General features: G+C 43.0%; 2 protein-coding genes and 1 pseudogene across 2 annotated transcripts; 1 reads left to right on the top strand and 2 right to left on the bottom strand.

The window, feature by feature from the left end:
• Window positions 1-14,139: 14,139 nt before the first annotated feature.
• LOC148094346 (igE-binding protein-like) lies at window positions 14,140-15,034 on the top strand. Its single transcript, XM_087821535.1, is given in 2 exon segments — window positions 14,140-14,766; window positions 14,769-15,034. Coding segments are annotated over 2 exon segments (864 nt in total). The 5' UTR covers window positions 14,140-14,168.
• A 22,990-nt stretch (window positions 15,035-38,024) lies between these two features.
• Window positions 38,025-59,042, bottom strand: LOC148094344 (cyclin-Y-like protein 1). The gene is made up of 5 exons (XM_087821470.1): window positions 58,962-59,042; window positions 58,618-58,737; window positions 55,091-55,257; window positions 39,400-39,562; window positions 38,025-38,250 (listed from the first exon to the last, which is right to left on the bottom strand). The coding sequence occupies exons 1-5, from the start codon at window positions 59,040-59,042 to the stop codon at window positions 38,140-38,142; spliced, it is 642 nt and encodes a 213-aa protein (XP_087677596.1). The 3' UTR covers window positions 38,025-38,139.
• On the bottom strand, window positions 46,351-46,412 carry LOC148094345 (U6 spliceosomal RNA; annotated as a pseudogene).
• Window positions 59,043-72,089: the final 13,047 nt, after the last annotated feature.

Below are 72,089 nucleotides of genomic sequence, written 5' to 3'. Positions count from 1 at the left end.
ATTCTTCTTAACACTTATACTTAGTGGCAGTGTAGATAAAGAATATAATTTTCCTTTTCTTTCCAGGTGCTGCTGCATTTGAATCTGAATCCTTTAGAGCTTATCCTGTAGGATCCATTGCTCAGTGAACTTCACATCAAGATCTACTTGTGAAAACGTTATGAGAATATGCACAGATTTTGAAGAAAAATTATATGATCTGAAACAAATGGTAAAAATTTATTTACTGGACTGTTTACATAACATTTCAATAATTGTTTTCCATTAAATGCATAACATGTGAGATCTTTATTAAAGAAAAATATTTCTGGATCATGTGTGTGCTGAAAATTTATAGTATTTTAAACTATGTTTCAAGCATGTTTTCTAAGTGAAAGCCAGCAGTATGGAGGTTTACATACTGGAACTGCCCAAATACCAGCGGTTTAAACCACACCCAAACCACCAAAATGTCCTTCACACTTTAGTGGTGTTAATTGATAGCTTTTTTATCTATTCCAATTTTATCACTATATTTGATCCTAAAGATTTAGACAGACATCACTTTTATATCTGCTGCTGTGGCTGCCATCAATGTTGGCATGTATTACAATTGTTAGTTATATTGCCATTAGACTCATCGCATGTTATTTTAGACTCTGATTCATAGGTCTCCCCTTGTGGGGAAATAAAGTTTGCCTAAGGCTTCTTCCCTTTTCTATTGATTTATTTTTTAGAAATAGTGTTAAAGTTAGAGAAAGCTCCAAGTTTTAGTACAAAGAACTCTTTTCCCCTGAACCCTTTGAGAGTAAATTGCTGACATTATGCCAACCCCCCGATTCCTTTAGTGTTTATTTCCTACCAGTCAGTACCTTCCACTTGCTACCAGACCACCCTCACAATCAGGATTAACACGAATACATTCTATTATTTCATCCTCATATTCTTTTCCATTTTTGCCACTTGTCTGTAGTGTCTGTTATAGCAAAAGGATCCTGTTCAGATCCCTGGGTTGCATTTAGCTGTAGTGTGTGTTCGTCTCCTTCAGCCTGGAGCAGGCCCTTAGTCTTTCCTTGGCTTTCATGACCTTGGGTCTTTTGAAGAGTAAGCTCCGTAACGTAGACTGTCCTTCGGGTGGATTTTTCTGATGTTTCCTTATGATGAGATTTCGGTTATGCATTTTTAGCCCGAGCATCACAGAAGTCGTCCTACACTCTTCTAACTGTGTCCTGTGGTGGGGCCTACGCTGTTGCTCTGCCATTCTTGGTGATGTTAATGTGGGTCAGGGAGGGTGGTACCTGCTTGGTTTCTCCTCTGTAATGTTCCCTCCTCACTTTACAAGCAATTAGTGTTTTATAGGGAAGTACTTTGGGACTATGGAGCTATCTCTTCCCTACACTTCTGATTGACTCATTTATCAATATAGGCTCATGGCTTATTTTATTCAATGGGTTACAATTTGTTAAAATAATTTTTCTGAATTTATTTTTCTTTTAGAAAACTCTGTATTGGCAGTTTCAGACTTACAAAACAGCTGCAAGAATAGTAAAAAGAATTCCTGGGTACCATCCCCAAATGCTAACATTTTACTACATTTGCTTTACCCTTCCTCCCTCCTCTCTTCCTAGATAAATATAAATGTAGGTATGACACATACACACACACACACATATATATAAAATCTGAAAGTTACACACATGCCTCTTTACTCCTCAGTACTTTAGTGTGCATTTCCTATGAAAACGGAATTATCTTACCGAACTGCGGTATAATTATCAAAATGGGGGAATTAAAATTGGTTCAGTATTAATATGTAATCTTGGATATCATTTAGATTTTCCTATTGTCTCGGTAATATCCCTTATAGTCAAAAAAAATCCATGACGCTGTGTTGTGCCCATTGTCCCGTTTCTTTAGTCCCCTTCATCTGGGACAGTCTTCGGGCTTCCTTTGCTTTTCCTGACTTCCAGTTTGAAGAGTGCAGGCAGCTATTCTGTGGACTCCCGTTTGGGGCCGCGTGGAGCTCCCTCACGCAGCGCAGGTTATGCCGTCCGGGCGGGCGCGTCCCGCAGCGACGCGGATCTTCCAGCACAGCCGACCTGGGGCACACGCTCGGCTCCAGGCCTGGCGCTGTTGACCTGGAGCGTGCGGTTAAGAAGCGTCTGCCAGGCTCGCCCACAGTGAAGTTCCTATTTATGTTTTGTACGTCACAGATCCCTTGTGCGGGGTCCTCTGAGCGGTGCCAATACCTGGCCCCTCCTCTGAATTTCTCGCAGCTGGCACAGCGCCCGCGATGATTCCTGCTGGAATCAGCCGGTACCATGTTGTCTGCCAGGTGCTGGGGCCCTCATCCCGCCATCCCTTCTGCACCGAGACAGTTAAAGACAAGTGGGCACGAGGGAGAAGGGAAAGCTGACTGTTTTGGTGCTTAATTCCCCCCATTGGGCCCGTGGTGGCCTTTCGGGGTGCCCTCCTGTCTTTCTGACCTGTCCCCATTTTCCCTTGAGCTCTTCCTTGCTCTCTGGGAACAGGATGTGCCAGGCTCGCCCTGCGGTTTCCTGCCCAGCCCTGGAATCAGCCTTTCCCGTAAGAGCCCCGACTCCTCTTAGGGGCGAGGACGTTTAGAGACCAAGGCCCGGCGCTGGCTGTGGGGTGCGCGCCGCTCCCGGGCTCATTGCTCACGGGCCCCTCAGAGCAGCAGGGACCGTGTGTGCAGAGGACACGCACATCCGCGCACACGCGTCTGCAGTTCTCTGGGAATATATTGAAAAGCAGGAGTTCTCACCAAGCTATCCCGCGGGGTTCATGCTAGTTGTTTCCTTTCCCTTCTTAGTCCCTTTCCTGGCAGTAAGCGGGCCCCACCCGCAGTATCTGATTATCTGGTCAGGCTTCCTGTGGGTAACCAGCTCTGTCGCCCTGCCCCTGCGCACGTGTCCCCTCCCTCCCGCCTGGATTGTGACCCCCACACTGGGTTGTCTCCACTGCTGTCCCTTCCAGGCATGTGCCCGCTTCACCCCATCCTTCCTCACCCTGTGCCGGGCCACCTCTTCTGCAGATGACTTACCCTGTCGGCTCTGAAGGCCAGGCTGGGCGGTCCTGCCTGCGGGGTGCCCCCTGACCTTGCTGTCTGACCCCTCCTGCCCTGTCGCCCGCCTTTCGGGGTGCTCTGGCTCCAGCGCCAACACTGTGCAGGGGGCCCTCCCAGACTCACACCTTCCTCGTTCCATCCGGGCTCCAGCACCTCGCTCTGGGCCACCGCACCTCCCTGCCTCTGTCCCCATGCCTTTGAGCCAAAATGTTTGGAAGAGAAGGAAGCAGGAGAGGGCTCCAAAAACCTTTTATAAACAACTTGTCAAGCACTAAAAATATACCGCAAGGATTCTGATTGGAATTGCATTGTATCTGTAAATAAATTGTGGAGAAAAGGCATGTATAATATTGAGTTTTCCAAACTATTTAGTAGTTTGTCTGATTAACTCTCAATGTTTAAAAATATTTTCCATAGAGATCTTGCATATATTTTTTAGATATATTCTCAATTATTTAATACTTTTGATCCTAGTATAAATGTCATTTAAAAAAATCAATTTTCTTTTTCCAGCTTTTAGAAATAAAATTGTTATTTTGCATTTTGAGCTTGGATTCAGTATTTTGCAAAACTCTCATTTTTTCTTACTTGAATATTTTATCTGCAGATTCTTTTGGATCTTCTACATGAACAGACATGTAATCTATAAATTGTGATAGTTTTGTTGCTTCTTTTCCAATGCCTAGAATATTATTTTTCTTATGTAAGCAAGGTTTCAAAAAAGGGTGGGAGAAGAGTTGGAATCCACTTCTTGTCGAAATTGCAAAGGAAAAAGAGAATATCTCTCTATGATTATGTAGATAGTGGGTTTTTAAAAGTAGGTGTCCTTTATTAGTGTGTTAGTTTTCTCTGGCTCTGTAACAAATTGTTATTGGTGGAAGTGTGGTCTTGGGGTACTGCTGGAAGAAGCATTTCTGGAGGCCCCCACGGGAGGATGAGGTTTGGTAAGAAGCTTTATTTCCACGGAATTACATCCCTGGGTTTCCAAAGCCCCATCTCCTTTAGTCCAGTCAGAGAAGTGGAGCTGGGATTTCGGTGGAGCTAAAAGTAAAGCCAGTGTCCAGAGTTTCCTTTCCGTGTCGGAGCTGGGTCCAGGTCAACATCAGGCTGGTTACAGCCCATTAGTCCACTGTGTGTGTGGTCCACGCACGTATTTATTATTAGCAGTTGTACTGAAGTACACTGGCCTAACATTTGTTCCATTTAAAAAATAAATATATCATTTGGGCCATAAAAAATATCAATCATTTTTCCTTGCTGTTATAAGATTAATGATAAACTGTTTTGTGTACAGCATTTCTATATGTGTGCTGTGTCAATTTTTAGTGAAAAGATACTTTTACTAAAAGAATAGTGTTAGCCCTGGCCGGTGTGTGTCAGTGGTTAGAGCATTGGCCTGTGCACCAAAGGGTTTGATTCTTGGTCAAGGCACAGATCTGGATGCAGGTTCCATCCCTGGCCCCAGTCAGGGCGAGCGTGGGAGGCAAGCAGTCGATGTGTCTCTCTCTCACATCAGTGTTTCTCTCTCACGCTCCCTCCTTCCCTCCCTTCCACTCTGTCTAAACGTAAATGAGAAAAATACCCTCAGGTGAGAATTAACAAAAAATAAAAAATTCTATACCCAATGAAAGAGTTATCATCCACAAACTCCCCAGAGGCATTAGATAAGTATTAAAAGAAAAAATCTGTGAAGTGCTGATACATGCTGGAACATGGATGAATGGGCTACAGAATATCAGGACAGGTTTGAAAGGGGAAGTCAGGTTAGGTGAGTGTTAAACCTAAACAAATGAGTGACTCTAAGGAGACCGTTCACTGTCTGCTGTAACCTGGGAAAACAGGTTCAAGAAACTATGGTTAAGATTGGAGGGAAGACACAGAAAAGATGAACTATAAGGGAGGGAGGGAAAGGAAAGAGTGTATTGACTGGGTTATTGATTTTCTTACAGATGTTGGTCTGATGGGATGATCTCTCCTGGGGGGTATCTAATCCGGGAAATTTAGTTGTGGATAAAATCTGTTTCAATAGCAGGTGCTTTTGGTAGGCGCAGAGCTTGCTGTTCCCACACATCTCACTGTGGAAAACTGCATAAAATAAGATCCAAAGGAATATATTAGGAAAACGTCTCAAGCAAAGATCAATGGGAAAGAAGAAGAAAGTGCTCAGGCCGGCAGAGGGCGCGGCGCCGCTGGAGGGAAGGGCAGAGGCCCCTGAGCGGGCCCCTGGGACGTCCCGCTGGAGCCGCGGGCGGAGGAGACGGGGCAGCGCGGGCACCAGGCCTGGGCCCGGGGACACCCCTGCGGCGGGATGACACGGAGGCCGCCGGGGCCACTTCGCAGGGCCATTTCCTCCCAGAACTGGCTGCAGTTCTCCAGCTGGGACGGCCGTGGGGACCCGCGGGCGGGACAGCCTTCCCTGGGGACGAGGCTCCCTGCTGAGGCAGTCACAGCAAACGGAGCGGCGCTGTGGCCCGGGGCCAGCACCGGCTCGGGGACAGCGTGGAGACCGCGTCCCGAGGTGAGCCCAGCGCCCTGCAGCGTGAAGGCGCCGGGACGCGGGCCCGCAGCGCGAAGTCAAAGCTGAGACTGGAAAGGCTGCGGGGAGACTCTCAGTGAGGCCCCCCGGGCCTGCGGCCACCGCGCACTTCAAAGACAAAGGCAGGAATTTCTTAAATGACAACCGGGTGTGCGAGTGAATTACAGCCCCTGTTACATCTTGGCTGCAGAGAGTGAATCCCACGGGGTCAGACTTAACCGCTATGGGGGGTTTCTCCCAATTGCTTTTTAAAAACTGGGATGTAACGTAACATTCACTGTTTGAAAGTGTACAAGTCAGTGATTCTTAGTCCATCAGCCATGTTGTCAAACCATCACCACTCCCTAATTCCAGAGTATTTCCATCACACCAAAAAGAAACCCTGCTCATATAAGCCCTGAGTCCCCACTCTCCCCTCCCCGGCCTACTGGTCACGGCAAATCCGCTTTTATTTTTCCCTATGGATTTGCCCGTTCTTGACATTGCCTAGAAACGGGATCAGTCATTGTGTAGCCTCTTGTGGTTGGCACCTTTCACTCAGCGTGATGGCAAAGTTCCCCCGTTTTGTCGCGTGTGGCGTTCCTCATTTCTTACTAGACTGACTGACACTGTCCTGCTGGGTGGAGGGACAGCACTTGTCTCCCGTGACCATGGGCCCAGCAAGCATCCCGGGCTGGTCAGCGTGTGGGTGAAGTTGGAGCCATTATTCCTTGTTTGGATCCTTCTGAGTTTCTAGCATGGTCTTTGACAATACTAAGTTCTGGGTTTTGGACCAGGACTGTATGTGTGATAACTGGAATGGAAGTTGGGGACTGCTTTGTTTTCTAAAATGTGTAGGCGTGGGAAACAATTGCTGTAAATTTTTTGTGCTTTGAGTCCCCGCGAGGGGGGCTCCCGAGCCGCTCCGCGGTGGACACACAGGGTTTCGCTGTCCTGCGCTCGCCTCCCGGAAAGGCCGCAGCTGCCAAAGGAACGCAGACCCGGGGCTCCTCTCCCTGAAGTCGGGCAGGAGGGGGCGCTGCAAAGAATGACCCCGGCCTTTAAGGTGGGATTCGGGACTTTAATTTCTTTGGATTAGTAATGCGCAAGGACATCAGGACTTTTTTACACTTTCGCTCTTTTGGACTTCAACAGAAAGATTTTGGATTTTAATTTTTTAAGATTATAATCCTTTAATTATGTCACTAGGAAATTAATGAGAGAAGTTATTTTAATTTTGGAACATCACTACATATTTACATAATTTGGAAAATATTTTATAAAATTTAATTTGGAATATTTAATTTTTATATCTTGACATTGTTATTTGATCTCACTGCAGAAACTCTGGGAGGCTACATTGGGAAATATGGTTCTACACAATTTTGGGATAGGAAGTGTCTCTGAGTTCAGAATGGACATTGAGATCATTCAATTAATAGACCATTCTGTCCCATTTCAGAGCTTAGAGCAAAGTCTAATTCTTTCTGCAGAAAGAAAGGTCCAAGAGAGCCCCAGAAGGACCCACTTATTAATAGGGAAGGATATATGATAGAAATATTATATAATGTTTGGTGTACAATAGGAAAGATATTAGCAAGTGGTGAATTAAAGTTTATGGACTTTGAGAAGTGCTTGCTTTTCATTACAGCAGCAGCTTACACTATATGTACAAGTGGTTTTCTGTGAATGAATTTGACTTTAGGATGTAGATTATATACCTGGGATTTATGTTTATCAACAGAAGGCTCATTCCATTCGTGATCTGATTGTCCTTAAGAGTGGAAGCCCTTTATCCTTGATATGCTAAAGTTCTCTTGCAACTCAGTGGAACATAACTGAGCCACACTTCAACTTTTTGCTGTACCCAAAACTTAGATTGAGCAGAACTCTAATATTGAAGAACATGATACACAGCTTCAAACTGTAGCCTGACATTTAGGATACCTTATAAAAATAGAGTCTATTCTAAAACTCCTTTGGTACCTCGGGGTTAAATATATTTCTAATCTTTCAGTAACTCTGTGAGTGTATTTAGATTGATGTTAAATATTACAAATCACACTTGTTTCATCAATGCGTAAAACGTGATCACATTGTAAATTCTATTCTTCTACCAGTATTTTTCCACTTAGTGGTGACCTGATAGAATCACATAATTCCATAATTTCTATTTAACTGTTTGTTTGGTTTCTAAAATTTATTCTAAGTAACACTCCAATGAATACCTTAGCATGAACTGCAGTAGCTGGTTGTAATGACCTTCTCTGTGGGAGCTAAGACCTGGTAATGTTGCTGAAAGGTGTTGGTGTGAAGATACCGATTTGTATTGGAATTCACCCTCAGAGAGAGATTAAAAACACCCCTGAGAAGATCCTTGCGCTCTGAGAAAGCATGAGCTGGGGGTCTACTTTTTAGGAATATGCACTTTTTGAGTGGGTTGAAAAAATATATAGTAGCAGTAAGAAAGCAACAACCCAAAAATAAGAATAATTGACTTTCCATCCTTTAAGCCAGTGGTTGGCAAACTATGGCTGAAATGTAACCTGCTGTTTCTGCACGGCCTGTGAACTAAGAACATTTTCTGTATTTTTAAGATGTTGGTAGAAGATCAAAGGAAGAATAATATTTTGTGATATGTGAAAATTATATGAAATTTGAATTGCAGTGAATAAAGCTCTATTGGAACACAACCCCTTCCTTTTGTTTACATATTGTCTACTCTCATGTTCCAACAGACCCTGTGGCCAACAAAGCCAACAAATACATACTGTCTGGCCCTAGCTCTCTGCCGCCTTGCCCGCGCACTGTTTCCCGCAGCATGTGGCCGTCCCCGGGCCATGACCGGCTGCGGCATCATCCCAGACGCAGCCCGGTGGCAGCCAGGGGCTCCCACAGCCCCGTCCAACAGTGGCGGTTGAGGGGCCGGGTCAACGTGCTCAATGTGGTAGATTTTTTTTCAATGGTGTGCCCTAAAATGGGTGGAATGAGTAAACAGCTATAATGTATTTCTATTTCTTATTCCTGTCATTGGATATGAGGTCACATCTTGTCCACTAACTGCATCACTGGTTCAGATCCTTGAGACCCAAAGCACGGTCCACAGCCAAGGAAACGCATCACCATCTGGAGCTTATTAGAAACGCAGGACCTCCAGTCCCACTCCACGACCCTCAGGCACATTGAAGTGTGAGCAGCACAGGTTTAGACAGAAACAAAAGATTTCCTAAAAATGGGGAGCTGTTTGAGGAACACAGATAAGGTCTGACTGAACTGAGTCACAATAAAAAAAAAAGTAGTTGACTCTTACATGCCAGGTGCTATGCTAGGAACAAGGAACCTAAAGATGAAACATTTATTATGGAAACATTTAAACATACACAAAAATCTAAAGACTGACAGAATGAACCTGATCCACCTTTCGTGGAAGGGTTTTGGCATCCCTTGATTCATTGCTTGGATGCATTATGTTATTAAGGCTTGAAACATGATGAGTTTTACATTTTTATTATTGCTTTAGCTCTGATTAGCTGGAATTCTTCTATAAAGACTTTTCCCTTCTCATCCAATTATTACTCTGAAGTACAGATTTTATGAGGAAAGCAGAATTAGTGCCTGATACTTTCCCTTTCATCACCAGTTTTCAGAAGAGCTACTTCCAAATGTTTATAGTTTTACTTTTTGTTAAGCATCTTTATGAACTCATGGAATTGTATAGATTTATAACACATGGGTTATATGTGATTCAATCCACTGTAGTCATGTTTAAATTGTCCCATCTTTAGGGAGTGGGAACCCCTGTGGATAATGATCTTTTTTTTCGGCCCTAGTATTCTGATAGGTCCTTTCTTTCTGGCATGACAAGATACTTAAGGGGCATTTTGTAAGTGTCCTGTATTAGACCTGGGCAAGGAAGTCTAGCTACTTTTACTGGGAAATAGTGTTTAGAGACCACCATCTAGGTGATAGTGAGTAGGAAAGCCCATTGCCACTAGGCATCATTTCTTTCAGGTCTTTTTAGTGGACAGACTAGGAAACATATTTTCATAGAAAGGGAAAAATATATCATGAATTCATACTGATGTTTTCAAATCAATGGAAGATTATAGAATTTTTGCTTAACATCTTGAAAAATATATAAATTATAAAAATGTTTGGGGAAAAAATATTTGTATATTTGTATATTTTTACCCTGAAAACCTGAGATCCTAATAACATCAACATAATTACTTATTTGCTTTAACATACAATATATGTATATCTAATCTTTTCAAAATAACAATACAAATATTGTTTTACTAACACTAAAGTAACTGGATTCAATTTAGGATTTCTTTGTAGTTCTTTTTGTCTTTGGGATATACTTTGAAGTTCTGTGGTGTGGTTTTTTTGTTGTTATTTTTAAATTTATCTTTCTTGTTGAAAGTATTACAGATGTCCCTTTGCCCCCATTGATCCCCTCTACCTAGCAGCATCCCCCCTTTCTAAACCCTCACCACACTATTGTCTGTGCCCACAGGTTATGCTTATATGCATATAAATTCTTAGGTTAATCGCTCCCCACCCCTCACCTCCACCTTCCCTCTGAGGTTTGTCAGTCTGTTCTGTGCTTCTCAGGATCTATTTTGTTCATTGGTTTGTTTGGTTCATTAGATTCATATATGAGTGAGATCCTGTGGTACTTGTCTGTCTCTGACTGGCTTATTTCACTTAGCATAATACTCTCCAGGTGCCTCCATGCTGACTCAAAAGGTGAGAGATCCTTTTTTATAGCTGTATAGTATTCCATGGATAAAATGTGCTACAGTTTTTTAATGTATTCATCTACTGATGGGCACTTGGGCTGTTTCCAGATCTTATCTATTGTAAATTGTGCTGCTATGGATACAGGGTGTTTGGGTTTCTTAGGATATATTCCTAGAAGTGGGCTCGCTGGGTTAATTGGCAGTTCCATATTTAATTTTCTGAGGAAACTGCACACTGTTTTCCACTGTGGCCGCACCAGTCTGCATTCCCACTGGCACTGTATTCAAGAAGGTGCTTGATGTGATTTAAATCTTCTTGGACTTGTGGAGACTTGTTTTGTATCCTAACATGTGTCCATCTTTGAGAATGTCCTGTGTGCCCTTGAGAAGAGTGTTTCTTCTGCGGCTTTGGGGTGGAATGTTCTGTAAATGTTGATTAAATGCATCTAACCTAGTGTGTCATTGAGAGTCCCTGTTCCCTTGCTGATTTTTGTCCGGGAGATCTCCCTGGTGAGGTGGGCGGGATGTTGAAGTCCCTCCCATGGCTGCATTGCGGCCGATGTCTCCATTAACGTCTGCAGAAGCTCTTTTCATATTGAGGTGCTCCTGTCTGGGGTGCACACGTGCTTACAGGGTTATGCCCCTTGTTGGATCCGTTCCTTTAGTGTGTAGGGACCTTATTGTCCCTTGCTGTGGCCTTCATGTTGAAGTCTATTTGTCAGATATGAGTATTGCTGCCCCAGCTTTTTAAATTCCCGTTTGCAGGAAGGTGAGTGTCTTTCCCTCCTTCACCCTCCCTGCTGCGCGGAGACAGGGCTGGAGGGGACGCAGCGCCCCCGCCCCAGCCCCGCCTGGCCCGGCCCCGCACCCGCTGGAGGAACGGAAGTCCCCCTTCCCCACAAGTCAGCCTCCAGCCCAGGAGGCCCCCCCCAAAGGTTTTCTTTCTTGGGGGCGTGAGGGGGAGGGGGCGCATTTCTCGAGAAGTTGCGGGATTTCTCCTCTCCGGGTGAGGGCGGCTCTTCCTCCGGGCGGAGCGGGCGGGGTGCGCTCGGACCCGGGCCCAGCCGCCTGAAGCACAGCGCCCCACCCTCCACCCTGCAGCCGCCACTTGAGGATGAGCCAGAGCAGCGGACCCTCCCGCAGAAGCGCTGCCCTCCCCGCTCCCTGCGCAGAGGAGCGGCCCCCGAGGACGCCGACTGGAGAGTCAATGAGCCGGGGCTCAGCTCCCGCCGCCGCCCCGGCCAGCTCCCCGCCCGGCCCCGTGACCCAGCTGCTCCCCCTCCCAGACAGAGAGGAGTTTGTTTCTCTGCCTTTATATCCTCCCGCAAACACTGCTGGGGCTGCGGGTTTGTTTAGGGCAGGAGCCCCGGAGCCTCCGACGGTGGCCAAATAAATCTCCAAACGCTCAATTCGGTGCCATGGGACTTAGTCTCGGTCACCTGGGCACAACCCCGCCCTCCCGCCTCCCTCCCCCACCCGCCCGCCTCCCTCCCCCACCCCCAGGGCTCGCACCCCCCCTCAGCCCCGCTCTCAGAGGCCGCCCACTTCCCTGCGGGCCGCCCGTTGGCGGGACCTCGGGAGGGAGCACCTTCGGGAGCTCCCTGGGGGTGACCTTCCCCCACCTTGGGGACAGCTCCCTGCGAGGGGGAAGGTGAGCAGGTGAGTGCGTGAGGGCGGCTTCACCACCCGCAGGGGAGTCGTGTTTGCGGGGAGAGCGGCCCGTGGGTTGAAAGGGTGACCTGCCAGGGCCCAGGAGCTGAGGGAGGAGGGACGGAGCCCCGGCTGTGGAATCAGTGTTGGGGGCCCGCCGGGCGCAGATATTCCTGCGCTCAACCCGTCCACTGGGGTCCCCGCCGGCTCCTGGAGCAGGACACTCACTGCACCCTGTAGCCCGATCCCAAATTTATATTAGTTATTCGTTCCCAGCTTCCCCTGCCTGAACCTATCATCTGATTTTAGTTCCTTTGTATTTATAGGTAATCTCAAGAGATTGGTTTGAATGGAATATTTAAATGCAAATATGTTTTGTAAAACTGCATAGAATTTATCCTAAAATTTTTTCCTAATTTGTTGTTGAACTGGTCAGTAATTACAAAACGTGTGATGAATTCTGTAATGTAATGAAGAGCTGGAAGTTTTTAAAAAAATAGTAGCAGTTTGGAATACCGTACTCCTTTCTGCATGGTCCCCAGTTTGTGGTCACTCCTGTCTTGTCATAATTTCTTCTTCTTAAAATGTCCCCCATTGGCATCTGTGGCACTTGCCCCACCCCTCTGTGCCCCTAATTTTAAGCTGAAATGGGTGCGGTCCTTTCATCTGTCCCACAGTGTTCAATGTATCCAACATTAGGTCAAGGCAGCTCCGAATCTTTAAGGGAGAATCTAAGTTGTGGGGAGCCGCTGTGGCCCCAGGCACCGAGGAGCTGCCTGGCTGAGCTGCAGAGCTGCTCTCCTGCTCCCTGACCCAGACCTTGAGGCACCAAGGAGATACTAATTTAACCTGCGGCCAGAAATTCCAGAAAGGCTTATCAGGAAGCTGGTCTGGGCCTGAAGGATCAAAGGGCAGTCAAGCCACATACCAGCCAAGGACTCAATCCTCCCCAAAGTTCCCATTAGAAGCCGAGATACAGACAGTTACCAAGGTCTGAGCTCCTGCAGGAGGCAGGGTGTTTACTCTAAAGAGCGTTCACAGGGCCTTGAAGGAACTACTCTGAATGGGGCCAGGGGAAGGAATGCGGGGCGGGGCGCTATTCAGCAAAATCAACAGTGTCTGTGTAAATTGAGCTGGGAAAATAAACTCGGGGCTGCGGCAGTCAGGAGCTGCAGTCCTCCCGATCCCATCTTTTTGTGTCTGTCTTTTCTCCATCCTCACCCCTTCCTCAGGACCCCTCGACTCTGCAGACGGGCTCCGGCAAGTGGCGCCCGAACAGGACCTGAGAGTAAGGAACCGGTGAAGGACGTCGAGGAGGGACGGGTCCCAGAACAAAAGTAAGAGGTTGGTGCGCGACAATTTACAGTCGGGAGTAATAAATCATGGGACAGGGAAATAGTATAGAACTGTTCGTTCAGGTGTTGAAAAGCATGCTTAAAGCCAGGGGAACTAAGGTCACTAGTGCACAGATATTGAAGCTTCTGAGCTTTGTAGAGGAGAGCTGCCCCTGGTTCCCGAAAGGGCACAGTTAACAGGGAAACGTGGCAGCGGGTTGGAAAACAGCTGCAGACGCACTGTTCGCTCCATGGGCCCTCGGAGGTGCTGGTAGAAACACTTTCCCTCTGGGCCCTGACTGGGGACTGTCTAGATCATGACCCAGAGGGCAAGCGGTGGGAGACGGCCACAGAGGACGGCGGTCCCGGGGCTGCGGCTCCGGAGGACAGAGAGAAGCCTCTGCCGGAGAATCCTTGTCCCCGGCCTTAGAGGCCTTAGCGCGGGTTGATGGGGGCAGTGAGGACGGCGACGAGCTCCGTCCGCGGGACAAGGCAGACTCAGAGGACGCCGCGGCTCGATGCCGCGAGGAGGACGAATGGCTCCTGGTAATGGAGGGAAAGCCCAAGGAGGAAGGGTCTGGAGGGCGGCTGGGACATCTAGAGCAGCTAATGCAAGGGCTACAAGAATGGATGCAAAAACTGCATAGCTGTCTACAAGAGGCGCAGAGCGTGCCTTTGTGGCCCGCCGTGCCGCAGGCCAGTCCTGCCCCGGCCGCAGTGGCAGGTCTTTGTCCTGAGCCGCGAGACCCACCTCTGGTGGCGCTCTTGGGGGAGGGGGGCCTTCGGCCTTTGCAGGTTGCTCTCCCTCGGCCAGTAGTCGGCCAGGGGGCCAAGGTCTCTCCCCCCTCCAGTTGACCATGAGCCAAGCAGCCGCTGCGCCTGAGGACTTACAGGGCTTTCCCCAGGGCTTCCCCATTTTTGAACAAACGCAAAATGGTCAGGTGGTGCGAGCCCACCAGCCCGTCTCGTTTCAGCAGCTGAAGGAACTGAAAGAGGCTTGTGCTCAATATGGCCCCAGCGCCTCATGCACCGAGGCTCTGATTGAAGCGATGGTGGCAGACGCTCTGCCTCCCAACGATTGGAAAAGCGTCTGTAAGACTTGCCTTAGCGGAGAAGATTATGCATTGTGGAAGTCAGAGTTTTACGAGCAGTGCCAGACCATTGCAGAGATGAACAGGGCTCAAGGGATTCCCATTACATATGAGATGCTGCTGGGGGAAGGCCGGTACCGGGACACTCAAAATCAGTTACACTACGACCAAGGGGCGTCTGCCCAGATTAACGATGCAGCCACTGAGGCCTGGAAAAAGCTCCCCGCTACAGGCAGAAAGACTGAGGACCTCTCTAAGGTGCGGCAAGGTCCAGATGAGCCGTTCCAAGATTTGGTCACAAGGTTGCTCCAGACAGCAGGAAAAATGTTTGGGGACGGTGAAGCTGCAATGATTGTGGTCAAGCAGTGGCCTATGAGAATGCTAACTCGGCTTGCCAGGCCGCGCTAAGACCCTGGAGAAAGAAAGGGAACCTTTCTGATTACATCAGGCTTTGCTCAGATATAGGGCCTTCTTATATCCAAGGGGCCACCCTGGCTGCTGCCCTGCAAGGAAAACCCTTGAAAGAAATCCTGTTCCCACAGCAGCGGGGGGTGGGGGTGGGGGGGGTGGGCAGAAAAAAGAACATCCGGTCCCCCGCAGCTGTTTTAGCTGAGGACAGCTGGGCCATTTAATGCGTGACTGCCCTAAGGCAGGCCGCGAACTCCCAGAAGGGGTGGGGAAAGGAAGTAAGGGAGCCAGGACTATGCCCTCGGTGTAAGAGGGGGAGTCACTGCGGGGAGTCACTGCGTTAATGAATGTAGGTCCAAGAAAGATGCCCAAGGAAGCCCCCCTGCCGGGAAATGGGAGGAGGGGCCAGCCCCAGGCCCCGCAACAATGTTATGGGGCACTCCAGAATTTCCTCCCCGAAGGGACCCTCCGGGACACCAATCCATTCAACTGCTCTACCGAGCCACCCCAGGCAGCGCCGGATTGGACCTCTGTTCCACCGCCTACACAGTATTGACACTGAAATGGGGATGCAGGCCCTGCCCACTGGGGTGTATGGGCCCCTGCCACCCCAGGGACGGTGGGACTCTTGCTGGGTCGCAGCAGTAGCACCATGGAAGGGCTATTAGTAGCCCCTGGAGTCACTGACGAGGATTATACAGGAGAGATTAAGGTCATGGCTCACTCCCCCTCCACCATTTCAGTAGTACAGTCAGGGCAGCCGCTAGCCCAGCTGATATTACTCCCCCGAGTAGTACAGGGGCGAACCAAGTCCCGGAGGCAGAGGGGAAGCCGAGGCTTCGGATCCTCAGATGTTTACTGGCTTCAAGAAATTGGACTAGAATGGCCTGAGTTGATATTAAGTATGCAAGGCCGAAAAATCATAGGGCTCCTAGACACAGGGGCTGATGTTTCTGTGATTTCTAGGGAACAGTGGCCTCCTGAATGGCCTACTCAGGAAGCTATCACTCAGCTGCAAGGCGTAGGACAGGCCCGCAGCCCAGAGCAAAGCACGGACCTGTTGACTTGGACGGATGATGAAGGGCACCAGGAACGTTCCAACCTTGTGTGCTCCCTACCATTCCCACTAACCTATGGGGACGAGATGTGCTGGCTCAAATGGGGGTCTATCTTTTTAGCCCTGACGCCATAGTTACTCAGCAGATGCTTGATCAGGGGCTCCTGCCCTCTCAGGGGCTGGGAAAACGTAACCAAGGGATCAAACATGTGATAGCGGTTTCTAAGAGGCCTGACAGAGCAGGGTTAGGGTATTTTTAGCGGGGGTCATTGGTCGTCCTGCAATCCACGCAGATCCCATCACTTGGAAGTCTGAGGAGCCTGTGTGGGTTGATCAATGGCCCCTAACAGAAGAAAAAATAAAGGCCGCAGAGCAGCTGGTGCAGGAACAGCTGGAGAGGGGGCACATTGCCCCCTCAAGCTCCCCTTGGACTCACCCATTTTTGTTATTAGGAAGAAATCAGGGAAATGGAGGTTGTTACAAGATTTAAGGCGAGTCAATGAGACCATGGAGTTTATGGGGGCTCTACAGCCTGGATTGCCCTCACCCATGGCCATTCCAAAGAATACCTACAAGATCATTTTAGATCTCAAAGACTGTTTTTATACTATCCCTTTAGATCCAGCCGACTGCAAAAGATTTGCATTCAGTGTGCCCTCAGTCAACTTCAAAGAGCCCATGAAAAGATACCATTGGCTTCTGCTCCCCCAGGGCATGGCTAACAGTCCTACCCTGTGCCAGAAATGTGTTGCTAGTGCCTTAGCCCAGACCAGAGAGAAATATCCTGAGGTCTATATGGTTCATCACATGGATGACATTCTTATTGCCCATACCCAGGAAGGGGTCTTGCATGCGGCTTATGCTGAGTTGCAACACCAGTTGACTGCTAAGGGCCTTGTAATCGCCCCCAAGAAAGTGCAAAAGCAGGCACCTTATGAATATTTGGGCTACCATCTAGAGCCTCATTACTTTAGTCTCCAAAAGCTGGAGTTATGGAAGGACAACCTTAAAACACTCAAGGACTTCCAGAAACTGCTTGGGGACATCAACTGGATCAGGCCGCATTTAAAAATTACAACAGGAGAGCTTAAGCCCTGATTTGACATCCTGAAGGGGAATGCCGACCCTACATCTGAGGGGCACTTGATCCCTGAGGGGAGGGCTGCGTTGGCCAAGGTCGAGGAAGCTCTTGGTCAACGGAAGACCCCTTATTTCGACTATCATGCCACCTGGGAGGCTTCCATCTTGCCCACCCGGCACACCCCTATGCGGTCGTTTATCAGAAGGCTCCTTTGTTGCGGCTGCACCTGCCTGTGTCTCCAGCCCGGGTTCTCATGCCCAACCATGACACCGTAGCTACCTTAATGCAAATGACCAGGTTGGAATCCAGGAAGGTAACAGGCAAGGAACCCCAACCATCTTTGTCCCTTTTACGAAGCAGCAAGTAGATTGGTTATTGCAGAATAGTGATGCCTGGGGGGCGGCGTTAGCTGGCTATTCTGGACAAGTTGACAATCATGTGCCATCTGATAAGCTACTTCAATTTGCGGCACTACATGAATTTGTGTTCCCGAAACGGGTAGTTACGGACCCTATCCCGCATGCGCTGACTGTTTATACTGATGGGTCCTCCAATGGGACCACCGCTTATTATGTCAACGGAACCACAGTCAGTTGGGCAACGGGCTCCACATCAGCGCCAGTAGTGGAATTGAAAGCCGGAGGCCGTGCTGCAGGAACGCCAAACTCAAGCCCTCAATATATATACAGACAGTCAGTACATTTATAGAGCCGCGCTGCAGATTGAGACCGTTCCCTTTATAGGGACCCAAAATAGTGAGGTACAAACCTTATTCAGAACTACACAGCAGGTTACTCGTGGTCGCCAACACCCTTGTTTCTTTGGCCACGTTCAGGCCCATACTAACTTACCTGGCCCTTACCTCTGGGCAGTGAGCTAGCTGAGGCTGCCACGCGTCAAGTCATGGTTACCCAGGAACAGCTTGCTCAGCAATCCCATAAACTACACCGTCAGGACAGCAACGGTCTCAGGCAGCAGTTTAAGATCACCAGGGAAGCGGCCGGACAGACTAACACAATGTCAGCAGTGCCCGACCGCCTTACTTGTTCCCCACCATGGGGTTAACCCGCGTGGGCTGATGGCAAATCGCCTCTGGCAAATGCGCGTCACCCATATCCCATGCTTTGGAAGGCTTAAATACGCCCACGTAACAGTAGACACTTATTCAGGATTTATGGTTGCAACAGCTCAGGCCGCAGAAGCTGCTAAACACGTTCTTGCCACTGCGTCCGATGCTTTGCCACCATGGGCCTTCCAGAGTCTATCAACCCTGACAATGGTACAGGACACAGCAGCCAAAAGTTCCAGACATTCTGCCAGCAATTACAGATCAAGCATATCACGGGCACACCTTACAGTCCCCAGGGACAGGGAATAGTAGAACGAGCCCACGGGACGCTCAAGGTGCAGGTGCAAAAAATAAAAAGGGGGGAGCTGTACCCCCTGAGTCCAGTGAACTACCTTAACCACACTTTATTTATCCTTAATTTTTTAACTCTGGACCGCCAGGGCCTCTGCAGCACAGCGCTTTTGGCAGGCCAAGTCTCGGTCTACCTACGCCCTGGTGTGGTGGGAAGATCCGCCCCCGGGGCAGTGGCCGGGTCCCCATCCAGTGCTCACTTGGGGGCGAGGGCATGTTTGTGTTTTCCCACAGGATGCCGAGGCGGCACGGTGGCTCCCGGAGAGGCTGGTGCGGTTCGCGGGGAACCAGGCGACTGACCGAGGGGGTGCAGCGGGACGCGGACTTAGATTTGTTGGTATCGCACCAACCTCCGTTTGTAATGCTTCTGGTTAAGACGCAAGGACGCTGGTATGCTAATGAAGGACGTGAAGTGTTGCAAGAGTTAATGAACTGTTGGAGAGACCTAAAAGGTTCTTGGGACTGTTGACAGCCGGTATTGCTGCTTTAGTTTCTATTATCGCTCCTGCTGTTATTGCTGTTATTGCTCTTCCTCAAGAAATACATACAGAGAGTTTCATTAGTGGGTTCGCAAAAAATGTATCTAATGCTTTGGGAACTCCAGAAAGAATTGATAAGAAATTAGAGGATAAGTTGAATGCCTTGGAAGAAGCTGTGTTACTTATAGGAGATCAAATTCAAAGTGTGAAGGTTAGAATGTCACTGCAATGTCATGCTCAGTTTTGAAGGATTTGTGTTACTAAGAAAATATAATCACTCTGAATGGGGATGGGATAGGGTTAAAAACCATCTTATGAGGACATGGTTCCTGGGCAAGGAGGGACGCCCCCTGCCACGACCATCTTGGCCATGGTAGCGCTCTTGATGAGCCAAGCTCCTGCGGCACGGGCCAAAGTATATTATACTGGGCTTATGTGCCTGATCCCCCGATGCTCCACGCTGCGGAATGGGGCCCTCGGCCCGTTCCTGTTTATACCAACTACACATGGGGGCTTGGGGGCTCAGCAGCGGCCACATAGCTGCCTTTGGTCAGTCCAATTTCAGGTTTGCAGGGACTACTGGAGAGCTGCCCATTTTTCTCTCTGCCATCACTGAGGCCACAGGGTGTGTCACCATTGACACAACCACCCACCAGACATGGACGCCTCAGTGGTACCTTGATGTGACTATTAATAACTCCACCTACAGAATAAGAGCAGGAAATTACACCCGGTAGAGAGTAACCCTCATGGGACTACAAAACAACGGGGCTCCAAAACAGGACAGTGGGGGAGCCGATGTCCCTCTGTGTGAGGCGGACACTAGGAACCATACCGGGGGCCTGTATGGGCTGCCTGCAGGAAGGTCAAGGCCACGGCGTGGAGCATACCCGGGGTCAGTGAGACCTTGCAGGACTGGAGCCCCTACAGGGCCAACCTGACTGAGCCTGGATCCACTCATCGGTGGACTGTTGAGGGCCTTTGGACAGTCCCCGGGGAAGGCCACAAACACAGCTGTGGAGGTTGGCTGCAGCCATGGGACCTAATATTTCCATCACACATGACGAACGAGGCCACATCCAGGTTGGCGGCCTCTCAGCTGAGCGGAATCAATGGGCTCAGGCCTGCGCGCCACACCCTTGGGGGCTTGTCGTCGGGACTGTAAACATTACCAAAAGTGACTGGGGCTATAATGGGACCTGCAACAGCTGTACTCTTGCCAACTGTGTAAGGGGGGTGGCCTCGGGGACTCAGGTCTTAGTGGTGCAGCAGCCTGCCTTGATGATGTCGCCTGTCAGTGCGTCAGGCCGTGGTGTCATGACGCGGGGCTCCAGCTGTGGGGAGAGGCAGAGCATGTTCAGCGCCACGGAGGCGCCGGCTCGTCGGCCTCCTGACAGCGGGCATCGCCGCCCTCGCCTCCCTCATGGCCACGGCTGCCAGCGCGGCCGCGGCCCTCACGACAGAGGCGCAGACGGCCCGTGGGTCAGTCAGCTGTCTAAACCCGTGAGCACGGCCTAGGAACGCAGGAGGCCATTGCTATCAAGGTAAGTGACAGAATTAACGCCTTATGTGATGTAGTTAATTATCTAGGGGATGAGGTGCAGGCATTAAAAATGAGAACTTCCTTTACCCGCCATGCTAGATATAAATGGATCTGTGTCACCCAGAAGGTATATAACAAAACTGAGCACCCCTGGGAAAAAATCCAACGCCATCTCCTAGGGGTTTGGCATGACAGCAATGTGTCCTTAGATACCCAGAGTTTACACAAGGAGATGGGAGATATTCGTAATGCTCCGCAGCGAGATGAAGACTCAGGGAGAACAGCAGAGAACATCATTAACAAAATCCTTAGCATAGTGCCAGCCATGGGAAGCGCTACACATTTAGCTATAGGACTGGCTTGCTTGGCTTTCTTAATGCTTACAATAATGTTATGTTTACCCCTCTTCCTAAAATTGGGTATAAAAGGAATTAAAGAGATTTGCTGTGATCTCCACATGCTGCGCCTGCAGGCTATAGAAACCGGTGTCTCAAAGTAATAAATAGGGGGGAGATGTGGGGAGACGTTGTGGCCCCAGGCACAGAGGAGCTGCCTGGGTGAGCTGCAGATGTGCCCCCCTGCTCCCAGGGAGATGTGGGTGAGCTGCTGTGGCCCCAGGCACAGAGGAGCTGCCTGGGTGAGCTGCAGATGTGCTCTCCTGTTCCCTGACCCAGACCTTGAGGCACCAAGGAGATACTAATTTAGCTTGCGGCCATAAATTTTAGGAAGGCTTATTAGGAAGGTGGCCCGGGCCTGAAAGGTTAAGGGACAGTCAAGCCACATACCAAGCCAAGGACTCAATTCTCCCCAAAAAGTTCCCATTAGAAGCCGAGACAAAGATAGTTACCAAGGTCTGAGCTCCTGCAGGAGGCAAGATGTTTACTCCAGAAGAACATTCATAGGGCCTTAAAGGAATTACTTTGTATCAGGCAAGGGGAAGGAATGCGGGGAGGGGTGCTATTCAGCAAAATCAACAGCGCCGGTATAAAGTGAGCTTGGAAAATAAACTCGGGGCTGCAGCCGTCACGAGCTGCAGCCCTCCCGATCCCATCTTTTTTGTGTCTGTCTTTTCTCCATCCTCACCCCTTCCTCAGGACCGTTTGACTCTGCCGGCGGGCTCCGGCATGGAACACTTTGTATAATCATCTACAGAAGATGATCAGATGTAAAATTTTGTAAATATATTTAATTATAACAGAGCCTGGCACATATTAACAAAGGGAAACTTCAAAACACAAAATGTAATTAATTGTTGCTGAATATGATGAATCAGCTTAGAACATCAAAAATTTATTTAAACTGCACTTCTAAAGTCGATAAAAAACTAAACTACTCTTAGTTGCTTTCTAGAGTCAAGTATATTTAGAGCTGGTGGTTCAAGCTCAGAGGGAACTCATGTGCGCAAAGGGAAAGTATGAACAACCCTCTTGATCATGACTGAATGTTAAAACCCTAGTATATGAAATGCGTGCAGTGGAAAAACCCATCCAATATTTTAATATACCTGGTAGAAAGTTTCCAACTAAAATTACCTAATGGTATGCTAATAAAATAATTAAAAAATAATCAGAATAAAAATAAAACAGTCACTTCCCTTTTTATCCACAACAAAGTAATGAACTGGATTACCCCCTCTTTCCTTTATGCAAAAACAAACTCTAAAGGTGTTTCAAAAAGAAATACATGAAATAATTGTTCTCTGACATTGGGCAAAATGCAGTATAAATCTGTGATACTTTAAAAAAACGACAAGGTGAGTCTTGTGAATTTTCCCAAATGATTACCTGGAAACCCTTTTCTCACTGCAGGGCAAGAAGGGTTTCTGAGTGTAGAGTGGGGGTCAGTGAGATTTTCACCTTCTCATGTTTCTATAGAGTAAAGAACATCTCTCTGCACAAGACTCAACAGTGGAGTATTTCTGGCCTGTGGAGAAGCATTAAGGCATTGTTCTAAATTATGGGGCTGAGCGTTTTTGATCTGAATGAAAATTATCCATGAGTTAATTATATGTCTTAATTCATTAGTTTGATTAAACAATTGATGGAATGGTGAATTCAGCTAGTCTGTCAACATGTTGTGTAGCAAAGTAACTGTAATTAGAATAAACGGTTGTAAACCAGGCTTTAAACTCAACAATCTATGACCTTGGATCAGCCTATTAACTTTTCTAGATCTCAGTTTTCTCATCTGTAAAATGAAATAGCTAAACAGGAGCAGTAGTTGGTAATAATTGAAAGTTAGAAGAACAATTACTGAGCATCATTGGCATGTCTCAATAATTCTCCACAACATCTCTCTGAAATAAGAATTCTTAGTGCCTCATTTCACAGCGAGAGTAAGTAGCCCGTCGAAGGTAAAATAGCTAGAGGATGACAGAGCGTGACTGTGCCCCAGGTGTACTTGTGTCCCAGCTCTGTGGACTCCACCAGGTTGTAATGCTCAGAATGAATCAACCAAAAGCCATGTATCTGGACATGCGCTTCGTAACAGAAGGAATACACAGCAGTAGATGGTTAATGTCAATAATAAAAAAAGGAAGGTTGATGTAATTGTTCTAAATATTTACAAAACCAAATTCTAAAAACATAAAGACGCAGTCTGATCTCTTGGGCCAAGATATTTTGGCAGTCTAATAAACTTTAGTTATGATAATGCCTCTTTGAACATGAGGAACAAGTTCTGGTTTTAGTGGAACTGTTTTAGGCAACTGGACTAAACTCATATTGAAAATTAACCATGTTTTAATTTTTTCTATTTAAAATTGTAGCACAATGCACATCTTTGTTGAAAACCCTTTTATATATTTGTTTTATCTAATTCTTGTTACAATTTGTACATATAATCCACTGAAAGTGTATGATTCATTTTTTTAAAATATATCCTTACTGATTTCAGGGAGAGGAAGGGAGAGGGAGCAAAAGATAGAAACGCCAATGATGAGAGTCATTGATCGGCTGCCTCCTGCTCACCCCCACTGGGGATCGAGCCCCCAGCCCCGGGCATGTGCCCTGACCGGGAATCGAACTTCGATCTCCTGGATCCTAGGTCAATGCTCAGCCACTGAGCCACGCCCGGCCGGGCTGAAAGTATATGATTCTGTGAATTCTGAGCAATAATATACTTGTGGGATCATTACCACAATTAAGAAAAAGACCAAATCCAACATGGCAGAAAGATTCCTTATGCACCTTTGTGGCCCATCCCTTCACCTGCCCCTGGCTGCAGACAAGCGGCGATCTGCCCCTTATCACTATATGTTTCAATTTTCTGGAATTTTATGTAAGTGGAATCATGTAATATACACCTTTTAATGTCTATTTCAGTTCACAGAGGAACATTATTTTTAGATTCATCCACGGTGCGCATGTGTCAGCTGTTCACTTTCTCTTCATTGCAGAGCTGTATCCCATCGTGTAGGTGGACCATCACCTTTAACCTAGTTATTTGCTGAGCATCTTATCATGTGCTTATTGACCACCCGTGATTTTTTTTTTTTGTACAGTGTCCGTTAAAATATTTTGCTTATTTCTAAAGAAATCTTTTCTTACACTAAATGGCAAAGAATTTATCTGATATTTTTTCCCAGAAATTTTATAGTTGTAGCTTTTACATTTAGATCTATGATGCATTTGGAATGAGTTTTTGTGTATTATGTGAACTAAGAGTTGATGTTCATTCTTACTTTACCATGGGGATGTGCTTATGGAATAAATTTCAGTATAAATTTTGTGATACCAATCCATCTTGTTTTTTCTACTGCCCGACATGTCAGGCGGCTTCATCCAATATCTTACTACTCTTACACCATGGTGGTGGCAAATGTAGCTCCAAGTAAAGAAGTTCCCACTTTTTCATGGTCTCTTATGTCCTTTATCCTGGGTAATACTACAGTGGCTGGTCCCCACTTACAAGGAAACATTCTCCCAAAGCTCATTTCGCCTTGTATTTGGATTCTTTTTCCTTCACTTTTGTTCTATGTGTTTCTTTTTTTTTAACTTTTATGTCTTCGCCAAGGAGAGCTGTGCTGCCTGGATGGCCAGCTGTGCCCCTGGTGCCCACTCGCGTGCAGGCTGCCAGCCGGAGCAGAGGCCTGATGCCGCAGGTGCTCTGGGCTCACAGTTAGTCATTTGGCTCCTAAGGGACAAACAATGGGGCAGGAGTGACAGGAAACTACCCTTTAAAACAACAGCTCGGCCACCACCTGGGCTCAGCATCGATCCATCTGCTCCTTGGTCAGCTCGAAGCAGCCCGGGCGAGCTGTGCCGCCGGGTGCCCTCGCTCCCCACCAGCTCCCGGGGAGGTGGATGCCCAGGGCCCGACCCCCAAAGGAGCCTCCCCCCGTTTCTGTGCGCTTTTGTGTATTTGTGCTTCACAATGAGCTCACGCCACCCAGGGAACCTCTGCGCCCTGCTGGGGGAGGTGGCGTGTCCTTCCGAGGCTTTGCAGAGTCCTAGGGCTCAGGGGCTTCTGCTCCCACAGATGCTCCAGAAGCAGGACCAGGGGGTCTGGAAGGAGCTTTTCAAACGCTTCTCCGGTCGCCCTGCGTTTCCGTTTTCGGGGTCCCCGGTTCCCTCGATTGGATTTCAAGACCTCTGCGCCCCCTGGCCCCGTGAGCCCGCCTCCGCCCGGCCTGGCGCTGGGTCAGCAGCGGCTGCGGGGGAAGGGGACAGTCAAGTTTACCCCCCGGTCGCCCCCTCCCTCCCCCGCGCCGCCACCTCGGGGCGCTGACCCTGAACCTCGCCCCGGAGGCGCGAGTGGCCCGGGCGCCGCCGCCCGCCCCGCGGGGCAGAGAAGCGGGCGCTCGGGGCGAACCCCGAAGGCGCGGAGCCTGCGGCCAGCGCGGCTGTTCCGTGCGTTTCCTATGCAGCGTTATAAAAAGTCTCTGTAAATACTCTTTGTAAAAGGATCTACTTTCACCTGCATTTGTGACATATAGGTTTTTGTACATATTTTACTGTTGTTTTTCTAGTCCCAGTCATAATGGAATAATATCATTTGTTTGAATTAATGTTTTGGTTTGATAAAAACACATATATTAAGTTATTTTTTATTTCTCACATTAGAAAAAGTTCCAGAATAGGTATCTTGTAATGTCTTTTGAGTGAATTCATAGATTTTAAAAGTCACCATTTAAAAACAATTGTTGTATAACAGGTCGCATTCTCCAGTCAGATGGTGCCCAATTCATGGAACATTTGACGAGCTGGGTGAGGACCTGCTGCTCACACATCTCACGCTGATCAGGGAATTGTTACAGGGTCTGGGAACGGGCTGCCTCCGCTTATCCACTAGGAATTCATTAGAAAAGGGTTTTCAAACATGACCTGTACCTGTAAAGTGATTGACATTGAGGATAGACAACGACCTTTTGTTCTTATATAAAAATTCATTTTGTTTAAATATGAATCATCTTGATCTCGCTTACACGTGGAATCTAAAGAACTTAATAAACTGATAAACAGAATAGATTCAATGACATGGAAGCATAGAGGAGACTGACGAATGTCAGAGGGATGCAGGAGGGAGGGGGGTGGAGGGGGAGAGGGACTGGGGAGGGGAAGGGAGGGTGGGACGGATCATTGGGGAGAAAAAGGGACATCTGTAATATTTTAAGCAAAATTAAAATTAAAGTAAATTTATGGTTAAAAAACAAAAAACAAAAAATATTAATCATCTTACTTTCTGTGAAATGCAATAATAAGTTAATTCATTTTGTGTAAATGAGCAAACTATATTGATTATGGTGCTATGATAGTCATGAGAACAATGCACTTATTACCTGATATGTTTTATTAATAACTAAACATGCACTGCCAGCTTATCCAAAACATAACATAGCAGCATAGCATTAAGCAATTCCCAAATATGTTTGCAATGTGATTGTTGGAGGAGCATATCTAGACTACTCAATGGATATTTCTGGGACAATTAAAAATTATTTTCTTTTCTAGTGTTTACTAAAAAGGGAATTGACAAAACCCTGACTGGAAATCTGGAAATGTGTAAAAGAATCTCATGATTTTTTCACATCATGTGATTATATAATCTACTGTAGTGAGGGGTTATGCAACTGAGAGACTAAGCGCTTCCCTGGAAACCAAAAAAGTAAAACGAAATTCATGTTTCAGAACTTCCCTACCCCAAACACATGTAATGTAGTAAAAGAAAGGTGGCTTGTAATACGGGCTTTTATATAATTCCTATTCTAACATTGCTAAATTTACCATTGTTCAAAGCATTTCTGTGGTTAAAAGTGCTTGAAAATCTGTGACTCTGAGATATAAATGATATTTAATGTGAAAAATTCATATTAAAACAAATAATAAAAAATGAATATTTGAATTCTACAAGGTATTTAATTTTACCAATTTAAACCTCAATAATATTTTATGAAAGAAAAAAAGAATGTTACTCAGAGCTAATAGCACTGTTTCAATTTCCCACAGCACCTCCAGACTTCTACTTATATACCAGGATTTTTAAAAATGTCCCTTCACATGTTCTTTTATGTGACTTCCAGACTCTTTTCCCTGATGCTGACGTAGCAGAGTTCTTTATTGTTCTTTATTGTCATTTCCATTAGTTGTACAGCTCTCAGTTTTCATTACAGAAGATTTTGTATTTAATTCTTTACAAGTGGATTTATGTGGCTCCTGCAGAGTGAAGGTTCCGTAATTTAAACATGACGAGACCGGCGCGGTGAGATTTGTTGTCCGTGTGTCTGTCCCGCTCCGCGGGCATGAGCCGCACCGCTCACCGCACAGAGCTGGTGGCTGTCGGTCACTGCGGGTCCCTGTGCATTACATTGAGCCGAAGGAGACAGGACACGGGGCGCGATCGTCCCCCCTGGGGCAGATTCGCACGGTGTCCCCTCCTGTCCCATTCTCTCCGCGTCCCTCTGAAGCCGTCTGCTGTGTGGAGGATGACAGCCTCCCTGCACGGGGACAACTTCATTTCACTTGTGAAGCAAGTGCTCTGAGCCTCTGTCACCTCGATAATATGTGAAATTATTTATATTCTCCTTCTTCAAAAGAAGGGGATTTGAGGTAACAGGTGTTTAAAATGTCTGCTGGAACTTTTTCCTATTAAGTGACAAAGTTGACAAGAGTAAGGCATGTCCAGGCACTGACGGGCCTCCCGGGGCCTGACCCTGCTGTCACCCCTCGGGGCTGAGCAGCCCGAGGCAGTTCACTCAGCAAACCCGCCTCAGTCTACACTGACCCCGATTCCCACGGCACCAGGCGCCCCGAGGACAGAGGCCACAGCACTGCGGTGACTCAGGCCACGGGAAGGGTGTGAGTGTGTCAGGAATGACACAGAGCAGGCCTGGCTGGTGGGCTCAGCTGGTCGGAGTGTCGCCCTGCACATCAGAAGGCGGCGGGTTTGATTCCTGCTCAGGGCACAAACCTGGGCTGCGGGTTCCATCCCCAATCGGGGCAAATACTGGAGGCAACTGATTGATGTTTCCCTCTTCCTCCCTCCCTTCCTCTCTCTAGGATCAATCAAAATAAGTAAAAGAACAGCGGGCTTTGAATATATAAAAAATAAAAAAGAATGATGCAAAGTTCTATAGGGACTCGGAGGAGGGGGTGTTCCGATTCGGTTTATTACCAAAGACTTTCTGGAGTTTCATTCACAGCGGAGCTTAAAGAATTGTAGGACTGGAGAGATGGTCGGTGAGCACGTCAGTCCAGGCTGAGAAAACTGGAAAAGAGGCACAGAAGTTATGAAAGGTAATTTGTGTTTGAGGAATGGTCAGTAGTCCCCTTTGATTGGACAATGAAATAAATTGAGCGCTTCGTAAGGCTCCATCTTTTAAACACTTTATAGGAATTATTTAGGAGGAAACTGGCTTGGAGAGGTAATTTTCCAAGCTATTTACCTGGTTAGAAAATGGTAAAGCAGGACTTGGACTCCAGCAGTTTGGCTCAAGAGCCTGACTGTATAATGATTAGATCAGAGCTGCCTCCAAGGAAATGTGTGAAATAAAGTGAAAGTTAGGTTTGGTGTGGACTCTAGATGGCGGTGACCACGATGAATGGCGGCCTAAGACGTCTCAGCTTCATTTGAAAGTCATGGGGATCTTTAAGTTTTGAGGTCAGGAAAAGAAAGAATTTGAAGACAGTTTAAAAAAGTATCAATAGGTAGCAGTTTACAAAATGGATCTGAAGGTTAAATTAAGAGCCAGTGGAGGGGAGTCAGTAATTGGCTGGAGTGGCCCCGGCAGGCTCTCACCTGACACAGGGTCAGTGGGACAGAGGGGACTGGGGACGCTCTGATGGCAGCCGCAGGGAGGGTGAGCATGTTCTTCCAGAAACAACATTGTCACAGATAATTAAGACACGTCTACATTTTTTGCATTCAGGCCATGAAATTTTAATTAATATTATTAATTAAACTGACTTGACAAAATCCCCTATATTTTATAATATTATAAATAAAAGGAAGCTGGTAGAGATCAGCAAAGTCCTGACTGTTCCTCCTTGAAACTTTCTTCATTTCCTTCTTTTTTCCTTCCATTCTTTCTCCCCTCCTCCCTCCCTCCCCCTCCTCCCTCCCTCCCCCTCCTCCCTCCCTCCCCCTCCTCCCTCCCTCCCTCCTGGGACCCTCCCCCTCCTCCCTTCTTCCCTTTGTTTTTCTCTGCTTCTGTCTATTATTCTTTCTGGCTGGCAACACAGCAGAAAACTTTAGTGATATATAATAGCCATTATCTTACACACAACTTTTTCAAGTTTCAGTAGCAAAAAATGCATTATTTTCAGTACAGGGAAATTGCCCACAACTGCAGTACCGGCAGGCCTGTCCACAGAAACACTTGGCAAGAACCTTTGTTTGTTTTTTGCATATATGTCTGCTTATCACCTTGAACTGAAATAGAAAAATGCTTAGAGCAGTGCCTGGTACAAAGCAAGTACAACAAGTGTAAGTAAAGTTTTACAAAATATAATGTAAATACATGGAAAACAGTTTGTACAGAATCACATCAACGCTTCATGTTCTTGGGTTCACAGTGTCTTCTTCCATCTTGTCCTCTGTCATCAGATGTATATTGTCCCATCTCTTCTCTTTTGAAGCCAGTTTCTTGTGAGAGTTCCTTCTTTTCTAAAAGGGGTTGTTTCTAAAACATTAAAGAAAATATATTGGTTAACATCAAATTACTACTTAGAAATGCAAAACAAATATTTATAATATGAGAGTACATTGGAAATGACCAGTATTTCCTGTCTTGTGACTTGTAAGGTTACTCTGAGTACAAATTTGGGAGAGCAGGAAGTAAGGGATAAATCCCAATTATGGTCAAACTTGATGAATACATATATTTAACATGTAGTAACACAATTTACTTCACTGCACATATTTGGGGAACTAGTCCAGTTTCAGATGAGAAAGGGTCTCTTAATCCACAGCTGTCCTGGGAAGCCAAGGGAATTTCTAAATCATCTTCAACCGGAGGATTTCTGAGTAAACATAATATAATACATGAAATGTGACTTCTGTCTGTGAATCTCTGGACTAATATTGATCTTTGATGCACCAGAAAGGATGTAATTGCACAGAGCAAGAACCCCAGAACTCCTCAGAGGGATCCCCAGTGTACTCAGCAAGAGAATGGATCAGTGCATGCGTGTGAAAAAAACTACCCAAGGCCACGGACAGGACCATCCGAGAGGATCAGGGAGAACAGCGCCCCTCCCCCACCTATCATGTCCATTCCCAACAGCCACTCTGGGAAATGCCACTCACAGTGCGCTGGGCAGAGCAGTAAATGGGCCTTGCCTCAGGGCCGGGAATAAGGAGCCCCAGATTGAACATGCTTCTGGCTCCATCTAACAGGTTTTAAAAGGCAAGACCTATAACAATCAAACTGTTTCTAAATAAATTATCTACATCCAAGGGAAAAGCTAAAGACATTTATAAGAACATAAAAATACTCAGCACCCAAAAAGTAAAATTCATGGTACCTGGCAGCCAATCAAAGACTACTAAGCATATCAAGAAGCAGGGAAATATGACCCATAAAATGAGTAAATTCATCCAAAATGACCCAGAAATAACACAAATGTTAGAATTAAAGAAAAGAACATTAACTTAGATAACATATTCATATCCCACATATTCGCAAGTCAAAGAAGAGACATAAAAGATATAAAAAGGACCTAAATAAATTTTTAAATGTGTGAGACAGTAATACAATGGATACATTAACAGCCTAGTAGACAATTCAAAAGAAGAAACTAATTAATGTTTGTTGAGGAACAGAAACCATCTAAAAGAAAAAGAGAAAAAGTAAAAAATTACAAAAGGAAGAGAGTCTCAGGGAGATGGGGGACAGCATCAAGCAGCCTCATGTGTCTGTAGACAGGAGGGACAAAGACGTATTTGATAATGTTTATTATCACAGCTTCTATTCTACACTATACTGGAGGTTCTAGTCCACTATCAGGCAAGAAAAGAAATACAAAAAAGATGAGAATTTGAAAAGAAAAAATAAAGCTACCTCTGTTTACAGACAATATGATCACTTGTGTAGAATATCAATTGTTATCTGAAAAAAGACTACTAGAACTAAATAAATATTTCTAATAACCCAGAATATAAGATGAATATAATATTGGTTTTCTATAACATCTAATTTGGAAAAAATACAAATAATAATAGTGAAAATTATGAAATACCTAGGGATGATTACATCAAAAAGATGTGTAAGACTTGTACACTACAAACTCATAACATCGATAAGAAAAGTTAAGGATACCTAAATACATGGAGAGACATATTTGGTTCAGGAGTTGGAAAACTCAGTATTCTCAAGAGATCAACTGATTCCAAACTAATCTACTGAGTCAACACATTTCCAGTGAAACTGTCGGGAAGATTTCCTGTTAGAAATTGACAAGCCGATTCTAAAATTTGTATGTCTATGTTAAAGGGCTTAGATTAGGAATAACAACTTAAAAGAAGAACAGCCCTAGCCAGTTTGGTTCAGTGGTCAGAGCACTGGCTCAAGGACTGAAGGGTTCCGGGTTCGATTCCGGCCAAGGGCACGTTCCTTGGGTGAGGCTCAGTCCCTGGCCCTGTCGGGGTGTGTGTGGGAGGCAACCGATCAATGTGTCTCTCCAACATCAATGTTTCTTCCCCCTCTCTCTCCCCTTCCACGCTCTCTCAAAAGAAATGGAAAAAATATCCTCAGGTGAGGATTAAAAAAAAGCAATCTACAAAACAGCCTCTGAGGCATAACAACATGAGCTTATTTATTTATTGGAATACATGAACATTCAGAGAAATATTGTGTGTGTGTGTGTGTGTGTGTGTGTGTGTGTGTGTATACCAGTAAATAGGGTGACTGGAATTACAAGCTATTTTTCTCTTAAACAGATTTAGACTCTAGCATGGCCGGGGTGGCTCAGCGGTTGAGCATTGACCTAGGATCCATGAGATCGGGGTTCCTTCTCCTTCAGGGCACATGCCTGTGTTGCAGCCACGATCCCAAGTAAGGGGCCTGCAGGAGGCAGCCGATCAGTGACTCTCTCATCATTGATGTTTCTATTTCTCTCTCCCTCTTTTTCCTCTTTCTGAAATCAATGCAAATATATTTTATAAAAAAACAAAAACAAATACAAAAAAACAGATTGAGACTCTAAATCATAAAATATTATATATTATTGAAAATTCAAAGCACTTACTCCAAAATTAACTGGTGGTAACAATTGAGAACTTTTCCCAAGAAATTCTGATTGTAAGAAAAAGTCAGTTATATAATTTATTTTTCGACAGGGATTGGAAGTATAGTTTATGGTGTGAGAAAAATTCAAAAGTAGTTACATCAAATAATAGTGCAATACTTTTTATATTATAGTCAAAATATAATAATGACAGATCTATAGTAAAAATTTCCCTAACTTTCAGCTTCGTATAACGCAGATCTTTGGGGAAGCTGATCCGTCGTCGTCCTGTGTAGTGTACTTTCAAAAATCAAAACCAGCAGAAGCTTCTCTGACAGCCGAGATCAGAGGCGAAGGGAAACCTACCTTCTCGGCGCCCTCTCCTCCGCTTCTGCGCCGCTGTCCCTCTGTCCCAGCTTCTCCTTCAGCATCTTCTGTGGCCTTTGCCAGAAGCAGCATCTCGTGCCGTCCATCCCTAGAGAGCACAGTGTCACTGTCACTGGTGTTTACAAGAAGCCTCTGCAGTGTTTCCACCACCAAGCAGGTCAGAGCAAGTCAGGAGCCCGACAGAAGCCAGGTCCCGGGTAATGAGTCGCCCTGGCTTTCGGACGGGCGGCTCCCTCCTGCCCTCCGACTGGGGGTGCAGCCTGGTTCTCTCCGGCAGGGTGATTTTTACTAAACCTAAACTGAAAAAGTCTCCACCTCACACTGAGGGCTGGGGGGGTTAAGTGGTGTCTATGACTTTCACAATCGTCTCCTTAAGAGCAGACACTGGCTCATACATACAGTTTGTGGTACGAGTCTCAGTATTTTATGTAACAACTTGTATATTATAGCTGTGAAGAAAGATTAGTGTGGGTAAATTATTTACACCTGAAATGACATCAAGAACTATGACAGACAGCTAAAATTATTTACAAATTAAACACTGCTCACAATTTTTCTCTTTATATTTTAAATGTATCACCCTGGCCAGCTTGGCTCAGTGTCAGCCTGTGGACTAAAGGGTCCCGGGTTTAATTCCAGCCAAGGAATGTCCCTCTCACCTCTTCAGTTTTGCTACGAAGACTGTTTCCTCCCTGTGTGTCCCGCTGTCGTCTGTCTTCTCTGTCCATCCACAGTGGCCGCTGCTCCTCTGCTGGGAGCTCAGGTTGGTGTAATTTCCTGCTCATCGTGTCCAAGTATCTGAATAAAAGCGCGAATGCAAGTGAAGGTGAGTTGGGTGCTTCCCTTCTAGTGGCATCAGCTGCTTTGATGTGCCCGACCCCCTCCTTGCTCACTTTTTATTTCTTGAACTACAGGAATTTCAGTTTTTCCCTCGGTTCTGCTCATGGGCTTGTAAGCCAGCGCTCCCCATATTCTGTTACACAGGTCTCCCCACCATGTCATCTGCTCTTATGGCCAAAACAACGGTAAAATGTGGAGCAGATTCTGTCAAAACATTTTGCACAGTAATTATTCATAACTGACTGGGCTTAGGGATATGAGTTTGCAAAGCAGGCTGGAATTACTGAAAACTGATTTCAGATCTAGAAAGAAAAACCAGATGTGAATTTCCTAAGAAAAAGATGTATCCTGGGCCCCTGCACCTTCCAAGGCCTCGATCAAATCTTCCATGTGTAGGCCGGGTCTCTGGGATGTCAACACGCTTAAGGAACTACCACAAATGAGCCCATGGAAGACAGAAGTCAGGCTGCGCAGCCCAGCCCCTCAGTGGATTAGAAGATTGCTTTCCTTTCCTAATTTTCAGCCTCCCCCTCTCGCCTCCCCCCTGAAAAGAGCCATAATGGAAAACACCTTGGGAAAATGAAGCCAAGCAGACATGGTTTTGAATCCTAACTCTGTGACCCTAGTTCATTTTTCCTTGTGTCTAAAATTTTCTCCACTATAAAAGAGGGAAAATAATGCCATCCTTTCAAGAAAATTTCTGTGAAGATAAGTGTAAAGAACATACCTGGTTGCTTCATGGAAACAGGTCCTCAATAAACAGTAACTGTTCAGTTTAAAATCCTACAACATTTTCCCCAAATTGCTAACATCTAGCACCTCTGTGTTTACCAATCACATTTCAGAAGTTGTTATGCATAAAATAATATGGACTTTATTTTTTTACCTTTGATCACATTTTGATAATTACATGTAAAATAATATTAAGTGATCTTCTTTCTTCTCTGCCTAATCTTTCAAGAGCTCCTCACTACAGCTAATATAAAATCCAAATTCATTACCATGGCATTGAAAAGGGCAACAGGACCTGTTTTCCGACTCTCTACCACCTAATGTCATGTCCACTAGAAACCTTTACACTCACTGAGGACAGAGAAACATTAAGCTAAGATTATTTTTCACTATAATGATGAAAAAGCTTTTATTGTTATACAAAGTGTAGTTTGATAGTTAATTTAGGAATTTAAATGATTTAAGTACACATTTACAAATTATTTTTTTAATTTGAAAACAGATTAAAACTCAGGCATAGAAATGTAAACACCTTTCCCCACTATGAAGAGATTTAAACGGCAATGTGTCCACAAGGTAAGTATTTTCAGGGTTTCAATGTTACTTACTAAATTATTCCATGAAATCACTGAAACACAAGCTCTTCCACAGCCAAGTCAGCTTTATATAAAGGACACTTTTTAGCAGCACACATGGCAAATAAGTGACACAAGATACACACGGCAGGCTGCAAACACCTTTAAGCAATCAAAATTTTCCCTCTTTTCTTATTCCCTTAAAATCCTCACTTTACTTTCAATTTTATTATAATATAAATTTATATTTCAACATCTTACTTAGGAGGATTATAATTAAATGAACAGAATACTGAGAGTATTGCCGGGCGATTTAATAACAAACACTTCTTGTCAATTCACTTATGCTTCGAAATTTTATAAAATATGAGAAAATACTGGCAATCATGGAGCTTCACACATTATTGTAATGTGTCCTGCACTTTTAAATAATCTTTCAAGCCATAGATCCAAGTAAAATCATTATACCTAATCTTTCTCTTTGTAATATAAATCTTTAGGTTTAATGTTTAATTATTCAACAAATGTGTATAAAAAGGCATAGCGCTTTGAAACTGCATGGGTTCAATGACAGCTTTGTTGACTCAGTAAATCATATAACTGTTGAGAAGTTTTCAGTAACTTATTTAGATTATGTTTATTAATATGGTACAATTATAAATTTGAAAAAAGTCCAAGTAAATCAAAGAGCATTTAAGTCAAAGGTAATGCTTAGTTAGCACTTCTCCAAGTGCCAGGCCCCTTCCCAAGTGCTCTACAGGTCTCACCTCACTTAATCCTCATAACCACCCTGTCAGTCCTCATTCTGCACAAGAGGAAACTGAGGCACAGAGAAGAATCCTGTCAAGTGCACACAGCAATAAATAGAGCTGAGATTTCAACCCAGAGAGTGCTGGCTCCCAAAGTTAGTCTTTAATGATAAATCAAAATACCTACTCCAATTTATCACCACAAACAATTTCATAGGTGTTTATATACATTTGTAAAGCAAATCTTACTACTTTCAAATATTAACTCTCACTAGGGAAAGAAAATGATTCAGTAAGCATTAAAAGTTAAAATTTTTTGATTTACAATTTAAAAGGTCACAGTACTCTAGACTTTCAAAGTCTAGTTTTAATTTTGTGTGGGAAACAATCTGAAATTGAACTTGAGGATTCATTACTGCAAACAAGTGCATTACTGGAAGCCAAAACCATACACACCACACAAGCCAATGAAATGAGTGTTTGTGCAGAATGTAGTATTCACAATGGGGAAAACTTCAGGATCAAATAAAAATTCTATCTAACCTTTCACAAGTTATACTAGTTTTTCTGTGCCTGATTAATTAAATAATTTTACTGGCATACACTACAAAAGTTGACATAAATATAGTAATTTAGAGAAAGGAGGGAACCTAAATAAAAAGCTTGGCAGGCAGGATGCTGGAACATATAAAACATGAGAAAAAAGAACACAGTTGGGAAAGAGGGAAAAAGAGGTCAAATAGATTGTTACCTGGAAAAAAATTTCAATGTAAGTTAATTTAACTTGTCAACATGTAAGGTAAATTCTCACATTTTCAGCTAAGAAAACTTTTCAAATTTATACAATTATAAAACACAAACTTAAAATATGGTATTATTCATATCCACTTTTAAAATAAGGCCAAGTAAATTGGAAAATTACTAAGGTATATATTTTGGAGGGGAATTCAATAGAGTATGCCCACCAATTACAGGAGAACCAAAGTTAAGGTATTACGAGGCCATGGAACCTATCATGACGGAATGTACAGCACAGTCTACAGTCAGTCCGCAGTATATTCCAAGATACAAATAAAAAATGTTACAGAAAAATCTAACTATTTCCTTACATTTTAATACAGACTGGCTTTAAGCACCTAATCTTTAAAAGAAATTTTAATTTGTTCAACTATTCCTGCCAAAAGTTTGATAATCTTAGTGAACTAGTAAACATACTTACATGCAACCCAGTAAAACCTAGAAAATATTTAAAACAATATTAATGACATTTTTTACTATCATCCTTGTGAATATTTTCTACTCATTTTCTTCTACTGTATTACCAACTCTAAAAATGGTAAATTTTCTGAAAGCTTATACTTGAAAAGCCTGAAAAAGAGATGTGATAGAACTATTCTAATTTTATAAATTCTTCCTTGCCAATGTGCTGCTCCTACAATTTGCCACTGTAACTGCAGAGCAGGAGAGGAGATTCTGACGACACAGACACATTTTAGCTCAAGGAGGAAATAGGGCATCATAGACAGTCCCACAGGGAAAGCGAGATGGATATCACAGACAGTCAGAATTCACTTTCTAGAAATCAGTTGGCTAATTTCTTTAAAAATAATTTCCAGAGATGATAGTCGATGGAATGCATTATAGGTAGAATAAGTCACTTATTCAATATAAGCCCTTGGAACTACCGATTACCAAAGGCCACCTGCTAGCAAGATAGTTCCTAAAAAGAAAAAGAGAACAGCCACTCTTTTCCTCTAGCTTCTGTACCACCAGAAATCTCCATTTTACTAGTTCATTCTGGCAGCTTTTAGACCAATGACATAAGAATATTCAAAGGATAAAGGCCACAGAATATGTGATTTTCATAATGAGAGGAGTTGTTACTTAATCTCTTTTAAAGAGGATCTTTCCCTTGGCCAGGTGGCTCAGTTGTTGGAGTGTCGCAGGTTCAGATCCTGATCACGGCACATACCCGGGTTTGGGTTTGATCCCTGGTCTCCGGGCCTGTAGGGGAGGCAACCGGTAGATATTTCTCTCCCACATCTACGTTTCTCTCTCTCCCTCTCCTTACCTCCCTCTCTAATATCCATTTAAAAAAAAGTGAACTCTTCAAAGTCTGAAAAACTCAAATTAAAACTCATAAATAAAATTACTTTAAAATAATTCTTATACAGTAACAATGTCTAAAAAGTTCAGGAGGAAAGGAAATGACACATAATGGGGAAAAAAAGTGCCCATTTTGAACTAGGGAGCAACAAAAAATATTTAAGAAATTTCTGATGTCCAAAAAGGCCCTCCCTCCCAATATCAAAGTAAACATTAAAACATTTAAAACTATAGTATATAGAAATAGGTACTTTAAGCTTTCTAAATGAGAGCATGAAGGCTCAAAAGAGAATGTTATGTAGGTGGTTAACTAGAACTTTAGAAAAGTTTAAGATACACATTTCCCTTTTCTCCAAAAATGAAAGCAAAAATAAGCAAATGTAATATCCTCTAGTAATTAAAATAATCAAAAGGGAAATGAAAAATACTAAGGCTCATGAATTAAGCTTAGGCTAAAAGAGTTCCTCATGATGTTGAAAATCTTCATTTCTGTTTTAAGAGGAAATACTAAACTTGCTGGAAGAGGAACCTTGTATTTCCACGGCCCTTGTTACTGTAGATGAGAAGCTGACCACGTTAATTCCCCTCATTTCTCCCCTAAAAGGAAATCACTTAGCTGGGTCTGAGCAGGAGCGGTGACATTTCTCCATTCGTGGCACATGAGGGGCTCACCATGTCCCAGCCCCTCACTCCTCATTTAAGATAAGATGGCACTGGCCCGCTGCGCAGCACTAAAGTTATCGCAGCTGCGGGATTTTCTTACAGCCGCCCTGCACAGGCTTTTGTTTTCACAATATCTGGAAATGGCCTAGGAGCAGGAATCAAAGAGAGCACAGACACGTTAGAAATCACAGGGTTGCAGCCTGAGCACAGAAAGCACCACCGCTGAGCCGCACATGCCGCTTCCTCAGGCGGGTGACGGCTCCTGCCCGTGGGCAGCTGCGGGCTCCCTGCCGAGCCCTTGGGCTTCTCCTTTAAGCTAATTCCCTGAGGCGAGTCTCTTAGGGGCTGTGATTAGATGGCCAGAGGAACGGGGGACGGAGGGTTTATTTTAAAGTTTGGGTTTTCTCAATGGCGTCTAAGGCGTGACAGGCTCCTGACAACACTATCACCTGTTGCCTGCGCACTTGGTCCCTTAAATATAATAAACGCACGGGGGCAAAATCAGTGTTACTCAGCTATTTAAATTCTACCCAGTCTTTATTAGCTATTATCTGCTCTAAGCAAATTTAAATGAGACAGGCTTCTGCTGTACTTTCCTGAAAGGTAGGAAAGATCTAATGATTGAAGCACCACAAGGTACTGTTTCACTTGCAAGTTAATTATGGTAGAAACACGCCATTTCCTAAAGTGCGATCAAAGTCCCACAGAAAGTGTCCATTTTAAACGTGTCCATTTCAGTTGTGAATAATTTTGTTGTATCACCAAAGGTCATAAGCCATAAATATGACTGTTCCATGTACTTTACCATTTCCATTAAAAGCCCGTGTACTTTCTACTCCCAGTATTTGAAACACACATTCCACAATTAATACAGGTCCCTCAGGTGAGCTTGTCTCACAAACTCACGGGACTGAACTGTGACACATACAGAAAAGGCATGAACTTGCAAAGTGAGTTAAGGTGGTAAGTAGGTTACGTTTGTAATATGACTAGTGACTCAATTTTAAGAAATTATTGAAATATGGTTAGAAAAAAGAAAAAGTTTCAAAAAAACCATCAAAGATTAAATTTGATTTAAAATACTCTGAATCATGGTCACAGAAAAGACAATTTTCTTATAATGTGGGATTCTTTCTATCAACCATAAGAGATACCAGAAATATGTGAAAGAGTTAATAAGTTTTCTTCACCCTGGTAGTTTAAAAAGCTTTTCATTGTCCTACATAATCTGAGTTACCCACAGATGGTGTCTGGTGTCTGGTGGAAACCCCACTCTGTGACTCCGCAGCCTTACCTCCAGGGCCTGTGCTCTTTCTTTTCGCAGACAAGCAAATTCATTAGGCAATTTGCGGTCACTCGCTAGGGACCGAAGGTCAAAATAATATTTGGCATAGACACTGGCAGAGACGTGCAGACGAAACCGGAGTAGAAATAAATACTGCGTCTCCAGCTCATTTCTGAGGAAGAAGGAAAACACAAAACCCACACGGGCGCGTCAGTCCCGGGCGCCCGCAGGCCCGGCTCAGCCCGAGGCTGCTCTGACTTAGTTACGAGACCGCAGAGGCCCCGCTGCGCTAACGCTCAGACAGCGCCCAGGGCGCAGGGCGGGGGCCCTTCCGCACCCCAGCACTTTGAGTTCGGGACAAGGGGGAGCAGGGGACGTCCCCCTGAGCCCTGTGCTGCTGGCCCGGGCTCGTTCCCCAGAGTCCCGGCGGCGCAGCTGGAGGCTCCCGCTCCTCCCCGCGCACAGGCCCCGCTGCGGTGCGGGCGGCAGGAGCTGCGGGGCTGTTTCTCAGCTCTGAGACCCTGCGGGCTTCCTCACCAGGCCTGTGCCAGGAAGGGGCTCATGAAAGGAGAGATGTGCCAACACAGGAGCGGGCACATGGCCATGGCAGCAAATGGGGCCACTGAGGGCTGCCACTATTATCTTAGAGGGACAGGTCTTGAGGCAACAAGGAATCACCTCTAGTAAATAAATAAACAAAGATGCCACACTCAGGGGGAAAGGGGAACCCTCCCCGCCCCCAGTGCACGGGGCTAATGTCAAAGAGCATATGCAAGTTTCTGTTCAACTGAACCTTACTGGGGAGAGAAACTGTCACTTTCACAGAACTGGACACACTTTTAAAACTTTGGAAGGCAGAAGATTACAGATCGATGTCTTGGCTGGACTAAGCCCACCTTATGATATGGCTTCTGAGCGAGCACTAGAGTCAAACTCCAACAGTGTTCCCCACGCTGGGGATGAGATCCCGAAATGTTCAGCCTGCCCTGCCCCTTCCCAGAACAGCAGGGGGACATTCCCAGGTGAGGTGCGTTCAATAAAGGAGGAAAGGAAATTTGGGAGCAGTCCCTTTGCTATGTGACCATAGTGCTGTCACTTGCCAAGAAGTTAAATAAATATAAAATTACAGTAAATTGTACTACTTAAGTCACAGTCATCCCTTGATAGTCATTAATAAAATGATAAATACCTCAACAAACATAAGAGAAGCTTTTCAAACATATTTGCTTTCCTAGTTTTAAAGCTTTAATATTTTATCCACTGGATAGGTCAGCAAAAGCTTGACGTTCTCCGGTATGGAGAACAGTCAGAATATGAGCAGAGATGAGGTTTTCCTCACTTGTTACACTTTAAACCTAACTGAACCTACTTCCAAAATTAATTTCCTGTCCATTGGCCATAAATCTACAGAACTGTAAATCAGATAAAGTTCTGATAACCAGCTAAACAGGACTTACAACAGGAATAGATGCACTTTACTGTCCCTTTTACAATTTCATCATAACTGCATGTTAACTGTGACATACAGCACCTTCCTAGGGTCACCACTTCCCTTCACAGGGATTAATCATGAAGCAAAGCGTGATGCCTACCGATCATGCAGCGTCTGGTTTATTCTCTGTTGTTTTTTTAGTTTTTCAGTGGCTACATGGCTAGATGGCAGACCATTTAGGGCACAGCAAATTTTCTGAGTAGCAGGCTGTTCAGTTTACCTTATTCTTTTGAAGGGAAATCATATTCTCAAAAGACACATAGATGTTGGAAAGTTTTAAGAAAAAGCTGATAGACACCAATTTTCCAGCTTAGACTCCAAGGAGATCACTACCAATAGGAGACAACAGCAGGTGGATGATACCAATGTACATGAAACACGGTTATAGTGCCTTCCAGTTTCCACAGATCATTAACAAAAGCAGCCTATTATAAACATAGCTCCTGGGGTTTCTCTGTTCATACTCAAAGAGCATTCTCTACAACAAATCTATACCTAGACACTGCCGCCATTTCCCCTGAAGCTCACATCGATGACACGTCACACAGCTTCCTGCACGTTCTCTGATGTTATAACGAGAGCCAGAGGCCCACAGGGTGAGCTGCAGGTGTTGAGAAAGCTTCAGCTGCCACCACAGTGGGGCTACTGTTCATGAGCACAAATTATCCTTCCCTCCAGAGACAAGTTTGAAGACTGATGACAGTGGTGTCAAAGTCAGTTTAGCTTCTGCAACTTCCCGCAGAAAACTAATTCCATTGGTTTCAATTTTATTATTTGCTGTCATAATGTTTGCTAAGATTATTACCAGCAAGGTCACTCTGACTACCCATTTTACATGATTATCAAAGTGTCCTTTTCTATCAAAAGCCATTTTGAGCTACTGATAATCCCTGGACCCTTCTCTTCATCACAAGTATCCTCATGTTAGTTCTCAATATGCATTTTGGTCATTCTGAAAGGGTATTTATCTAGAGTAATGAGAAAAGGTAACAGAAACCAATTCTGGCTACTGCCCACCATCATCTCAATTTCCTATGCTGTCAAATATAATCTAGGGGGGTCTTCCCACATTTTCTTAAATGCCACCCACAAAGACATTTTTGAAAATTGTTATTAAATTTATTCGGGTGATACTGCTTAATGAAATTATATAGGTTTCCAGCATACAGTTCTCTGATATATCATCTGTATATGGCATTCTGTGCAGACCACCCAAAGTCAAATCTTTTTTCATCACCAGATATTGGACCCCCGTTACACAAAGACATTTTCACTGTCAGGTAGGCACTTTGTCTGCTGGAAATACCTTTTGGGCTCATCCTGCCTACCACCCTCAGGGCCCTTCACAGCAGTTAATGTGGCCCGATCAAAACTCCTTGTGATGTTTGGTGTTCCACTCCCATCTCTGCATGCCAGCTCTGAGGAGCACCCTCATGGGTAACCTATAGCTTCCCACAAAGCAATGCTGTGGTTGCTGAGTGCCCCTGAAAATTCTCAAATGGGGTGGGCACTGTGCCGCGAACCAGCCGCGGCGAGCAGGACCGTGCTCCGGAGGTGAAGAAGAAAAGAAAGAGACGAGGCAATGGGGCTGGGAGGGCTCTCTCGCTCAGGGATGCTGAGTGAGAGTCAAGCAAGCTTTATTCAGAGCCACAGCATTTTATACAGCGTTTCAGGGCATCCGGCCAACCTTCTGACCTTCTACGACATTCCTAGATACAACACTTTAGAGGAGGTTGCAGCCACACTGGCGTCTCAGAGGACTGTTTCCCAGATAAGGTAGGGGAGTATCTGGTCTAATTGGATCTGGGAACCATGCGGGGCTGAGCACACAGGGCAGCAGACATGTAGGCACTCCCTGATTTACAGGGGGCCTCGGCACTGACGCGCCTGGCTGATCTCTTTCAAGAACACCAGTGCGCCGCGGTCCGCTGCCCCGGGGCCCAGGACCCCACAGCACTGGAAGAGGCCAGTGATGTTTCTCTAACTGCCTGAGAGGTAGGACCTTCCTAAATCAACAGACCTATTTTTAAACATGTGAAATGCTCATTCAAGAGCAGGAGAGAGCACAAGAATCTGAAACCTGTATATGTGGCTAATCTTCTATCATGGTTTCTTTAACAACACAACTTTAGATAAAAGGAGGAAAAAACCAGTAAATGCAAATATACAATGTGTGACTCAGGTTTGAGCTGTAACCCACTCAACAGTCTAAGGCCATAACAGTGGCCAAAAAATTATTTAAAAAGCCAAATGTATGCCCCTTAAAAACGGAATGGAGACAACAGAAAAATGTTGACTGGGATCCAAACGGGTGGTAGAGTAGGTAAAAGTTACCCTCACTCCTCCCAGGACAAAACTGGAATTATGACTAAAATATAGAGCCATCAAGTTGAATAACCAATAGAAGACTAGCTGAGTAGAAGTCTTATAACCAAGGATTTATGAAGAAGCCACATCGAGAGGCTTCTGGTAGGAAGGGTAGAGACTTGAAAAGGGCTGGCCCCGGCTCCCACGTGCACTGGCCAAGCACCCAGAGGGCTATCTCAGCCACAAAGGTCTCCTCTTAAAGCACAGGGTCTCAGCCCCACACCCAGCTCCCCAGCCCAGAGCACCAGAGCCAGGAAAAGGAGCCCACATAACATCTGGCTATGAAAATAATCAGGGATCTGTCTTCCAGGGAGAGAGAGGAGTCTCATAGAAACCCAGGTCCCGTCCTCAAGAGCCAGCACACAAAATCTTGTTTATGGTCACTTACCCCAAGCACAAACAAAAGGAGGGTGGCTCAGTGCACACTAGTGAAAAGAAACTGGGATGTGTGGCTCTGAGCAGAGAGCTAAGGGACAGCTGCCAGGATCTCTGTGCTGAGTCCCTCTAGCCCACTGCCCACAGACATCATCTTTCTTGGGTTGAAGACTCTTCTCCTATGATATCACACTGAGGGAAAGCATAATCTCACCCTTCCAATCCCTGTCCTCTCAACCTGCAGAGCTCATATCCGACAGAAAATTCAGCTACCTGGGCCGAGGGTGTGGAGGTCTGGGCAGACTCAGGGTGTGTCAGAGACTGAGTTGTGTGGCTTTGGGTCAGGGGCCTTTTCTCCCCACCCCCTTCCTTAGAGCTTAACAAGTCCCACCCCACCCCCATAAGAGATCCACTAGTTCCACCGTCTGGAATCCTAAGAGCCCTGCCCTACTGGACTTGGGGTCTCCAGGAGCTCTCAGCTAAATCAAGGAAGACTGAATTGTGTAGCTTCAAGTCAGGGGTCAATTTTCCCTCGAATATTCAACTGGTCTAGAACCGTCTCTTCACATCACCAAATCTTGGTCTGTTTGGGCCTGGTAAACTCTGTTGGTTGACCCCAGATGACTCCCTGAGACAGTGCTCTACCAAAAAGTCTGTGGGCACTCAGCATTTGACAACTGGATTTGATGTACTCTGGGAACTTTTTTCTGAGTGGCCTGAGACTCGGCACGGACACCAAGTTTGAATATGTATCAGCCTGGTGAACACCACTGGCTCCTACCTGATGACTCACTGAGAACGTAACTCACCTAACTTGGTACTGCCAGAGGCTCTTTCAGTGACCCAACTTAACAGGCAGCCTACAAGTGGAGGCAGGTAAAGGTGGATTGTGAAGTGCCTTGGGCCTTTTGCTGACCTGCACTAAAGCTCACTGCTGCTGGGAGGTGGCCTTGATGAGCAGCTTGGCCCTTCCCATGCACTCCCAAAGCAAGGGCAGCAGCAAACTGTGACTCGCTTTATAGCTCCAAGATGATTGCCCAGGGCCAGTCACAGGTAGAGTCTGACACTGACCTGCACTGAGTCAATCCCAAAAGGCGTAAAAACCAACACACCCAGTGGCAAGCTTCAGACAACATCAGAGCAGGACTCAATTAGCTCCATAAGCAGCACATTCAAAGGGAGATCTCAGGAAGCAAAGACCCCGCTGAGGTGAATTCTGCTTCATGTGGAAGCTCCTGCATATCAGCTCATACACCGTGGTCAAGGTCAATCTCCATAGTCAACCAGCATGAGGGCCAACTCCACACATAGATGGGCCAACAGCAATCATAACTAAAATACAACAGAAGGCTTTACATATCTCACACAAGAACCATTCCTGGAGCACCAGTAAATGTGATCACATAGTGTGCCAAGGGTCCCACAGGATACCTACTACATAAGGCCACACCACCACGACAGAGACACATAGCAGAATGACTTAATACACAGAAACAAACACAGAGAGGCAGTCAAAATGGGGAGACAAAGAAACATGCCTCAAATGAAAAAACAGAAGAAGTCCCAGAAAAATAATTAAAGAAAATGAATGCAAGCAATCTACCAGATACAGAGTTCAAAACAATGGTTATAAGGATGCTGAAAAAACTTAGTGAGAACTTCAACAGCATGAAAAAGAACCTAGAAATCATAAAATAGAACCAGTCAGGCCCTGCCCGGTGTTGCTCAGTGTTTAGAGCATCACCATGAGGACCAAAGGGTCATGGGTTTGATTCCCAGTCAAAGGCACATACCTGGGTTGCTGGTTCACTCCCTGTCCCAAGTCTGGGTACGTGCAGGAGGCAACCAGTCGATGTGTCTACCTCACTTCAATAATCCTCGCTCTCTCCACCTTTCTCCCTCCTTCCCTGCCTCCCACCCTTCCACTCTCTCTGAAAAGCAATGGATAAATATCCTCAGGTGACGACAACAGAAAAAAAAAAGTCAAAAAAAAAAAAGAATACAATATCTGAAATGAAAAGTACGCTTGAAAAAATAAAGAATAGTTTAGATGAAGCAGAGGACTGAATCAGTGATTTGGAAACAAAGCAGCAGAAAACAATCAGAAGAACAAAAAGAAAAGAAAATTGTAAAAAATGAGGATAGTTTAAGGGACATCTGGACAACATAAACGGTAACAATATCAACATCATAAGGATGCCAGAAGGAAAAGAGAGAGAGCATGTGAGCATGTAATTAAGAACTTATTTGAAGAAATAATGACTGAAAATTTCCCTAACCTGATGAAGGAAAAAGACACAGAAGTCCAGGAAGTGCAGAGAGTCCCAAACAAGACGAACCCAAAGAGGCCCACAACAAGATAAATCATAATTAAAGTGGCAAAGATTAAAGACAAAGAGAAAATCTTAAAAGAAGCAAGAGAAAAGCAGTTAGTTACCTAAAAGGGAGCTCCCAAAGGACTGTAACTGATTTTTTTGTTGTTTTTTTTTACTTTTAAAGCCTTCCTTTTTATCTTTAATTTTATTTTGTTGTTGAAAGTATTACAGATGTCTCCTTCCTCTCCCTAGATCCATTCCACTCTACTGCCACCCTGTTCCCAGGCTTTTATTGTACTATTTTCTGTGTCCATGCGTTGTGCATACATGCCTATAAGTTCTTTGATTAATCTCTTCCCAACTCAGCCTTTTCTTTTGATATACGTCAGTCTGCTGCATACTTCACTGTCTAAAAATATGGAACGCTGCACAAATTTGCATGTCATCCTTGTGCAGGGGCTATGCTAATATCTAGGAAGTGATCATCATGGTAACTGATTTCTCAACAAACATTTCAGGCCAGAGGCACAGGCAGGACATATTCAAAGACATTAAAACAGAGGATCTACAGCCAAGACTACTCTAACCACCAAGACTATCATTTAAAATTGAAAAAGAAATAATGAGCTTCCTAAACAAGAAAAAGCTAATACCAAAACAGAATTACAAGAAAAATAAAGTATTTTCTTTAAGAATATGAAAGGAAGACAAAAAATCAACAGGGAAATGCAGACCTTAAATGAACCACTAGACCTAATGGATTTAATTGACATTTATAGAACATTTCACCCCAAAGCAGCAGAATACACATTCTTCTCAAGTGCACATGGAATATTCTCAAAAATAGACAACATGTTAGGGCACAAGGCAAGTCTCTAAAAATATAAGAAGATTGAAATCATATCAAGCATCTTCTCGGATCACAATGCCATGAAACTAGAAATCAACCACTATAAAAAAACTCAAAAATATTCAAACACATGGAGGCTAAACAGCATGTTATTAAACAATGAATGGGTTACCAAGGAGATCAAGAAAGAAATCAAACACTTCATGGAGAACAACAAAAATGAACAGACAACAACCCAAAACCTATGGGACAGAGCGAAAGCAGTCCTGAGAGGAAAATTCATAGCATTACAGACCTATCTCAAGAAACAAGAAAAAGATGTGATGACCTATCTAACACAACAACTAAAAGAACTAGAACAAAAACAGCAAGTAAAGCCCCGAGGAAGCAGAAGGAAGGAAATAATAAAAATCAGAGCAGAGATTAATGACATACAGACTAAAAAAACAATACAAAAAATCAATGAAACCAAGAGCTGGTTCTTTGAAAAGGTAAATAAGATTGATGCACGTTTAGCCACACTCACCATGAAACAAAGAGAGAACCCAAATAAGTAAAATGAGAAATGAAAGAGGCAATATAACAACTGACCCAACAGAAATACAAAGGATTGTAAGAAAATATTATGAGCAACTATATGCCAACAAATTGGACAACATGGGGGAAATGGACAAATTCCTAGAAGCATACAACCTTCCAAAGCTGAATCAAGAAGAGGCAGAAAACCTGAAGAGGCTGATAACAACTAATGAAATTGAAGCAGTAATAAAAAAACTCACAGCAAACAAAAGTCCTGAACCAGATGGATTTACAGGTGAGTTTTATCAAACATTCAAAGAAGAATTAACACCTATTCTATTCAAACTCTCCCAGAAAATTCAAGAGGACGGAAAACTCCCAAACTCTTTTTATGAGGCCAACATCATCCTAATCCCAAAACCAGATAAAGATACTACAAAGAAAGAAAATTACAAGCCAATATCCCTGATGAACATAGATGCTAATATATTCAGGTTTTTAATCGAAATGGTTTTAGTTTTTGCCCATAGAGTATGATGTTGGCTGTAGGTCTGTCATAAATGGCCTTTATTATATTGAGGTATGATCCGTCTATTTGCTAAAATACTAGCAAACTGAATCCAGCAATATATTAAAAAGATCATACATCATGACCAAGTGGGAATTATTCCGGGGATGCAAGGTTGGTACAACATTTGCAAATCAATAAATGTGATACATCACATAAACAAAATGAAGGACAAAAATCATATGATCATATCAATAGATGCAGAAAAAGCATTTGACAAAACCCAGCACACATTTTTGATAAAAATTCCCAACAAAGCGGGAATAGAGGGATCATACCTCAACATAATAAAGGCCATTTATGACAGACCTACAGCCAACATCATACTCAATGGGCAAAAACTAAAACCATTTCCCTTAAAAACAGGAACAAGACAGAGATGTCCACTTTCACCACTCTTATTCAACATAGTACTGGAAGTCCTTGCCATAGCCATCAAACAAAAAGAAAACATAAAATGTATCCAAATTGGAAAGGAGGAAGTAAAACTGTCATTATTTGCAGATGACATGATATTGTACATAGAAAACTCTAAAGACTCCATCAAAGTATTACTAGATTTGATAAATGAATTTGGAAAGGTAGTTGGATACAAAATCAACATCCGGAAATCAATGGCAATTTTATACACCAACAATGAACTTTCTGAGAGAGAAACTACAAAAACAGTAGCATTTACAATTGCAGCTAAAAAGATAAGATACCTAGGAATAAACTTAACCAAGGATGTAAAAGACCAGTACTCGGAAAAGTACATGACACTGAAAAAAGAAATAGAGGAAGATTTAAACAAGTGGAAGAATATACCATGCTCATGGACTGGAAGAATTAATACCATTAAAATGTCCACACTACCCAAAGCAATTTATAAATTCAATGCAATTCCTATTAAAATACTGACAGCATATTTCACAGACCTAGAACAAACATTTCAAAAATTTATATGGAACCAAAAAGGACCCCAAATAGCTGCAACCATCTTGAGAAAAAAGAACAAAGTGGGAGGGATCACATTACCGGACTCAAACTGTATTACAAAGCCACTGTAATCAAAACAGCCCGGTATTGGTACAACAACAGGCATACAGATCAATGGAACACAACAGTGTCCCCAGAAATAGACCCACGCCATTATGGTCAGTTAATATTTGACAAAGAAGGCAAGAGTATCCAAAGGAGTAAGGACAGTCTCTTCAATAAGTGGTGCTGGGAAAATTGGACAGATACATGCAAAAGAATGAAGCTAGACCAGCAACTTTCACCATACACAAAAATAAACTCAAAATGGATAAAAGACTTAAATGTAAGTCACAAAACCATAAAAATCCTGGAAGGAAACATAGGCAGTGAAGTCACAGACATCCCACATAGTGGAATTTTCACTGATACATCTCCTAGGGCAAGACAAACAAAAGAAAAAATAAACATATGGGACTACATCAAACTAAAAAGCTTCTGCACAGCAAAAGAAAACAGCCTCAAAATACAAAGGAAACCCACGGTCTGGGAAAACATATTTGCCAAGGATGTATCTGATAAGGGGCTAATTTCCAAAGTGTACAAAGAACTCATAGCACTCAGCAAGAGGAAGACAAACAACCCAGTTAAGAAATGGGCAAAAGACCTGAATAGACACTTGTCCAAAGAGGACACACAGATGGCCAAGAGACATATGAACAAATGCTCAATGTCCATAATCATCAGAGAGATGGAAATTAAAACCACAATGAGCCAGGCCAGGTGTGGCTCAGCATTTGAGCATCAACCTAGGATCCAGGCAATTGGGGTTAGATTCCCAGTCAGGGCACATGCCCGGGTTGTGGGCTGGATCAATGATGAGTCATTGATGTTTCTTTCTCTCTCTCCCTCTCTTTTCCTCTCTCTGAAATCAATAAATATATATATAAAAAAACAAAAAACACACAATGAGGTACCACGTCACACCTTCAGAATGGCTGCCATCAACAAATCAACAAACGACTTCTGCTGGCGAGGGTGTGGAGAAAGGGGAAACCTAGTCCACTGCTGGTGGGAATGCAGACTGGTGCAGCCACTATGGAAAACAGTAGGGAGGTTCCTCAAAAAATTAGAAATGGAACTGCCTGATGGACCCAGTGATTCCACTCCTAGGAATGTATTCTAAGAATCCTGAAACATTAATCAGTAAGAATATATGTACCCTGATGTTCATAGCAGCACAGTTTACAATAGCCAAGATCTGGAAACAGCCCAAGTGCCCATTAGTAGATTAGTGCATAAAAAAGCTGTGGGACATTTACACCATGGAATACTACACAGCTGTAAAGAAGAATCTCATAACTTTGGGACAGTATGGATGGACCTGGAGAATATTATGCTAAGTGAAATAAGCCAGGCAGCAAAAGACAAACATCACATGATCTCCCTTATACATGGAATCTAAAGAACTTAAGAAACTGATGAACAGAATAGATTCAATGACATGGAAGCATAGATTAGGCTGACAAATGTCAGAGGGATGGAGGAGGGCGGGTGGGTGGAGGGGGAGAGAGTAACCAAAGAATTTATATGCATATATGCACAACCCAAGGACAGGGACAATGGTGGGGGGAGGGACTGGGGAGGGGGATGGGACAGGGTGGGAGGGGTCATTGGGGAGAAAAAGGGACATTTGTGATATTTTAAACAAAAATAAAATAAATAAATAAAAAACAATATGAAAGGAAAAACAGGCATACAGTTATAAGGAATGAAATGGTATTAAATATATATCGATCAATAATCACTTTAAGTGTAAATGACTTGAATGCTTGAATTAAAAGACAAAGGGTAGCTGATTGAATAACAACACAAGACTTATATATATACTGTCTACATGAGACCCAGCTAGGATTGAAAGAAATATGGAGACTGACAGTAAACGGATGGTAAAAGATAGTTCATGCACACGGGAAAAAAAGCTGGGGTAGCAATACTTGTATCTGACATAATTGACTTTAAAACAAAGGCTATAATATGAGGCAAAAGGGACACTACATAGTGATAAAGGGATCAACCCAATGAGAGGATATAACCCTTGCAAACATTTATTCACAAACATAGGAGTTCCTAAATACATAAAGCAGATCTTGATGGATATAAAGGGAGAATCCACAGCAATGCAGTCACAGGTGGAGATTTTAACACCCCAATTCACATAAGTGGATAGATCTTCCAGAAAGAAAATCAACAAGGAGACACCCATATTAAATGACACACTAAACCATATGGATTGAATTGATATTTTCAGAGCATTTATCCTCAAAGAAGCAAATATACTTCAAGTGCACAGAGAATATTTTCTACAATAAATGGAATGTTGGAGCACAAAACAAGTTTCAATAAATTTATGGAAACTGAAATCATATCAAGAATTTTCTCAGATTATCTTTTAGTATTATACACTAAATTAACTTTTTTAGTGTATAGTACTAAAAGTTAACCGCAAAATAAACTGAAAAACACACAAACATATGGAGGCTGAATAACACCCAACTGCGCTGGCTGGGTTGCTCATTTTGTTAGAGCACAGTCATGTACACAAAAAGGGTGAGGGTTCGATTCCCTATCAGGACACATACCTAGGTTGTAGGTTCAATCCCTGGTGTGGGCACATATGGGAGGCAGCTGATGGATGTTTCTCTCTCTCTCTCTCTCTAAAAAAACAATGAAAACGTATCCTCAGATGAAGATTTTAAAAAATGAAGTAGCATTTAACTAAACTATCAATGGGTTAACAATTAGATCAAGAAAGAAATTGAAAGGTACCTTGAGACAAATGAAAATGCAAACACAACCCAAAATCTACTAAATACACCAAAAGCAGTCCTAAGATGGAAATTCATATACCAGTGTTCCTCAAAAAATAAGAAAAAGTTCTAATAAACTATCTAACCTTATGCCTAAAGGAATGAGAAAATAAACAAACAATGCCCAAATCGAGTAGAAGGAAGAAAATAATAAGACCATAGTGGAAATAAACAAAATAAAAATTAAAAAAATAATACAAAAGATCAATAAACCTAGATCTGGTTCTTTGAAAAAATAAACAAGATTGATAAACCTTTAACCAGATTCATCAAGATAAAGAGGACTCAAATACATAAAAGCAGGAATGAAAGAGTAGGAACTGACACCAAAGAAATACAAGGGATTATCAGAAAAGATTATAAACAACTATATTTCAACAAATTAGATAATCTGGAAGAGATCGATAAATTTCTAGAAATACACAATCTTCTAAAAGTGTACAAAAAGAAATAGGAAATCTGAATAGACTGATTACAGCTAATGAAATAAAAGTTTTAATAATTAAAAAAAAAAAAAAAAAGCTTCCAACAAACAAAAGTCCTGAACATGATGGCACAGATAAATTTTACCAAATATTCAAAGAAGAACTGAAGGTAATCCTTCTCAAACTATTCCAAAAAATTTAAGAGGATGGAAGACTCCCAAACTTATTTTATGAGGACAACATTACCCTAATTTCAAAACCAGATAAATACACTAAAAAGAAAGAAAATTATACAACAATATCCCTGATGAACATAGATATAGAAATCTTCAACAAAATATTAGCGAACTGAATTCAGCAATACATTAAAAAGGTCATACATGATGATTAAGTGAACTTTATTCCTGGGATACAAGGTTGGTCCAATATCCGCAAATTCATTTACCTGACACACAAAAACATAAACAAAATGAAAGATAAAACTATATGATCATATGAAGAGATGCAGAAAAAAATTTGACACAATCCATAACCCACTCAAGATAAAAACTTTCAGCAAAGTAAGAACAGATGGAACATATCACAACATAATAAAGGCCACATATGACAAACACACAGCTAACATCATACTCAATGAAGAAAAATTGCTATAGTTTCCCTTAAGATCAGGAACAAGACAGGGATGTCCACCTTCCCCACTCTTATTCAACACAGTGCTGGAAGTCCTAGCCATAGCCATCAGGCAGTAAGAAAAAGTGAAAGGTAACCAAATTGGGAAGGAAGAAGCAAAACTGTCAGTATTTGCTGATGACAAGTTACTGTGTATAGACAACCCTAAAGATTCCACCAAAAAACTACTAGAACTGACAAATGAGTTCAGTAAAGTAGCCAGACATATGATAAATATCCAGAAATCAGTTGCACTTTTATGTGCCAATAATGAACTATCAGAAAGGCAAACTACAAAACAATCCCACATATAATTGAATCAAAAACTACCTAAGAATAAATGTAACCAAAGAGGTAAAAGACCTGCGCTTGGAAAATTACAAGACACTGAAGAAAGAAACTGAAGAAGATACAAATAAATGGAAGCATATACCATGCTCATGGATAGGAAGAATTAACATCTTCAAAATATCCATACTACCCAAAGTGATCTATAGATTCAACGTAATTCCTATCAAGATACCAATGGTGTTTTACAGAAGTAGAACAAATAAGCCAAAATTTTATATGGAACCACAAAAGACCCTGAATAGTCACAGCAATTGAGAGAAAAACAAACAAGGTTGGAGGTATCATGTAACCTGATTTCAAACTATACCACAAGCCTATAGCAATCAAAACAGCATGGTAATGGCATAAAAACAAAGCTATAGATCAATGGAACAGAATAGAACGTCCAGAAAGAAATCAACACCTATATGGTACATTAATATTTGACAAAGGAGGAGAGATCAGTCAGTGGAGTAAAGACAGTGTATTCAATAAATGGTGTTGGGTAAATTCCACAGATACTTCCAAAAAATGAAAGTAGACCACCTTTTCTTACAACATATACAAGAATAAACTCAAAATGGATTATTAACTTAAATGTAAGATTCAAAACCATAAAACTCCTAGAAGAAAAGAGGCAATAAAACCTGAAACATTTCTCTTAGTAATATTTTTTTGCTGATATATCACCTGAACATGGCAAAGACAAAAAAATAAACAAATGGGACTACATCAAACAAAAAAGTTTTAACACAGCAAAGAAAAATATGAACAAAATAAAAAGACAACACACTGATGGGAAAACATATTTGACAATAATATATCTGGTAAGGGGGTTATTATTCAAAATTTATAAAAAACGAATATAACTCAAAACCAAAAGTACAAACTATCCCATTAAAAATGGACAGAGGACCTGAACAGACACTTCTCTAAAGAGGACACACTGATGGACAACAGACATATGAAAAGATGCTTAACATCACTAATCATCAGAGAGATGCAAATTAAAACCACAATGAGATATCCCCTCACACCTGTCAGAATGTCCATCACCAATAAATCAACAAGCAGGAAGTGTTGAGAAGGATTTGGGAAAAGGGAACACTTTTGCACTTTTGGTGGGAAGGCAGACTGGTGCCGTCATTGTGGAAAACATTATGGAGTTTCTTCAAGAAATTACAAAGGGCACTGCCTTATGACTCAGTGATTCCACTTCTAGGTATGTGTCTGAGGAAACCCAAAACTTGAATTCAAAACAATCTATGCACCTCTGTGTTCACTGCCGTATTATTTACAATCCTCAAGCTATGGAAGCAACTCAAGTGCCCATCAATAGATGAGTGGATGAAAAAGCAATGGCATATTCCTCAGTCATAAAAAGAAATCTTAGCATAGAGTGAAATCTTACCATGTGTGAGAGAGCATGGCTGGACCTAGAGGGGATTATGCTAAGTGGAATGAGTCAGTCAGAGAAATACAAATACCACATGATTTCATTTTGCAAAGCGTATGATTTTCTAACCATTATGCTGCACACCTGAGAATAATACAAAATAATATTGAATGTAAAGTTTTATTGGAAAAAATAAGAAGTAAATAATAAAGAAGAGGGGGAAAAAGGACTGGAACTGGCAGACAGCTTTCAGAAAGCCATGAAGATATTAATAGTACTATTCTTTTAGGATGTGAGCTTCTAAAATGTTTGCCAATAACCATCAGAGAAATACATTTCAAATTATCACAGAGATTACTACAACAATAACATATGAAGGCCTACTGATTAGTGAAGTATATCAATTGTTATAGCAAATGTGCATAGAAAATTGAATGTACTTGTATGCCTCATTCAGTTCTCTGCACAATGGAACCTTTAAAAATATTTCTTAATATGTAAACTTTATGGGGGCAACTGAGGTATTGGAAAATGGTTAGAAAGTTCACCAAAACCTTTCCAACTCACATGTCCTTGAGTGTGATGCCCTGGTGGATTCGGCAGAAGTGCAAATTCCATACAGCCCGGTCTTTCAAATACTTGGCAGCAAGAAGAATGGCTCCCAGAACAATTCTCCTCCAGTTCGTGGGGCAAATGTCGATCTCAGCATACACTGTAAGTCGTTCTAAGTAAATCTGCAAAAGTAGAACACTGGTCTTTGATTCTAGTTCAGTTTAGCTGCTGTGATAAGAACTGTTAGGAATGACAGATTTCATCTGTTTCTGACACGCCTTTTACTCTTAGGTTCTACAGAGGCTGCTGGGCCAGCCAAAGCCAGAGGCCAAGTCACAGCTGCAAACCAAATACTTTTGTTGCCTACTTGGCCCATGTGAATTCCCAGCCCACTTTTCGGTCACAGGAATGAATGGACACCTTGGCAAAGGGCTCCCTGAAGGAATGTTATTACCATCCCGCTGGTAAAGGGCAGCACACCCAGGCCCGGCGCAGATGCCTGAGTGCCTGCCATGCGCGCTGCTTCATACCTGGCTGGTAGTTATGGGGCGATTTTACAGAGCACTTGAGTGTGTAAATCCCTGGAAATACTGAGCACATTTGTATCTTCTTTACACAGTGACTACTCCTTTTGTGGCACAAGCTGAAGGAAAAACCTTGTTGTCAAGAGAAACCCCCAGTGGCTGCTGTGGGTGCAGCAGGACAGGCAGGACAGACAGGAGTGCCTGAGGCAGGTCCGAGCAGCTGTCAAGTATTCCTGGACTTAGTGTCCTTGGAAGAAACACACACGCAGACAAAGAACAGTCCTGTTATATCCCCCAAGCTTCACATCTCCATTATCATTTCATGAAATTCATCTCTGTCTCACAGAACCAGAAGCTTAGTCAATTCTATTGGTTTCAGGTGGTAACAGAGCTGCTAGTGTCTATCCCTGGTCCTCCTCTAAACCTGCCAGGTAGCTGGTGAGGTTTCGTGATTTCTTTCACATAGTGGATGTCTATTCCACAAAGAACTGGGTGAAGTTAACAGTTAAAGAAAGGCTATAGAGGCAAGTGGTGACTTGTTACCTCAAAAGGTGCTTTGCAGTACAGCATGTGTGCCATCGGACAAAAAAAAGAAAGTCCCATTTTGAAGAGTATCTTTACTGTCTGAGGTTATCAGATTGACAGCTCAGATTTACCAAAGGTCTTCAAACTCAACAGTATTTTAAAACACAAGTGGCTATTGAACATTATTTGTTAGTGAAAGTTTCCGACAATCTCCCAAAATTCAGCGCTGTCAGGTATTCTAAGAATGAACCTCCTTACAAGGTTCAACTTTCTACTTTATGGGAATAATTAGAGGCACTTATACAATGTTGGTAACCTCTCAACTTCCCATCACCTTCACTGGCAGATGTGCTATGTGCCACTATTCATTCATTTATACCACTTGCCCCCCCGTGTCAGTGGAATTGAGATTTCTCTTCTCACTGAAACTCTTCTATCAGTGAAGCCGATCTCGTCCCACTCCTGAAGAACACCTCCCACAATTGCCTCTCTCTGAAGAATCCTCTGTCTTCCAGACATTGCCCCCAATGTGAATGTTTATGTTGTTCCCCTCCCACCCCCCACAACCCCAAGACTGCTTCCTCACGTTGCTCACAGCAAATGCCCTGATGCTCCTTCTCATCTCCCATTCTCTCCTCAACCCACTTTAGTCTGCCCCTGGCACTGACACTCTACTGAAGCTACTATTGCTAAGGCCATCGATGCCTTTGGCATACAACCCAGAGCTCTTCATCCCCCCTCCCCAAGGACTCCCTAACATCATATAGGGCACTGTCACCTAAGTGTTTGGCCAAAACCCGCCAATAAAGTTACCCTGCTCAAATCGATTAGCAATTCTTGTCATCTCCACCTGTCATTGGAAATCAGACTGCTATCTCCTATTTGTCACGTCTCACCTGTGTCACTGTTATTGTTTGCTGACTTCTTGGCCTCCACTTGGACTCCCAGCTACAGTCTCTTCTCCCCATAGCAGCCAGGATGGCCTCTAACTAAGAGCACTTCTCTCCCCTGCTCAATATCAGCCAAAGGATTCCCATCAAACAAATAAAAATGTAACTTCTTCCCATGGCTTGCAAGCTACAAAGCCCTGTAATATAGGACTTGCCCTTCTATGGCCTCATGTCCTACATTCTTTCCTTCATTCCACTCAGAGCACAATGGCCATACCTCACTGTTCCTCAATCACAAAAAACACATTCTCATCTCAGAATCTTGCACTTGTCCCCTCGGCCTGTAAGGACAGAGCTCCTCATCTTCCCAGTCCAGTGAGGTCTCTCCATCCTCAGCACTTAGATCTGTAAGGACTATCACACTAAAGGGAGAAGGCCCCAGGACTGGCTTAGAGTGGTGGCAAAAGGAGAAAATAATAAATAGAAGTCAAGATAAGTGAGGTTCAAGAGAGTGTGTTGAAAATGCTAAATGCTGCCAAGAAGTTGCTCATTCCATAAATGTCCACTGAATATCTACTCATGTCACTCTTCTGTCTTCTATACACTTTTTATTCACATTCTTTTTCTGCATTTGAACAGCTAATCCTAATTCCCTACCTCTAGCTCAGATCCATGCTCTAATTCCATGCATTGGAGTGATTTCTAGAGACCTCCACTCTGCTGTCTCCCAGGTGCATTGAGCTTAACTTGTCTACAAAAGACCCGCCTCCTCCAACCCAGATGCTCTCCCTCCTGTATCACTTGCTCCCCTCATGGGAGCCCCACTCCTGCCTTTCTCCAGCATGTGCTAAGCGCTCCAAGTGGCTGGTAGCTCCATGAAAAGTCCTGCATCTGACCCATTGCCCATTCAGGGGTCTCTATTCAGAAGCACAGGCTGCCTCTCCAAGGTTTGAACTGAATACTGAAGGAGGCGGCACTGACCTAAGGAATCTTTCCCTCCAGGCCAAGCAGCAGACTTTCCCCTTTAGGTTTGCTGGAGCAGGAATTAGTACAATCCCATTACTTCTCACTAGAATAGGACCACCTATTCCAGATGATACAATCTGACCATAGGAATTCTGTATGAATGACACAAAGGTCCTCACACAGCTGTAGCTTAGCAGGCAACTAGAATCCTGGGCAACTTCATGGGCAGGCACAAGAGGACAGCAAGGATGGATGAACACCCATCATCCAAAGAACAGATAATTTAGAGCTCTAGTTTCCAATGAGGACACACATTAGGACTGCCTGGGGAATACAGCCTGGGACTCAGCTTAGGCCTACACTGAATCGGTCACTGCCTGGGGCCCACAAGGTTTTGTTATTGCCAACATCCTGCCCCATCAGCACACCTTGTAGGTGTGCACATGTGTGCACTGCATGTGCACGTCTCGAGGTGTGGAGGGAGAAACCGGAAACCTCTCCTGCTGCCTTTAATAGCAATTCTTTTGGGATGACAAAAGCAAGGGGATTTGAAATTATAATGATTATTAAGCTTAAATGTGTGTATTTCAATTCCTTTGATAGGTTTCCCTTAATAAAGTTCTGAAAGAACTCTTACCAAAGTTGTTATTGAAAATTCAGCTGTTAGCTTTAGGGCATTGAAAAAAGGCCGAATGAATGTATAAATAGATTGGGGATCAGGATTATCATCAAAGTTTTCCTCTGGAACCGCTTCATGCTGAAAGAAGGAAAAATGCAATGTAAGTATCCACTGAAGATAAACATGAAGTGCTTTCAGGAGACCTATCTCCTACCTGTGCCCACGTGCCCCTGAAAATAATTTTGATTGGGTGACATGTCTTTTAGTCTTTTAAATATAAACAATGAGACCTAAAAAAACAATAGTGATTCAATACCTACACTCATTTAAGATGAATGCAGGCACAACCTCAGAAAAGTTACATGTTCCTTTCCACCTTCCCCATACAGAATTCTATCTAAATGTAAACTATCTTTAGGCTCAAAGGACTTGTTCATCCTCATGTCCTACTTCTCTGCAACCAACTCTGAAAATGTGTTTCCAGTTTCCTGTACCCACAGGGCCCTAAGGCTGTGCCGTGCTAAACAGCAGGCAGCAGTCACATATTGCTCTAGGGCATCAGAAGATGGGAACTGGAAATTTTCTTGTCATTCTAATTAATTCAAAATTTAAATAGTTGTTTAATTTTCTTCATAAAGACCTTCACATATCTGTTAGGTTTATTTACAAATGTTCATATTGTTTGATGCTACCGAAAACTATCTTTTAAAACGAAATACTTTTCTGGAGGGGGCATGTTTACTCACCTTAGCTCACCACCTGTACAAAGCTGAAGCTCAGTTCTTACTGACATATTTCCTATACAACATTCTTTTTGCAAAATAATTAGATACATGAGGTGAGGAAGAAAACCAAAAAAAGATAATTTTGACTTCAAGTTGGAGGTAGTAATTTTCTTCTAGTGATTAATTTCAAAGCAAATCATCATGAAATAAACACAATTATAAGGGAAAAAATACAACCTCAATACAACTGATACTTACTGTCAGCGGGTGCAGCCTTTCATCAAAAATGTCCTTGGATCTGTCTCCATCTCTATAAAATAAGAATGTGATTTTAAAAACCAATCCAGGAATTGCTAATATTTTAGTAACACATGTGCTGGGAATAGAGAGAGAGGTGGAGGGAGAAGCTTAACCTTCTACAGAGTCCTACTAATTCTTAGATTCCGTAAGAAGTTTCTGGCCTCTTTTTACCCAGCACATCCAATTCTGTGAAATCTCCTCCACAGTGAGCAGCCAGAGCTGCCCCTCCAGGCGCTGACCCCCCTGACAGGCGACGCTGGTCACCCAGACAGACGCGATCCGCTGCCTCGCCCTGGCCACACAGGAGCGCGTCACCGAGCAGGAGCCGGGCCATTCGTGTGAATACGAGACTCACGTTTCCCAGTTTCGCTTCTCTTGTTAGTTTCCTATATTATTATTATGTGTTTCTTCTTGTCTCTTTTAAATAGTTTGAGTTAAAAACTTGACTTTTTATTTTTAAAATGACCAGTTACTGGTTTTAGAGAGGAAGGGGGAGTGAGGGGAAAAATGCACATGGAAAGGCTGCCTCCTGCACACGCCGAACTGGGGATCGAACCTGAAACCCAGGAACGTGGCCTGATGGAACCGAACCCACAACCTGGGCATGTGCCCTGCCTGGGAATGGAACCTGCCCCCTTGGGGCGATGCTCCAACTGAGCCTCACTGGCCAGGAAAACCAGTCTTTTAAGTTTAATTTTCCACACAGTGGTTCCCCAAATGTGTCTTGCAGGCCTCTGGGGTTCCCCTAGACCACTTTCAGGAGACACATGAGGCCAAAACTGTTTTTATAGAAATCCTAAGGCATTGCCTGCGTCTACACTGACACTGCAATGACTGTATAAAAGAAAAGTCAGTAAAACTGGCTTCTGAGCCTGCGTCCAGGCAGGGGCACCGCCCTGTGCTAGGAGTCACTCTATTCCTCACGGCCACTGGTGGAAAAACAAATTCTGCTTCACTGGAGCACATCCTTGACAAAGCAGTAAGGATGGTGTTATTAAACGCTGATTCTTATTTCTATCTGAGTAAGGGGGAAGTATGCATTAAGCACTTCTGCATACCGAAATGTGGTTGTTAAGGAAGAGCAGTTGTGACTTAGTTGTGAGCTGAACAAGTGACTTTTTCATGGAATAACTTGTTTATTTGACAGTACAACTGTCAGTCTCTCAAAACTGAAGAGTGAGCATGTCACTTCAAGGAAAGTAACTTGTATATATGCTGCCAGTGACACAATTCAAGCTATCAAGCTAAAAATCAAGGCTGGGGAAAACCTGTATCTTTTTTGTGTTAGCTTGACAGCTTTTCAATACTTAAAGGATTTTCAGGGAAGACTGGTGGTGATATGATGCTAACTAACAAAAGTGAGTTTTAATACTGTGTAAAGAAATGTGAACCAATACTTTCCAAATGACCAATGTATTATATTATCATAAAATTATTTACAATAAAAAGATTCATTCAGCATATAAGATATCTGAATGGATATTAATTTAATAGAGACCTTACTGCAAGTTCATGGATATGATTTAAAATTTCATTGAAAATACTTTAAGAAACCAGCATTTGTGAACTTTGGGTATAGTATCAAAGAATATGCACAATTATCTGAAGGCTTTAAAAATACACCCTTTTCTAGCCATACAGCTACATGAGGCATGGTCTTCACATTGTTTCTTCAAAACAAATTATCGAGATGACTGAAGTAATCACAAATGACTGAAGACAGGGTATACATGAGATCAGCTGCCTTCTATTACCAGACATACGGAGACTTGCAAAAATGTAAGTAAACGACACAATTTCCACTCAACGTTTTTGTTGTGCAAAGTAATTTTCCTTTACACAAAATTATGTTAATACTATGGTTCCCAATCAGGGGTGATTTTGTCCCCCAGGAAGCATCCAGCCCTGGCTGGAGACATGCTCTGTTGTCCCCGTGTGGCGCGGGGAGAGTGTGCTGCTGGCATCTAGTGAGGACAGGCAGGGATGCTGCGAAACATCCTACAGCGCACAAGGCAGCCCCCAGGAAAAAGTATTATCTAGCTCAACATTTCAACAGTGCTACAAAAAACCATGGTTCAACATACAAGGGAGTTACTTCTAAATTCTCAATTTTAATTTCTAATTTCTAATACAGTAAATATCAGTATAGCCCACATAAACAAATATCCTTTGGGATCAATAGCTTAAGGGTTGAGTCCTAAGACAAAAATGATTCACTTTAATAATGTAATAAAAGCACTCTACAGCTTACTCCAATAATGACTATATTTATTAACTAATACTAAACTTTATATCTTGTAAGTTTATTAGCTAGAATAACAAGACAGGTTTTAAAACTCACCTTTTCTTGATGTGGTAATATATTGCTAATACCAGGCTGTGGAGAGAAAAAAATGGAAGAACAGAGTCCATGTTAGGTCTGAAGACATGTCTTCAAAGGGATTGTGGTGGGGAAGGACCTTCCCAGGGCCCAGTGCCCGTGAAATCCTCATTCAGAACAGTTTCTCATGGGCACGTTTTACCTTGTTGCAGTTCTCTGGCTTTGAGCAAAATTAGGAAAACCAAAATGCTAGGGGATATGCTGTTAGAAGACATGTTGTGGTTGGTTATTTTAATATGTAAGTTATTACACACTTCTCCTGTCATTTCCCCTTCACCATAGAATCTTTGATCCTGTACAAGATAGATCTGTTTGTACACATGCTTAAATTTAAGCCATACAGTAGTTTTTCCACCCACCCATCTTCCATCATTTCCCTAAAGGTAAATAAAATTCTCTATACCAAACCAAATCATTTAAGAACCTACAAAATCAACAGGTCTAGTTCTCCTAAAACAAGCAGTTCCAACAACACAGCATAACAGTATACAGTGTAATATTAATAACATTTATTTCCAAATTAGTTTTATAGTGTAATATTAATAACATTTATTTCCAAATTAGTTTAAGTGCAATCTTAATGAGCAGATGTACGTCCTCGGGTACTGTGTAAGGTACTGTATTCCTAAGGTATTCGCAGATTCCGTGTAATATGAAACAAAGGAGTACTGTAGATTAAGTTATATGCTTTTCCTCTTTGCTCTCAGTTTCTAAAATGAAGCTCAAAATAACTAAGGGAAAGCAAAATTGAATTTTATAACTAGGTCTATAGAATATGCGCACTTGTAAAAAGGCCTGTAACATTGTTAGTATCTAATGGGTACTTCTATAGGGCTTCAAACAGTTTCATGTTCAAATTGATTTTAAAATCAGAGAATTTGAAGCACATAAGCTGAAAAGAACCAAGGAAGTTGTGATGACATTTAATTCAACAACCCATTTTACAGGTAAGGTAACCAAGGTGAAAACTGACTTGCTCAAGGTCCCGGCAATGGTGAGCAGCAGACTCTCCCTCCTGCCCTCTCACCAGGCAGTGTGCTGCCCAAGCTTGGCTGTAATTGGGATCCTCAGAGGGGCTTTGAAAACCGCCTGGCTCCGCCCTGAGATGCTCTGACTTAACCGGCACTGGGTGTGACTCTGGGTTGCTTTGAAAGCTTCTCAGGTGATTGCAATGTGAACACATGGATTAGGGTTGAAATCAGGATCACCCTGGATGCTTTTCTCCATATAATGATGCCCCCATCCTTCCTCAGCTCATCAAAGGCTTGTGAGAGGGAGTGTGCTGGGGGAGGGGACAGGGGCTGCGTGTGTTTAGAGACACACATTTTGAAAAAAGCTGCATCCGTGATTCTAATAAGGCTCCCCCACCCCATTGGGAACAATGCGCTACTGCCCCATAATAAACATCTTTTCAAAACCATTCCTAATAATTTTCTCAGAAAACCTTTATTTTACAAATAGTAAATATACTGATCATTTTCAAAACCTGATGAGAGCAAATTAAAGCTGACTGTACTTCCAAAAATTAGACTAATTTGATGAAAAAAAGCATAACACCTACTTGTCTGAGCAAGGTTAGTCTTTACTACTACTTTTGATTTATATACTGTAACATCAGAACCTTGAATTCAAAAGAACCTATGGAATGCAGCCAGAGTGGAGTTGTTTTCTTACTCCTGGATGGATCTGTGTCCTGCCTGGATAAAAAGATTAAATGATTATGCCATAGGTGCCAAAGCTCAGGACTTTAGAGAGGGATGGGGCTCAATTTTTGATGAGACACAATTTGACCTCAACTACTGTTATAAGTGAGAGAAGAAAGTTACAGTATTATGATTGTGAACTTGCTGTTTTTAATTAAAGTAGAAGTTACTGAGAATTAGTAAAAAGGCTGGTACAATAGAAACAAAATTAAGTTTATGAACAAATTATGTTTTTAGGGCTGAAAAATAAAATTAGGAATGATGGTACTAATATTTCAGGTAGCATTCCCCAAACTGTTCTGGAAAATCAGCTCTCATATCCCAAGGAGACACTGATAATGCTCCTTGGACAACCCCAAAGGGTTCAGGAAGCTCTACACCCTATTTTGGTTTTATTTCACTCTTAAGCAGCTTCAAAATTTCATCTTAGGGTGTTTTTAAAGTGCATCTGCAATTGTGGACTATGTGGTGCTCGCAGAACTTAGTGAATAATTTTCCGCAGCATCATGACACTGTTATGTTTGCTTAAGTATACACCTAACTGTGGCTGCGTTTCCAAAACTTCACCAAAGTAACTTTTTTCTGCTTTTATTTTCTTATATATGGATCAATACAGTGTCTCAGAGGTGTATTTATATATCTATATACATATATAACTAAATTTAAAACATCTATAAAATTAAAACCTCAGATGAACAAATTTTATTCACGAAGAAATCAGCCTTGAGAAGTTGTTCCTTAACCCTGGTTTGGTGCATTTTTCCTGGGAGGAGAAGTGAATTTTAATACCGAAATACTGCAGGAAAAAGAGAACAGGGGAAATCTGAGCAAATCCAACTAAATGTAAAGGCAGATGCCCTGGGCCAGTGGGGGCCGAGCTGGTCCTCCTGCCAAGAGCAGCTTGCAGAGTAGCACATGTGGTTTTAGGCCTTTATCTCATAAAGAAACACTTTTCTCTAGAAAGAGTCAATGAGAAGCACCTCTCCTTGCATTTTGTTCAACAACGTCTCAGCCACAGTATTTCCTCAGGTAAAGATGAATACTTTTGGGGGGAAATTTATATTTGCTAACTGGCTTTCCCGTCTTCCATGTTCTCAGATTAAAATGGAAATTGAAATCAACAATAACTGATACCAGTTTCTTAACCTGATCATGGAAAAGAACAATCAAATGAGCTCACACGTGTCTGTCACTGAGCCCGGGCAGCCTATTTTACTCACCATTGCACACTGATTCTCGTCTCGGGCTGGCAAATTGTGCTGTTGTCTAAAAATATTGTTGAGCATGAGCTATATTTTTCTCTAAGGTGATCTGGAAATACCTGAAAGGAAAGGGGAATAGAAGAAAACATCACAGTAAGTTAAGAAAAGTATGCTTTTTCTTGGTTAAAATATCAAACATGAAAGCTCAGGGGGTGTAAACAGCATGACCTGTGATATGCTAGGGAAGGAAAGGTCACCCTGGGGCAAGGTCCCCATCGCTAGGAACAAAAGCGTTCTACCCTGGTGACAAACCTGGCCTGTCGCTCCTACGCTGTTCATCTCTGCCTAACTGCCTACTGTATCGGTGCTGCTGTATTTTTATAAACTAATTCAGATGAGCCTTCCTTTCTCATATTATTATAAAGCAGCTTTCAGCATGCGGTCACACTTTCCCATCAGGATCTCCCACAAATACACAAAGACAGGACAGGGAGAACACCTAGCTGATATCTTTTAAAATACAGAGCATTTAAAAACTGCCAGTAGCCAATAATCAGAAATATCTTTATATTATCTAAAACACAATTTTGCCTGTTTCAGATGTCTTACTTCAAAGCCACTTATTCCTCATTAGCCAAAAGTTCCAGAGGGCATAATTTGAAAAGACTCACTCTTTGGAGGAATAAATTCTTTCAAGCTACAAATATTCTAACTATAGCTAAAACTCTGATATGTTCCTTAATCTATGCAGTTAACCTGTAATTTACTTTTGGGATCTCAAAAAGACAAATACAGCATAAAATGTGAAAACTCATTCGAATACTTTTATTCTAAATGGAAGGTTATCTTTTAAGAGCACTGCTATACAAGTGTAATATGGCATATAAAACACCTTAATAAAGTCAATTATGACCAAAAACCTATATATGGGGAGGGGAGAGAAGAACAGGAAAAAAATGTACCAAGATATAGACTAGCTGGTAAAACTTTAGGTGATATTTCCTCTCCTTTTCCTGTAGTTAAAATTTTTTTCTACTATAAATGTATATTGCTTTGTATTTGAAAATATTCGTGCTAAAACATGGAAAATTTTTAATTAGGCATGGGCTCAAAGCTCCATGGGGTTCATTTAGTAAATCAACAACTTACAGTCTACTGGCCTCATCCAACCAAAGGAACACTCAACACTCTGCCATCAGTCCAGGCCTCCTCCCAACTATTCAGACTTCCCAGGATCGAGTATCTAGCATCCCCCAGAGGGGGCGCAATTAAGCCTCCGAGCAAAGCCTGGGTATACTGGCTGCAGGTTACTTTCCCCTCATCTTCCTTGAAAATTTAAAACAATTGTTCTTTGTGGTTAAAACCTTACTATTGATGGCTTACAACCACAATAAACTACAGTGACAAACATAAAGATAAAAAATGCAAATACAAAAAAATGCAAATACAAAAATACTACGGAAAACTTAGTGTTCACAGGTATCTGAACCCCTGGTGGGTCACTAGAATGGACAGAGACAAAAATCCTGCTGTATCTTCCTTCACTCGGCACAAACGGCAGAACGGATGGACTTTTACAATTTTTGCAAGAAAGGGAAGGGGTTACTTAGTAGACTTAAAGTTCAATAGCAAAGACTAGACAAATAACCAGCCTAGAAGTTTAAGGAGTGACAACCCAAACCTTACTATCAAGTCAAGTACTTGTTGAAATCCTGCCCCCGCCCATTGTGCCCACTGTCTCATCTTAACCCATTAAAAAATAAAGCTGAAGTTTACTGTTTTCTCTCTACTTTTTCACAAGACACATTTTGGATAGTAAGAATTAATGACTTTTAGTTAACTTGAAAATTTCTAGCACTTTATGCATTAATGAAAACTGCACCATCTACGTTGCACATAAATGGGACAATACTGCAAAGTGCATGGTTTGAATAGAATTCTTAACTAAGACTTTAGGAGGAAAGTGTAGTATGCTAATTATAGGGAGAAACCAAAATATTCTATGGATTAATATTAATTTTCTTGAATTAAAACTTTAAACTTTGATTTACACTTTAAATATAGGTTCTAAGTTTGAGTTAGAACCTATACATTTGAGATTTGTAAACTCACCACAAATCTATTTCCACTCCCCTTCCTTTCAGAGACATGTCCTGAGAATTAAAGGCATAAAAAAAGCCATACACACTATAAGAACAAAGGGGAGGAAGCACAGCCTTGGTGCCCACAGAGAGTGGCTAGAACAGGGGTAAGGAAGCCAGTGTGTCTTACAGAACCCAAGGCAGGCTCAGAATCCGCCCCAAATTCTTGCAGTGCAGCCCTGTCAGTTGCGAAACTTCTGCTCACTCCTAGTGCTTCCAGTTAGATAGCAACAGGCGGTCAGGGACACCACACATCCGAGGGACGCCAACAAGTAGGACAGATCAAAACAGATGGTGACTATGAACAAGACAGGCAACAGCAAGCGTGGGAGAGGCTGTGGAGACAAAGGAACCCTCGTTCGCTGCTGGTGGAAACATAACCTGGTCCAGCCACCATGGAAAACAGTAGGGAGTGTCCTCAAAAATTAAGAATAGAGCTACCATATGACCCAGCAACCCCCCTTCTGGTTATCTACCTGAAAAATTTGAAAACATTCATTTGCAGAAATATATGCGCCCCTTTGCTCACTGCAGCATTATCCCCAGTGGCCAAGGCACGGGAGGAAACAAAGTGTCCTCCGGTGAAGGTCTGGGTGAAGCAGCTGTGGGCACACACAGCGGGACAGCTCTCGGCCGCCAGCAGAGGGAAGCACCGCCACTGCGACAACACGGGGATCACGATGCTCAGCTAAACGAGGCAGCCAGAGAAAGCGAAGAGCCCCACGATTTCACTCACGTGCGGGATATAAAACGAAAACCCACAGACACAGACAACAGCACGGTGGCTGCCAGAGGGAAGGGGTGTGGGGGTGGTGAAGGGCAAGGGGCCCAGATATATGCTGAGGGAAGGTGACTTGGCTTTGGGGGCTGGGCACACAGTGCAATATACCGATCATGCATCACAGACATGCACACTTGAAACCTGTGTGACCCGATTAACCAACGTCCCCCCAATGAATTTAACTAAAAAAATCTGAACTCATAAACAAAAGTTGAAAACATTTCCTAAAATCTACATGCTAAGAACATCACTTTATCGAGTGATTACTTTAATAAAGCAACTTAGAACCTATGGTATCAGCAAATGAGTTGTCCTATGTAAAATAAACTACTGCATAAAAGAAAAGGAAATTAATGGGAGTGATAAAATTCAGGAGCAAGTGAAAACGTAAAAAAATTATTCTTAACCTCAGAAAGGCAAAAAATGTCCTTGGTAAAAGAACAAAATGCTTTATAAAAGAATGACAGGATGTAAGAGACACTGTACATTAAAGACAAGATGGACAAAACAGAGAATTATAAAGGGCTGGGGCATAAAGGCAAGGAAATCTCCAGAAGGTAGAAAAAGACAAAATGGGAAATAAGAGGGAGAAGAACTTACAGACTCATGCAAGAATCCTGGCCTGAGAGTTCCAACTTCTGAGTAATGGGAATACCAAAAAAAAGAAGGAATAGAGGATATAGGAAAGAATCAAAAACAATTCCCTGAAAGCAGATCAGACCTGCAGCCTTGATGGCCACAATAAAAAGGAAAGGTACATAACAAAACATATTATAAATTCCAGAATATCAGGAATAGGGAAGGTTCTAAAAGTTTCCAGGGAAGAAAGGGGTGGGGGAATTACTAAAATTGGTAATATATAACGTATCATCCAATGTCAACAGATTTAAGAACTGTGGTGATTAACAGTAGAAATGTCTTTAGAACTGAAAAAATTAATTTCAACCCAGAATTCTATATTTTATTAAACAGGAGGCATTTCAGAGAGGCTAGATCTCTAAAAAATTTCTGCCCATGTATCCTTTCCCAGGAAAAATTGCTCCAGTAAAACAAGGGAGTATAAGAAGACAGGGGAAAACATACCACCTAGGACAGCGATTTTCAACCAGTGTAAGGGCAGGACACTGTGGCGCAACAAGAATTCTTAAAACATGCAATACCTGACTATTCCCTTAGATTGTCAAATAAAACAATGACAACAGCCAACACAACAAGAGATGTCCAGTGTGACTTAATCAAAATTATAAATACCTTTTTTGTCAGATCAACAAAAAATATATTTTTTGATGTGCCACAAAATTATATATATTTTTTTAAAAATATATCTTTATTGACTTCAGAGAGAAGAAGGGAGAGGGAGAAGAAGAGAGAGAGAGAAACATCCATGATGAGAGAGTCACTGATCAGCTGCCTGCTGCAGGCCCCCAACTGGGGATCGAGCCCGAAACCCGGGCATGTGCCCTGACCGGGAATCGAACCCTGATCTTCAGGATCATAGGTCAATGCTCAACCACTGAGGCACACTGCTTGGACCACAGAATTTTAGTCATTAGTTTATGTGTGCCGTGAGATAGAAAAGGTTGAAAATCACTGATCTAAGACATAGGGGACCCCACACAAGAGAACAGTTATGTGAGCTCCCAGGTGACTTTAAAGAAATATGCCACAAAAGAGGCACAGAGCAGGCCTAGGGAAAGCAAGTCTCTACTAGACTAGGATAACAAGAGGGGGGAGATTGCTTCCAATAAAACATGGAACTCTGTTTAGGAAATGGAAAATATTTTTGACAGGCCTGTGACAAATGTTACAGAATTTTGGGAAAAAATATTTGTTAGAAAACAAGAAGTGAATATAGTCAAAAAATTAATTCCACACACACAAAAGTGAAAACTTACTAGGTATTATGTTAATGTAGCATAAACGTAGTATTTCTGTCTGATAGCCATCTTTCTCTGCCAAATTACCAGATTGTTAGGAACAAAAAATTTATTTTGAAAGCAGGGAGACCAGCCTACTTGCTGCATCTGGCTGTGTGAGGTCATGGTGACTAGGAAGAAGGGGTTGGGATTGTCCTGGAGAAATGCTCAAGTTTCAGTCACATAGGGGTCCCAAAACTGTATACACACTGTAACAGCTGGTAACACACTCAATTTTCACTCCTTTCCAGGTTTAACTGATTTGAAATAATGGGGGAAGACAGGCTAAGCTTTGAGCAGAGAAAACTTATCCTAAAGACCCACCAGACTTTCTTCTATGGGGATTCATACAAGATAAAGTTTACGGTACAAAACCAGCCAACAGTCAACAAATTGAGGGCCCAAAATACTGAACCAAATAATTCTTGCTGTTTGCGATTCCATTGCTTTGCCTTATCATCTGTGCCTGGACCAGAACGGTCATCAGTTTGAGAACAAGCAGTGACCAAAAAATTACTCACTTCTATAGATTTTTTCAAATTCTGAAACTGAACTATATGTTACTAAACACTGACTTGATAATCATTCAAAGTGCATGTACATCTTTTGGGACACTGTGTATTTGAGAAAAAGAATGAAGGGTATACAAGAAAGAGGCACAGCCACAGATCTACATGGCTCAGCAGTAAAAAAATATTTACATAATATAATAATGTAAACATTGATTCTGATTTAATAACAACCATGTTACATGATGAGAGGAAAGGGGGAGGGAAAGAAGGCCACCCTGGAGTTGAGAAAGCTAAGCTTTCAGCTGCTATGACAATAAGTCAATAGATGGTGCTAAAAAGTGACTTAGCTATTATATTGTTTATTTTGTAAAAAACAAGATTAAAAGTTAAGGAAAAAATTTAAGGCAGATCTTTATATCACAACCAAGTTATTGAAATTTAACTTAAAGGTCAGAACCTCTTAAAAAGTGGGGATTACTAAGTCAAAAGCTTTCCTGAATATGTAAGTTTGATAATTAAGATAACAGAAATGATTTAGAAAATCTACCAAAAAAGGGCCATGTTGATGACACTGGGTCCATTATATACTTTTAAAAATCGTGGCAGACAATTTTAAATTCAGATTATTAATTCCTTACTTAACTTTTCCAGTGTTTACTTACCTGGTGTGAAGAGCTGTTCCTCCTCTTTCCTTGCACTAAGAATAAAAAGAATAAGTGATCAATGCAGATACAAACGCCGCAGGGAAACAGTTATGATTCCCTGACAGATATCAACATGTAAAATAAGACAAATTAAACTCCATTTCTTTTATCACTTCCCCAAAATTTATAATTTAAATCACCTGGCAAGAGGAGTCCCATAAAGTAAAACTTTATCCTATGTTTTACTGTTTTGACCTAAGAGAGATTCTGTATTAGGTACAAATCAAAGCCACTCCATGTACTGAAGAAAAGGCAAAGCTAATTAGGCCGGGTGAGAGTCAGCTAATGAACAAGTTTAACTGCTGCATCTCTGAGCCACTGCTCAGCCCCGGTTCCTAATTCTGCATTTACACCCACTTTACTTGAGTCACCAGCATCTAGCAGTTGACGGCTCCAACAACCAGTTTCTGGCCAGGCCCCTGGAAGCATCCTGCACCACTGACTGGTAACCACCTGGAATATCCTGCAAAGGATCCCATCTAGTTTAAATTGTAAAATGAGTGTGGCTAACCTAACTAAACACCTACAACACAAAATTGTTTTGCTCTCACAAAGAAAAGAAGAAAACTAAAAGCTCCAAAGAGGGTCCTGGGCTGCACTTTGTGCCCCCCGCTGCCTCCTGGAAGGTGGGGGGGCATCACAGGCACCTTCCTAGGACTGAAGGCAGCTTTTCCTTTACTGTCTCCCCCTCTCTACATGAGAGCAGCCCATGGTTCTGGAAGAAACAGAAATACAGCAATCCTACCGAAAACGATCAGCTCCAGAAAGTCAAAATGCACACGTACCATGAAAAGGCATGTTAAAAAGCCCCACTGTTACTGCGCTGCGTTAATTCAGATACACTGGAGCCTGCCCTTCTTGTGCTCCTGCTGTCTAATCAACTGAAAGCTTGATCTGTGAGCCTTTTTAAGCAAGAAAACACGATTTAACATAACATTAAGGAAAATAAGCAGGCAAGCAGGGTGATAAAATCCTACAGTTCTGACTCTTTTCCTAAAACAAACAGGACACAGGAAGCTGACACTAGTTTCCCTGCTGATGCTGAGCTTCTGGGGCCCCGCAGGCCTGTCTACTCTGATGCCCCCGGGCAGCCCTGCAGCAGGCGAGGGAGCTGGGAGGAGCTGGA

Source organism: Miniopterus natalensis, chromosome 1, assembly GCF_054644295.1.
Source record: "Miniopterus natalensis isolate mMinNat1 chromosome 1, mMinNat1.hap1, whole genome shotgun sequence".
Taxonomy (NCBI): Eukaryota; Metazoa; Chordata; class Mammalia; order Chiroptera; family Miniopteridae; genus Miniopterus; species Miniopterus natalensis.
The sequence above is the reverse complement of the archived record's forward strand: the minus strand, read 5'-3'. Positions and strand labels throughout refer to the sequence as shown.

Bases quoted from the DNA above. Each gene is read 5' to 3' on its own strand.
- LOC148094344 (XM_087821470.1), bottom strand. From the start codon at position 59,042: ATGAGGATGAACAAGTCCTTTGAGCCTAAAGATAGTTTACATTTAGAT. The intron at 39,563-55,090 runs GTGAGTTGGAAA...CTTCTTCCTCAG, and splicing joins GGCATCACACTCAAGGACAT to AAATGAGCTGGAGACGCAGT. The intron at 38,251-39,399 runs GTAAGGCTGCGG...TCCTGCTCCTAG, and splicing joins AAAGAGCACAGGCCCTGGAG to GCCATTTCCAGATATTGTGA.